The sequence below is a fragment of the Sturnira hondurensis genome, unplaced genomic scaffold, assembly GCF_014824575.4.
Source record: "Sturnira hondurensis isolate 20B ecotype Veracruz unplaced genomic scaffold, ASM1482457v3 Scaffold0001221, whole genome shotgun sequence".
NCBI lineage: Eukaryota > Metazoa > Chordata > Mammalia > Chiroptera > Phyllostomidae > Sturnira > Sturnira hondurensis.
Genome location: NW_028073852.1, coordinates 6,151,771 through 6,216,214, shown reverse-complemented (window position 1 = coordinate 6,216,214; position 64,444 = coordinate 6,151,771). Strand labels below are relative to the sequence as shown.

The 64,444-nt window shown below is 50.6% G+C and overlaps 5 protein-coding genes across 6 annotated transcripts in view; 4 read left to right on the top strand and 1 right to left on the bottom strand.

Annotated features, from left to right (window-relative positions):
- Positions 1-4,274, bottom strand: part of LOC119001561 (C-C motif chemokine 4) — a 6,707-nt gene extending 2,433 nt beyond the window's left edge. Inside the window, exon 1 of the mRNA XM_037066973.1 lies at positions 4,260-4,274. The gene's annotated coding sequence lies outside the window, so the exon portion shown is untranslated. The remainder of the gene's footprint in view (positions 1-4,259) is intronic.
- On the top strand, positions 2,253-10,180 carry LOC119001569 (C-C motif chemokine 3-like). Of its 2 annotated transcripts, none has more exons than XM_037066978.1 (3): positions 2,253-2,555; positions 9,202-9,316; positions 9,674-10,180. In XM_037066978.1, the coding sequence occupies exons 1-3, from the start codon at positions 2,282-2,284 to the stop codon at positions 9,780-9,782; spliced, it is 498 nt and encodes a 165-aa protein (XP_036922873.1). In that variant the 5' UTR covers positions 2,253-2,281; the 3' UTR covers positions 9,783-10,180. The 2 variants fall into 2 exon arrangements, with proteins under 2 accessions (XP_036922873.1, XP_036922877.1); XM_037066982.1 differs by lacking the exon at positions 2,253-2,555 and adding an exon at positions 8,210-8,526.
- A 29,268-nt stretch (positions 10,181-39,448) lies between these two features.
- On the top strand, positions 39,449-43,614 carry LOC119001554 (C-C motif chemokine 4-like). Its single transcript, XM_037066948.1, has 3 exons — positions 39,449-39,715; positions 42,867-42,978; positions 43,378-43,614. The coding sequence occupies exons 1-3, from the start codon at positions 39,613-39,615 to the stop codon at positions 43,463-43,465; spliced, it is 303 nt and encodes a 100-aa protein (XP_036922843.1). The 5' UTR covers positions 39,449-39,612; the 3' UTR covers positions 43,466-43,614.
- Positions 43,615-49,705: 6,091 nt separating this feature from the next.
- On the top strand, positions 49,706-53,716 carry LOC119001543 (C-C motif chemokine 15-like). Its single transcript, XM_037066944.1, has 4 exons — positions 49,706-49,926; positions 52,437-52,487; positions 52,931-53,042; positions 53,441-53,716. Exons 1-4 carry the CDS (start codon positions 49,845-49,847, stop codon positions 53,565-53,567), a joined length of 372 nt encoding a protein of 123 aa, XP_036922839.1. The 5' UTR covers positions 49,706-49,844; the 3' UTR covers positions 53,568-53,716.
- A 2,102-nt stretch (positions 53,717-55,818) lies between these two features.
- Positions 55,819-59,900, top strand: LOC119001530 (C-C motif chemokine 14-like). The gene is made up of 3 exons (XM_037066941.1): positions 55,819-56,013; positions 59,155-59,266; positions 59,656-59,900. The coding sequence occupies exons 1-3, from the start codon at positions 55,917-55,919 to the stop codon at positions 59,765-59,767; spliced, it is 321 nt and encodes a 106-aa protein (XP_036922836.1). The 5' UTR covers positions 55,819-55,916; the 3' UTR covers positions 59,768-59,900.
- The last annotated feature ends 4,544 nt before the right edge of the window (positions 59,901-64,444 follow it).

Sequence of the window (64,444 nt, the reverse complement as noted above, 5' to 3'; positions counted from 1 at the left end):
CGTTCCTTGGAGCCCTAATAGAAAAGGAGGGAGAGATCAGCGAGGATCCAGTGTGGAAGGCCTGGAGGGGGCATGGCCCTCCGCCATTCACCCGTAACTCGCAAAGGGGTCCCCTCAGTAAGTCCAGCGCCCGTGGGACGCATGCGCAGTCGCTGCAACATCACTGACGATGTTCCCTGCGCTGCGTTCACGGCCTGGGGACTGTTCTGTAAACGCCAGTGTGTGCCTCTCAGTCCCTTCCCCATTTTTACCTTCGTAAACTGTATGTCTACCACTGTGCTGTGCCCCTGAAACTAATATACAATGACATTGAAGGTCAACTTTGGTTAAAAACAGAAAATGAAGAATGTCGCTCTAGTACAAAAATGGGATCGGATACACGCAGCAAGGAGCTTACCTGTGTTACGGATCAAACACTCACTCCAGGCACATGGGTGTTTCCCAGCCACCGACAGGGAACTCCTCACGGTCACACAAAGCCCTGTCTGGCTCGGCAGCTGCTCTGAGGGAGGCCTCGGCCCTGAGACCTGAAGCTGACTCGAAGGTGACTCGGTGAAGTCCACGAAGGCCAGGCATACAGGAGTACCTGCCTGGGCCAGTGAGGACGATTGGGATGGCCAGATTAAGATCTCTATCCACCTTCAGCTCCACCGCTCCAACCCACCTGCTCACCCCCACCTGCTCACCCCCACCTGCTCACCCCAGCCCCATCGCCACCTGCCTCTACCCTGAGAAAAAACGAATAAAGTGTGAAAACAGGAAACCATGCACCCTGGGTGCTGTAGAGACGAGGGATAGAAGGGGGCACAGTGGCGTCTTGGGGTACTTCAAGGTCACTAAATACAGTTCAATGTCATCGTACCTCATACTGTTGCCTCCACCCCCCTACGCAGCCCTCCCCTCCCCCCCACACAAATTGTATTTCCTTCCTCCACCCTCCGTCCTCACCCTTTTCCTTGCAAGTCTTGCTTCAAATGTTCTGGTCCTCACCGGGACCCCTGCCCCCAGCCCTAGTGTCCTCCCATCCCCGATACCGCTCTGCCAGCATCTCTCATGCTCTCTCCTGGTTGGAGGAGGACCTGGCTTTAGGGGACAGAGGACGTCTCTGTGTCCCCTGGGGTTTGCCAGACTCTGTGACCCGTGCCGTTTATGCACAACCCAGTGCAGAAGCCGTCTGCTTTTTGTCAGGGCAAGCGGGACAGAATGAAGCCCCATTCCTCCCCTCGGTGATGGTGTTGACAGCGACAGAAATAACTATTCCAGCCCTGGCTGGTGTGGCTCAGTGGATTGAGCAGCAGCCTACGAACCAATAGATTGCTGGTTCGATTCCCAGTCAGGGTGCATGTCTAGGTGGCAGGTGAGGTCCCCAATAGGCAGCTCAAGAGAAGCAACCTATCACTGTTTCTCCCCCTCTCTTTCTCCCTCCCTTCCCCCCTCTCTAAAAATAAATAAGTGAAAGCTTATTTAAAAAAGAAATAACTATCCCATGGGGTGGAATAAAGGGCCATATCAGAGGTAGGAACAAAACATCAGCGCATCCCTCACTGTAGACAGATAGCTCCAGGTCAAGTTGAAGTCCCACTGTGCGCCAAGGAGGAGCCCTTGACACGGAGACCGCTGCCTGAATGGCGGGCTGTGGAGGGGTTTTGACGTATGGAGGGATGAACGTCCCAGGCATGGACCCTGCATGCAAACCCCATTTAGCTAAGTGAGGTAAGAACGAACTGGACGTTCTCACACCCTGTTTGAAAGGTAATTCCCAGCCCTGATGAGTTAACAATTCCCCTCCTCCCCCCCCCCCCCAGACTCTGTGGTTTCATGGTAAGGGATGCTATTTTAGGACTCCATCTTTGCAGCTCCGGAGTATGAGAGGCGAGAGCAGAAGTCACCACGGTTTCAGGGCACCCGGGTGCGTTCTGCGGCTCCTCCGCCCTCTTGCTCCAGGGAAACCTTTCACTTCCCCTCGCTCGGGGTGACACAGAGTTTTCCCATCCACACCCTTTCCTGGCACTGTGCTCATAACTCCACTCGGGGCACATCTGCTTCGTCCTTTCGTCATCTCAGCCTTTGTCATCTGCACACAGGACTGGCAACCCAGCAGGCACGGGCCTTGCACAGGCCCCGGTACTTTTGATTTCCACCAGCACATGCATGTTCAAGGTTTTATCTGATCCCAGTCTGTTTTGCTATTGTAGCAAAGCCTAGAGAAGTTAAAAAAACTTGGTCAAGGTCACACAGGATGTGTGGTAAGACCCAGGGTCTTCCAACTCCTGGTTCAAAGATGACCAGTCTTCCTTCACAGGCCTGGCCCTCTGAGACACAGGTGTGGGGGTCTCTGAAGGTGCCAGACCCTCAGGGAGATCACAAGGCGGCTGAGGAGCAGGACACGGAGGTGGCCAATCTCGATGTTCCGCGTTTCCCCAGAATGAGAGTGCTGAGATGCATGAGGGTCAGGAGACCACTGGGCCTTGGGGCCGAGAGCGCTGGCCGCAAGGAGGCGGAATGCCCAGAACTGGGGACTTGCTTGCAAGCAACCCCTGAACTGGAAATCCAAGGTGAGCTGGAACACACGGTCATTTTGCCAAGAGAGTAAATCAAGAAGAGGTAAATCCTTCGGCCTTGCCAACGCAGTAGCCAAGTCACTCGGGGGAGATGGGATTGCAGACTGAAGAAACAAGCTCACAATAATCCAAAGCGCAGGGCTCAGGACGGAGTCGGCGGGGGGGGGGGGGGGGGGGGGNGAGTCTGTGGGGGGGGGGGGGGAGTGAGCTGGTTGCAGCTGCCGATCGGGGAAGCCGCCCTCCAGCCCACAGCCTGCCTGCCTCACTCTTCTTGCAGTGGAAAGAGCCTTGGGCTCCCGCCGCAGCCTGCCCTTCAGCATCTGCTCAGGGAGGGCAGCGACCTCGGGGGGGTGTTAAGCTCCTGAGAGAGGCTTCAGGGCTCACCAGGATTTGAGGGGTTCAAGAAGGCCTTCGGTGTTCTTCATGAGGCATCTTCCGTCCCTCCGCCAGAGCTTTTCTGCCTGTCCCCACCTCTTGCCGGGCCGGAGTGTCCAGCAAGAGAGGAAACATTCGGCAACCCTTACTGGTGCCTTCTGCATGACAGGCACGAAGACGGGCCTGGGGCCCACGTTTTGGAAAGTGGTAGAGAAAAGTCTAAAAAGGCTTCCCCCCAAATATCATGTCTGATTTTCGTAAACATCGGTATTCGTGTGATATGCATTTTTTCATAGCAAATATACATGGTCACTGTGTAAAATTTAGAAAATACAGAAATCATAAATTAGAAAACAAAACTTACCCAGCGTTCTGCACAAAGTTTTGCATTTGACTCTTGTTACTTAACAGTCTTTCTTGAGCTAGTCTATCTTATTACTGTTACTGTATACTCTTCCCTTTCATTAAAAACTCAAAAGTTATTCAAAATTAGCATGCACCGTATTTTATTGCATGAACATACCTACATTTTATGCCAAAATTTACCTTTAACCACTGTGTTGCTTAGGTCAGTCATTCAGATTGTGCTGATTTTCCTCTATTATAGATTGAGCTGAGACCTGAAGGATGATCAGCCAGGGAAAGAGTGTGTGGGTAGGGTTACTCAGACAAAGAACAAGAAGCCTGCCCTCTTTTAAATACATGAAATAGATGAATGGAAATATTCAGCAATAGTGATGACAGCAACTGACAGCCTCATGGGTGGAGAGCGAGTGCTTGCCGTGTTTCCAAGGGGAGAACCTGAGACCTGCACGGGAGGGTGTGGCCCTGCGGCGAACTCCATCGACGATGTGAAATGGAGCAGGTTCCCCACCTGACTTCCCAGTGTTCCGTCTCTGTCCCTCTCACCGCAGAGAGTCCAGCTGAGCCTCAGCAAGGACGAGTCGAGTCGAAAGCCAGTGTCCGGAGTTTCTGCTCCACACTGAAGTGCGGTCCAGCACAGCACCTGGTGAGCTCAACTGCCGTATTCAAGCTCTCCCCCCAGGGCCTACGTGTGGAGTCCCCACCACGGCCACGGGCCATGGGGTTGCTAGGGCCACAAGGCCATGGAGACAACGGGTGTGTGCCCTGTGCAAGTGCAGATCAGAGACAGAGAGAGAGATTAGTCCTTCTGGAGCCGAAGCCACTGGCTGCGGGTCCTGACAGCTGCCGGATCCCTGGTCGTGGGCTCCGTCCGGGGCCAGAGCGCACACGGATGAATGGGGTGAGAGCACATCACCAGGTGGGCGAGAGGGAGCGGGCGCTTTGTTCCCCTGGGGTTACAACCAGGAGCTGGGGTTTGGGGAAGAACCAGGTGCTTTTCAAAATTTCCAGCCAACTTCCCAGGTTTTGGATGGGTTTACACCCCCACCCCAGCTATACTGACAGGCGTCTGTGGTCCGGCCCCTCCTGCAGTGTCCCCCCCCACCAACAATCCAGTAGTGGAGGGGGAAAGGGAGGAGTGTTAATCCCCCGGGGGAGCACGCTGCTGTGGTCCCCTGGGGTGTGAGACTGTCACTTCCCAGCAGGCTCTGCTCCCCAGTTTCTTCAGTCCAATGTCTAGTCCCCTTTGTTCTCCTCGTCTCGCTAAATGCTGATGGCAGTGAGGACACTGGCAGCCAGGACACTGGCAGCCAGTGATGTTCCAATTCTATTATAGATGCTAATCTCTTTATTTTTTAAAGTATTTTATTTATTTATTTTTAGAGCGAGGGGAAGCGGGGGAGAAAAAGAGGGAGAGAAAGGTCAATGTGTGGTTGCCTCTTGCATGCCCCCTACTGGGGACCTGGCCCACAACCCAGGCATGTGCCCTGACTGGGAATCGAACTGGTGACAGTTTTGGTTCTCAGGCCGGCACTCAATCTACCGAGCCACACCAGCCACGGCATACAGATGCTAATGTATTTAACTCTACTATTATTATCCCTCATCAGACATTAGGAAACTGAGACACAGACCTGTAACCTATGGAAGAACACACAGCCAATTGTGGTAGATTTGGAAATGACACCAGAGAGGTGTGTTTCCAGAGCGTACGTAAATCAGAAAAGGAAAATGTGCTTCTTATAAATGTGTGTTAAAAGCTTAACGGCCCAAGTGTTGTAATTATGTTGTAAAATGTCTTCGAGGTTTACATACTGCCTATCTTTAAACGGTGGAATCCATAGGTTTCCCTCTTTTCCGTAGCAAACTAAGAGAATCAAATAGCGGTTTTCCCTATTTCTGCTAAACATTCATCTCTGCGGTGGCCGAGGGGCACACTTCTGCGTGGTACTTCTCTCTGCCCTGTGACCTACAAGAAGGGGAAGTTGTCCCCGGCCGGGCGGACGCCTCATTCGTAGGAAGCAGAAAAGAGACCTGCGCTTTCAAGGAATCACATGGGGTCAGAGGGCTGAGTCTTGGTTTCCTGGGAGTTTGAGGGTAACGGGAGTCGTGGCCACAGAGGGAGGCAGAGGTCTGGTCGCAGAGGAGAGACCCCCAGTTCAGGCGGGAAACAACACCAAGCGTTGGAAGGGTTTCCAATAGGCAGGGGCAGAGACTGACGTGTGCTTTCGAAAACTCACTTTGGATGCTGCGTGACGGCGGGACAGAGGGGAGGGAGGCACACTGAAAGAAAAGCCAATTGCTAGGACACTCCTACAGCTGGTTGTCGGCGTAGGAAATGGTGACACCGGACCCCAGACAGTGGCAGCGGGAATGGCGAAAAGCAGACACATTCCGTTTCACATACGACACAGTCGGTGGTCGGATACAGCAGCTCCCCCTTGTCTTGGGGGATGCGTTCCAAGACCCCCAGAGGGTGTGTAAAACCTCAGAGAGCACTACCCTCCACCCACTGCAGGGTTAGAAATTTTACACCCAGTAAATTGCCTTTACTAAACGCACCAACAAGACATGGTGTGAATTTGGTGCGAAGTCAACAGCAGGACACGGGCTACACATTTTGAAAAGGGGAAATCGGATCAGTCACGCCCTATAACAGCTCGTGGTAAGTGCTGTCATCAGGGAGGGAAGTAATGAGTCTCTAATCAGAAAGAGGCTGACTCAGCAGTTTCCATTTCCTTCTTCTTGCCCTCCCCCACCCTTGCTCCGAGGCGCCAGCCCCTGTAACCTGCATGGGAACCTGCATCGCCAGCGAGGAGTCGATGAGACGATGCCGTAGTTCGGGGAGCCAGCTGAGCACCAGGCAGAGGAGGTGTGCGAGGAGGCAGCGTGGCCTGTGCGCTGGAGTTTCCAATGACACAAGTGACAGACTGCACTTGTGGGACTGACAGCAGCAAGGGAAGGCCCCGGATGCGAAAGCCTCCGTGGAACCAGCTGCGGCCTCGGATCTCGTCTTTGCTTGGCCTCCCTCCCAGCCAGTGCTGGCCATGGTAGGGGTGGGATGGAAACACGGCCTGTGTGACTTCAGAGGCAGAAACTCGGGAGACGCAGGAAGGAGAGAATTCCTCGGGCGTGGTCGCACTCCGCTCACGCCTGGTTTCCTCCGTTGTGCTAGCCACTTTCGGGGGAGATAGAAGCCCTGTGGTCCAGCCCGGTTTAGCTCCATCACCCACCTCGGCTCCACCGCCCGCAGCTGCGCAAACGCTGCTCCCTGCGCCTCCGCATCCGCGCCTCTGCCGCTGCTGCCACCCCAGCTATGTGCGTCCGAATCCTCCACGGCTTTCCAGACCCAACCAGAGTTCCATTCCTTCTGTGAAGACTTCTTCAACGCCCCCCCCCGCCCCAACACACACCACAGGGGACTACGGTGCTTTCTCCCCCTGGCGCTCTGGGCTTTCGTTCATCTTTCTCCGGGGAATCTGAGCACTTTCTGCTAAGTGCTGGGGTTGCCTGGTTGTGCAGGCTTCCTGCTCCACCTGCACCACGGGGATGCAGAGGACAAAGGCCATTGCCAAGAACTGAGTCTATTCCTCATCATAAAATCTATGCTTATTAATTAAGCAGCAATAAAATAAGAAAGAATGGAGGAGGACAAACACGCACAGACCTGACTGAGAAGGCAGGCCCTTTCACACCACTGAAATCACGAATGAAAAAGAATAGGAAAAATTCAACTGCTTTAAATTTGGCAAGACTCACGTAAATATCTACAGGTTCCTTAAAATAGTTCAGAGACATGGAAATCAAGGTTCTATTTTAGCAAAGGCCATTGGACAGGAACTTGGGCGCATTTCTCGAAAACTTCTTTCAGATTAAAGTTCAACGGCTGACAACAACCTTTCCGATCTGGGTTGCTGTAGCTGTTTCAAAATGAGATGTGTTTGTAAATGCATGGGCTGACGAGGAAGGCAATTCAGTCTCACTTCAAAAAACAAAAACAAAAACCCAAGAGAACTCCAGAGGAAGGGAAGAAAATTGTCCACCCGGAGGTCTCCCCCACATACATCAGCGCCGTTGCCACACCAGGGCATTCGTCTGCAGTGCCGTCTGTCCCTTCCGTGCCTGGAGTTTACACATGTAAACTACATATGTACATGTACAGAGTTACAGTATTTGCCATATGGGCACATACATTCGTGCAACTCTTCGTCTTGTACAATTTGTACGATTTTTCATCTTTTCTACAACTGGGATTCTATTTCTTCCACTACACGCCGTTCAGCGTAAGGGTTATAACCACGTGGGCATATTGTAACTTACTTCACCACTCCTGGTAGAGGGAAACAGATTCCTTATTTCAGATGCTGGGTCAGAGATCTATGTTTGAGGTTGCTTCTCCATTTGGGTTTGTTTCTTCAGAGCTCCTTCCATGAAATGTGTCCTTGAGGTTACCAGGTATAAATCTTTTCAGGCATATTGACACCCATGCCTAATGTTTCTTCATGATCCTGAACTTGTGTTTAACCCAGTGACCCTAGTCATTCAGTGACCGTGAGATGAATAGACAAATGACAGAAACATGACCTCATGCTTCCTAGTCCTCTAGCGGGATTTCTTCATTCAGTGCTTTGCAACCAAGGGAGGCTGGGCCCCTTCGCTGCATCATTTCACCCACCCCACCCACGTGGCTCTAGAGCCGCTGGGGAAGCGAGGGAGTTTCAGCCCCATCCGGAGGCTGGAGCTGGAGAGTTCGAGCCTGCATCAGTTTCTATGGAATAAGGGACCAGCTAAGAATAGGCCTGAGTCTGGAGACACCTCTCTCCTCCTGCTCTCGGGGGAAACCATTTCCTCCTGAGAAACCGGAACAAGTCACGAGTTGTGGGCCCCGACTCACAGCTCAAAGAGGCTATTCTTGGGTCCCAAGCCCCTGCGGTCTCCCAGGACTGCGTTGTGCAACACTCGGCCTGACAGCACCACGATGCTTAAAACTTTCCCCTCTCACGCCCGGATTCCATTTCCCCATCCGCCAGGGGGTCCTATAAAGGGCAGGGGAGATGGCCCTGCTCTGTAGAGGGACGCAGCCAGCAGCCGGTGCCCACTCCTGTCTCTGCTCTCCCAACACTCGGGCCCACACGCCCTTGGCTCGGCATCATGAAGGTCCCCGGGGCTGCGCTGGCCCTCCTGCTCTGCGCCGCAGCCCCCTGCAGCCAGGTCTCCTCTGCACCACGTGAGTCTGTGTTGTTTCTGTGGGTGACCTGACGCTCCGGCCGCACTCAGACCACAGCCACCTTTTCTTGTGGTCTTGAGAGCCCCTGAGGGAAAACAGAGAACTTCTTAAAGGGTCATAAAGCCTCTTTGCTTTTGTTCTGCAAGACTTGCATTTTCATCTTAGAAAAGGGTGTTAGGTAGCTTGGTCCTCGCATCTGAGAGCAAGGGTGGGGCAGGGGGGTCACGGTCCCATTTTACAGATGGCAAAATAGGGGCCTAAGCAAATGCGTTTGCCAGAGGCAAGCCCAGTGGCACCGTTCTTCCACTGTCATCCTAGGTCCCCGCGAGAGCTCTGTCCCTCGGATGTCTTAGGAGGTATGTCTGAGGCTTCTCTTGCTGGGGACTGCTTCTTGAAGGGAGATTAGAAAACAGTTTGCTTGGGTGTTTGTAGCACTGAGAGAGAGTGCCCACGATGAAGACTCAAGGAGACACAGGGATACAGAGAGAAACAAGGACCGAGACAGGGAAAGTTTTGGCAAAAACGCCCAACGCCTCCTAGTGACTTGTCTCCCAGCCCACGCACTGAGCAGGGTTGTGCCGTTCTGTGTCCTCCTCACCCTCTCCAGGATCAGACCTCAGATCTGCCTTTTCCCCTGCACCGTGACTCAGGCTCCTTCTGTCCCTCCCTCTCCAGTTGGCTCAGACACCCCGACTGCCTGCTGCTTCTCCTATGCCTCCCGGCAGGTTCCGCGTAGATTAATAGCCAACTACTTTGAGACCAGCAGCCAGTGCTCCAAGGCCGGCATCATGTAAGTGCTAGTCCTCCTGTCCAGCCCTGGGGAGGCCGGGAGGGTGTGGAGTGGAGGCAGTGCCCAAGGGCACAGGCAGGCCAGGGGTGGTGTCCTGGGAAGGCCCCATCCTCTAGGACGTCCTCTCAGCTATACCAGACCCTGGTCTCCCAGGTGTGACCTGACCTGGTGGGGGGGAGGCTTGCAGAGTCAGGGTGGGGGCTGGTGCAGCCCAGAGGGAAGGAGTGGGGAGGAGGCGGCAGCAGCAGGGTCCCCGAGAGAGTGAGCAGGGCAGAGCGTGGGGTGCAGGGGCCTCAGCGGGGCCCAGGCACCCCTGCCGGGTCACTCGGTGTGTGACCTGTCCCCTCCTCTCCACAGCTTCCTAACCAAAAGAAGCCGGCAGGTCTGTGCCGACCCCAGGGAGGCCTGGGTGCAGGAGTACGTCATGGACCTGGAGCTGAATGCCCGAGTGGCCCGGAAGCTTTGAGGAGCCCGGGGACCTCAGTGGGCCAACAGGAAGCCAGGGCCGAGCCCTGGAAACAGCCCCGCTACCTCCATAGCTGCCTCTCCTGGGGGCTGGTGGTGGCAAACACCCACACTCTGGGACACTTCCTAACTTAAATTTCAACTTATTTATACTACTTAATTTTTGTAGTATATTTTCAATGTCACACTGTGTTTGGGACTATTTGCTCCAGGAGATCTCAGGACACCTGTCACCACCCTTCCCTTCCCCTTCACTTGCACTGTGATTGGCAAATTTGTGTGACGGTCATCAGTTTGTTCTGGGCAGCAGTGACACCAAGGCCACCAGGTGGACTCGCACGTGTGAAATGTTTCTGTCCAGTGCTGGGTTCAACCTGCAGGAAAAATAAAGATGCTCTTCTAAAAAGGAAACTGGAGTTGAGTTTGGCTTTGTGTATTCGGCAAGTCAGAACCACCGGTTGAAAGGAAATATAGCAGAGGGCAGGAAGACTCGAACTGGAGGGAAACCGGGAGAGACGGAAGGGGGGGCCACCACAGAGGCGAGCTGCTGTGCACTGGGGCCACACTTCCGGAGCACTGAGACGCATGTTTCATAAATCAAATTATAGCCCTGGCTGGTGTAGCTCAGTGGATTGAGTGCGGGCCTGCGAACCAGACGATCGCAGTTCGATTCCTAGTCAGGGCATATACCTGGGTTGTAGGCCAGTTCCCGGCAGGGGCCAGTTCCCAGCAGGGGATGCACGAGAAGCAACCATACATTGATATTTCTTTTCCTCTCTCCTTCCCTTCCCATCTAAAGATAAATAAATAAATATTAAAAAATAAATAAATCAAATTATAATATACATGCTCTCGGAGAATCCACTCCCGAACGGATACCATGAAGGAGGGCATACTGCATCTTTAGATAAATCAAGCTTTAAAAACAGCAATTACTAAACATCTTTGAGACTTAGTCTAGGCCAAGTACTTTTTACGCAATGTCTGTGCCATCCTCACAGGGAGATGGTGTAGCTTAGGGACTATTAATATCCTCATTGGACAAAAGGGTAAACTGGGGCTGGGGCTCAGAGAGGTTAAGCAGCCTGGCCAAGGTCACACAGAGAATGGTACCACTGAGTTCCCGAACTAGACTTTGACATAACTACAGACTGTCTTCGTAACCAGTGGCCAAGTGATTTCCCAAAGCTCCATCCAGCTGCACTCAAACCCCAAGCAGGGACTGTTTAAACCACTCATATCAGAACCACTCATATTCACATTTTTAGATGTGAACCTGAAAAGTGGTGTTTCTACCAGGCTTATCAGGTTTTCCACGTGCGGGTCAACAGCTGAGAGCCCCTGAGATAGTGGAACAGGGCTCACCACTCTTCAAAGGCCACGCTTGTCTGTATGTAGTGCCGTCGCCCGTTTCCCAGGAACCCTGCCCCACGCAACGCCTGGCCGAGGTTGAAGGGCAAGCTGGCCGGCCGGCGTGTGGAGCAGGATCCCGCTCAGAGGTGGACTGAGGAAGCCGAGCTGTTTACTGGGCACGTTGCCTGAGTTACCGTTGTAACTGTAAGAAATGTACACTGAGCCTTTTTGCTAAAGAAGGAGAAAGTCAGAAGACCTATGGGAAACTCAAACGGGTTCATTTTTATAAGCCATGCTTATTTCATTTTGTTTAAAATAATCTAATTTTTATACCCAAAATTAGTTTGGGATTGTAATGATCAAACTGTTTGGAGTACAATTATATAATGAGGGCAAGGAGGCGGAAGAAGTCCTTTTGCCCATGGCTTTCCTGTCTCTCTCTCTCTGTCTCTCTCTCACACACACACACACACACACACACACACACACAGAGCCCCTCCCCGGCAACACTGCACAATCCCCATCTGTCAGGAGGGCCCCATTCCCCGACCACCATCGCCACCCACACCTGTGACAAGTGTCAAGGTGCTCTCAGGAAAACGGGAGCAATGGACCCTGTCTCCAAAGAAGCAGCGCGGGTTTACCCCCTTCCTCTTTCTCAGCTCCCAGCATCACAGGACACACAGAACCTGCTCGCTCACACCGACCTGTTCCTTAAATCCCCACAACCCAAAACCAAACAAGAAGTTTGACGAGCTCACCATTCCCTGATACAAGTGCGAACAGAGTGACGGAACGAAGACCACCATGCTGTAAGAGGCGGGTGGGGATTGCACTGTTAGCGTGTCCACAGGGCCTTTCAGAGTCTGAGGTTTGAGTCCGCCATCCTGGTCCGCCCCCTGGTTGACCTCCCTGGGGAACGTCCCCCATGGACACATGCCTGGGATGGGGAAGAGCCCTTCTCTGGGGGCTATGAGTTAGGAGTCTGGGGTTTGCCTTCCGTGTTGAGCAATCATGGCCATTTTTGGCCGGTCCTGGGATTTCTTGGGCAATGCGACACCCTTCTAATACAGTAGGATCCTGACCTCTTTGCTTCTGATCCATTCTACGGGCTAAACAACCAGGAGCAGAGAGCTCATCCAGGCATCTATCCTGCATTTTAACTGGGGTTGGGAATGTGTGCTTCCCAGTACAGGCCCAGTAGCACAGTCACCCCTAAGGCCCTACCTCCTGGCCCTCTGGTGAGAGACCCCGACCTTCACCTTGGCCCCTGCAGAGGTGGGGCAATGTGCAGAAGTGGTAAGTATTTGGTGCCCAGCAGAAATATATGCATTCCCCTTTACAAGGAGCTGGCTGTCCAGTTTAAGTAAGACAAATATTGCATGGTGGGGTGGGCGGGGAGGGGAAGTGAGGGCCACAGGTGGACGCCAGCTTTCTCTCCTGTGAAGTCTCCCACCTCGCTGCCTCTGCTCACCCTACCTTCAGCTTGGAGCCGAAACGCCTGCACTTCCAGCCCTTCCAGACTCCATATTACTGGCGATAGCCAACACGTTGGAGAGGCCTCTCTCAGCAAAGCTGATTTTTTTCCCCTTTCCTGATTTCAGGCGAGCCCATTCAAAATAGCCTAAATTCTTTCTAAAAGGACCTTACTGACAGATGCAAGACGCAGCTCCTATATCCGATATTCAGGGTCTCACCTACCAATTTCTTTAATGCTGTTGCCTTCATGTTTGGCACAGGACCTCGGCACCGACCAGACACAGCCCACAACGATGATGCCTCGGAATAGCAGCTCCCAAAGGCCTTGCAGAGGTGGCACGAGCAGCACCTGGGAGCTCGTGGGAAATGCAAATTCCCAGCGCCCCTCCCTCCTCTGGAGGGCGGGGCACAGCCCTCTGTGTTTTAACCAAGCCCCCGTGTTCCCGGGCACAGCGGAGCCTAAAAACCACTCTCATTCCACAGGCTGTTTGCCAAATTCCCTCCTCCTCTTCCAGTAAAGCCAGCCCCGCCCTTCAGTCTGGGGCCATGGCTTTGCACAGACCCTGTGCCTCCTCCACACAGGGGATTCTCGGGATCCTGGTGGCCTCGAGGAGGACAAGGAACAAGCCAACAAACCCGACTCCAAGAAGCTCGGACAAGCAAACCTTGTGGCTCCAGGACGGGAGGGTCCAGGCCAGGCCCACAGACGCTGTGGTTGTTCTCCTTCTGGTCCCTCCTCGAGGTGAGAGTCCAGCGGCCTCCCCGTGTTGCACGAATCCTTGTCATTCTTTTCTTTTCTCCCCGAAGAACAGAGAGACTGGGTCTTCACTCGGGGAGGAAATCACTCGTTTCTGTTGGGTTTGACTGACTTAAGGTCAGAATCCCGATTCCTACCAGGTTTTAACCAATCGCTGTGGCTGTGCGGATGACTTGCTTAAGCGAATCAAGGCACATTCCCAGAGTACGGGTTGGGTGAATTTCACATGAACTTGAAGTCTGAGGATGATGGGGCAGAGTAGCTTCTCAAAGAACTATGGGTCTCTGGCATCAGGAAGGATGTAAGATACATGTCAGTCAGAAAAAAAAAATCTGTCCCATTATGTTTCCCTGTGGGTTTTCTTCCTCGATGTGTGAAGGACACTCACACTCTGCATGGGATGGACATTTCTTCTCCTTTGCTGGCTCGATTAGAAACGCTTAGTCTTCCACCATCTGTAATTATTTTTACAGAAATGTTGGCTTGTGTATTTCCTGTCGTCCTATAAAGGACTCTTGCCCAAATCTAAGGCTAAAAAAGACACCACGCTCTTCAAGGTTCCCAAGGAACCACCAGGAAATGAAACTGTGTGTCGGCTCCAGGGCGCACCAGTTAGGGTGGCGCTGGCCCCGCTGCGGCGCCCACCCACCCTGCTCCACGGGACCAGAAGACCGGGGATGGGGGAAAAGAGAAGAACTCGGGGAAGAATGAGTCATCACTACTGAGCTCACCCACACTCAGAGAGGAGACTCCTTTCTTACTAGGTGGTCGAAGGGGTGGCTGACTCCTAGTCTCCTTCTTTCCTGGGACCCACAGCCACAAAGCGATGTTGTATGCAACTGACTACGTGGCCTGGGCAGGTCGAGGTGAAAACAAGCCAGTTTGGAACAGAGAGGCTCACAGACGCAGAGGACAGACCCACAGCTGTCGGAGGGGGAGGGTGGGGGTGGGTGGAAAAGGTGAAGGGATTATGGGCACGGGCACAGACAACAGTGTGGGGGTGACCAGAGGGAAGGGGTGTTTGGGAGGTGGACGGGGGTAAAGCAGGACAAGTGGAGATGAACAGACACTTGGGGTGGCGAACCCACAACACAATATACAGAGCCGCACACCAGAAACCTGTGTAATCCCACTAACCAGGGTCACCCCAATGAAGTCCATGGAAAATAAATAGATAATTAGAAATAATTCTGAAAGAATACCATAGCAGCAACACCTACAAATGCAAAAATAACGAGCAAACAAAAATAAAACAAGCCAATTGCACCCTGAGTTTGTTAGAACTTCTCGTCGCAACGTGAGCATTTCCTGTGTTGTTGCGTTGGTTGTAAAGGCTCCCTGAGAGCCCGGCAGGTGAAGGTCTTCGCCCTTTCCACACTGCAGATGAGTTAAACTGTGTCCAGTTTTAAGCTGCTCTCCCTGAGCCGGGGAACAAATATTCTTATGCACACCCCTTTGTTCCACGGTTGAAGTTATTCACACAGGAAATAGATTCCTAAACATGCATGACCTTGGTCAACCTTCAGAGACCATCTGAAGGTTGCTGTGCACGTTAGCACCCACATCTAACACGTCCTTGTGCCCTTTTCTCTGTGTGTGTACTGGGGCCTGGAGGGCCTGTCCTGAGTGGGCAGGCGCCTGAGCGGCTGCCTGCACCCACGGCTCCCGGAGCCCAGGCTCTGTGGACACAGCTCTGTCCCTGGCTGTGTTTTCAGCAGGGCTGGGCTGTGCAAAACTCCCAGCACCGCTGCACTTGGCACATCTCTGCAGTCTGAAGGCTGTGGAATGACAGGGAAGTTTCACGCCACCAAGGGAAACTCTGACTAGAGAGCATCAGCGAGAAGAAACCAGCTAAGTGTGGTCCGGGGGTGACATCGACACCTCACCCACTCTCGCTGCGGAAACCACCTCCCCGTGAGCGGCCCCAGGCGAGCGAGGACTTGGAACTATTCTTGCAAATACCCTGAGTCCTGTGGTTACCCGAGACCCCTCTTGCCTGTCAACAAGCACCACTGAATTTAAAAACTTCCTTTCTCATCACCCCTGTTCCCATCTCCCTATGGCCCAGGGCTTGCCTGTTAAGAGCAGGGGACACGGCTTGGACCCCAGAAGGAGGGAGGCTGGCATCAGCGAGTCTCAGGCCATCACTGTCCCCCTCGCAATGGCCGTTTGTTTCTAGACCTCCTCTGCTAAGTGTCCTCCCGCTGCCCTTTGTCCCTCCATTTTCTGGCTCAGGTCAGACCAGGTCACCCAAGTCCTGTCGATAAAGGCACCCAAGTGAAATCAAGAACCACCCAAGGGGTTTTCAAACTCCCCCGGACTATCTGTTCAGGGGGGGTTTCTGCCCAAAGGCATTTTAGCTTTCTGTTCTATACACACGGCAGTCAGGGTGGGGGCTTGTCTTACTTGGGGAATGGTCCAACTGAGTGGCTTCACCAAGAGCCAGAGTCCAGTGTCACGGGCTTCGCAGGGATCAGCTGAGAAATAAACTCACCTCCGTCCCACTTTGTAGGCGGCTCACAAAGACAGTCTCCTGCTGGAAACCTCTCGTCCGAGACCAGATTAAGTTTTCCACCCAGAACTGGAACAAGAGGCAGTCTGTCCCCTCACCTGCATTGCCCTGCAGAGCGAGGTGGGGACCACAGCTAAGATTAGACCAAAGATAAAACACGGAGGAGGCAATGCAAGGCTGTGACATAAAATGACTCTGAAGCTACCTCCCCCTGTGAATGCACCTGACCCACAGCTCCCTACGGAACAACCACCTTTGTGGGGGGGTAGGGAGGGTACCGGGGACAAAACCTCCTGAAAATTACATGAGCAACTGAGGAAAACAAAAAGCCTCCCCTAATAGCCTTGTTAGGGGTGGCTGAGAGGAGGTCCCATAATCCACAATCGAGAGGAAACTCACAACCCCAGGGCTTCTCCCTGGGGAGTAAAGGGCGGGGACAGGCACCTGAGAGACAAGCTCCTCGGACACCCAGCTTTGACGACCAATGGGCCCTGCGCCGGACTGAGGGCTCAGCGCAGAAGCAGCGCGCAGATGTGACAGCGAAGCGATTCTCCCACGGACCCGCGAGCCTTAGCCTGAGGTGCGGGCCTGCTGGGACCCTCTCCTGGACAGGGTTCCGCCGCCTTTGCACTCTCCCTCCGCCACGGGCCGCAGTACCTCCCAGAGAGGCGCTTGGGCACACTAGTCCGGGGCTCTGGTCTCTGCACTGCCACCCAGGGCCTGGCCCCTGAACGCTGGCTGTAGTGGCCGGGGGAGACGGAGGGCTTGAGTTCCCGGGTCCCGTAGGATGGTAACAATCAGACAGACTACCAATGGGCTCCACTCCCAGGTTTGTTAAGAAATAAACCATTTTTAATTTTTTTGTTTTAGCAGTCTATGCAATTGTTTAGAATCATCAACAGTGATTATATTATTTTTTTTGTGATGAAGTCAAGATCTCTGGTTGGAAAAAAATGATGAGGGGACAAAGATTAGGAAAATCTGAAAAGGGGAAATGACAATAATACCAGTATCTACATATTCCTGAAAGTCAAAAATAAAACATTATTTTACAAAACAATGATTATTTTATAGAATATTACATATCTAGTGTATAATGTATATGTATGTACTAGGTAAATATACTCTTTTCTAGGGAAATACATTCTTGATACATGTTCATGCCCTTAAGTTTATTTTTCTCATAAATCAAGCTTCCCTAAGAATTAGGCGTTGCCCTTTAAATCCCGACAATTTCACAAGGTACCATTGTCAGCCCCATGTGATAGGAGAGAAAAGGTCAGCTCAGAGAGTTGAAACAACTGGCCCGGAGTCACGCAGCTGCTACGTAACATAACAAAGACACAAACCTGCCCCTATCACCTGCAAGAGCAACTTACAGATGCCCTGAGAAACATCTCGGAGCAGCTTGGATGCTGGTCTAAAACGCTCACCACAGCCCGTCTTGGGTTTGGATCTGGGGATCTAGATTTTTACCAACCCTACCCCCCCGCCCCCCCCCCGTGATTTACATGCCGACAAAAGACCAAAACCCACTGAATTAACCAGTAAGGATTTACCACTCTTTCCTTAATAAGGTGTAAATGGTGATATTTTCAACAAACCCGACTTTGTTTTGTTTTAACTACTTTTTTTAGTATCAAAAAGTGGCATTTTGGTAGTAAGCGTTTTTGAAAGGCAAGATATTTTCTAGCAAACTTTCTAATTTACACATTCCTCAATCTCGCTACGTTATTTCTCAGGAAAGTATTTCAAGAAACTATTTACAGACACAAAAGTATAGGCACATCCATGATCCCTGCGGCTCTGCTTGTAAAATCAATGAAAGAGAAACGAATACACAGAAAGAGGAAATCGTTCGAAACATCGGATAGCCACATAATTATGACACCACTGAGCAGGATGAAGTATGTGCAGATGATATTAATGTGGAACTATGCATATAAAATACACATTCCGTTCGTGTGTTGTTAATCATATCCATATCTGTATCCTAACATTTGGTAGCCTGAGCACTTTAAGAAGAGACACCCTCTCGGAGCACCCAGCCCTGTACCAGGTGCAAGACTTGACAGGCGACGGGCAGACTGGATGTCAGCACCCTTTGTCCACACAGACGGGGGCCTCTGTGGACATCAGCCCTGAGACTGTCCCCACCAGCGCCTGCTGCGCCAGTCCCTCCAAGCAGGGATCTCCCATTGGCAGGAAGAGCCCATTTTGAGAGGCAAAGGGGATACGTTCGTGATTACGCTGCCGCAGCTGATACAAACTGCGTTTTCCCCAGAAAAGGCGGGATATGACTCCCCAGTCTGTGTGCAGCGTCACCAGGAAGAAGGTTGACGAGCGGCTGCCGTCCACAGGGTCATCTGACCAACGGGGACCTCACTCCACCTGGTGGAGTCCAACGCATCAACAAGTTCACGCATAGACAGAAAAACAAAACCAAAACCGCTCCACCTCTGTGGAGGGGGGCCCGTTACTTGTCCTCCTCTTGAAGCCCAATGAAAGGGACTCAAGAGGATAATGTAAAAACCGAAAGTGTCTGCAAGCAAAAGGGACTCACGTTACAGCTGGATGCCATAGGATTCAGGACAAATGGAAAGGGGATCAGAAACTCAGAGAGAAGCGGGGTTTATGATGACACTTAAGTCTCACTGGGTCAGACTTTGAGGCCAGCGCTACTTCTCGAGGTTTCGGTTATGTGAGCGAATGAGCTCCCTTTAGTGTTGAAGCCACCCTGAGTCAGCTTTCCTCATCCTCTAACTCAAACCACCTCTAACTGATGCAGACCACGGTGCTGCAAGTAGCAGACCCTGAAAAGTGGAATTGGCCAGGGCAGGAGCTGAGGTCTAAGTCAGTGAGAACACACACCTCCAGCTAGCACGACAGCAGCTGCTTACCCCCGAGGCCTCTTAAAAATCTTTTTTGAATTGCATTTATTTATTTTTAGAGAGAGGGAGAAAGAGAGGGAGAGAAATGCCAATGTGTGGTTGCTTCTCCCACACTTTCTACTGGGGACCTGGCCTTCTGCTCAGGCATGTGCCCCACCTGAGAATCGAACTGGCAACTCTTTGGTTCACGAGCCCATGCTCAATCTACCAAGCTGCACCAGCTGGGCTGGGCCAGCTAAAATTCTTACCAAGGCCAGTTGCCTACCAGGTTGCATCTAAAAGGAAAATTCACAATGTTGGAGACTGGTCACTTCTTGCATAAATCAGGAAAGTCCATTAAGAAGGAGATTAGCTCACTTTGATAAGTGAGTGCTTCTGATAGCAGAGAAGGAGAAAAAAATGGTTTGCTTATCAGAGGCCCTTTCTGCTTGCTGCCTGCAAACCCCACTGATTGACAATCTGTGATCTGGAAGAGCAGAATTCTGCACCCCAAACTAAATGTTAGTATAACCAGAAAGGGGAAAATGAGAGATGAGGAAGGAAAAAAATAGTGGGGTCCATAAGTAGCCTGCCCCTCCCTCTCCTCAGATCCCTCTTTGAAATATTTATCTTGTGAAAAAATGAACAGTCACATTCTTTGCCGACGCACAGGGGCGACGCCATCGGAGGCAGGGAGCTCCTTGTGCGGGCCTCCCTGCTGTATCACTGTTTCATCAGCAGAGGGCAGTGTGGAGCCAGAAGTCCGTGAAATGGGGGAGGGGCGTGGCGCGGAAAGGACTGGCCAGGGCTTGGGGCTGAGCTGCCAGATGGTTTCCCAAACGGGGTTCGAGAAGTGACCCTGGCTGACAGATTTTAGAATTCCAATGACCCATGCAGTGCGACTGACCACAGACCAGAAGCCTTGAAAAACTGAAAGGGAGTTGTTTTGCCTCTGAAACTCCCAGGTTGGTCCAAAATAGCCAATAGTGGTTTTCAGACTGGGTCTACATTCTCGTCACCGCGGGAGTTTCTAAATTACTGGTGCCCGGGTCCCATCCAAGTCCGATGGAATCGCAGCTTCGGAGTGAGGTCCTGGCATTGGGAACGTCTAAACGCTCCCCAGGTTGATTCGAACCAATCTCCATCTCCGACAGGGAATAGACAGACTTTGCCAGGGGCAGTCACCTCCATCAGGGTTACCAGATAAAACACAGGATCCCCAGTTACATTGGAGTTTCAGACACACGACAAGTCATTTTTGCACAAGTATGTCCCACCTGTTGCATGGGACACACTTTCATTTAAAAATGATTCGTGCTGTATTTTTACTTGCTGGCTCTAGCTACTCTAGCCCCCCAGCCTCACCTCAGGTGTAACTATGAAGAACATTCCCGGAGAATGCAGAGGGCAGAACAACAAGGACGGTGACCAAGGCTCCCAGCGCCCCCTGCAGGCAGGCGGCCCTTGCCAGGCCCAGTTAGCCGGCCTGTCACCAACGTAGGCACTCGGGACACAGCCGGCACCTGCTCGGCAAGCCCTCAGCAAACGGCCGTCAATGGGGAAAGCTTCCCTCGTGGAAATGAACTTGTGTACACAGACACGTGTCACGGAGTACATCGCCTTGGTGTTGGTTTAGGTAGAGAAGCTCCCTGGACCGTGTTCATCATAACTGGTGATAAGGTGACGTGTCGGTTTCGATGTCCCAGGAGAGACTCTCCAGGGAAACCTTGGGGGTCGCTGTACTCAGCTCTCTCATACTTTCTGCCCCTCTTCCTGTTTCCCCACCCTTCCCCTCGTATTCCTTCTCAACCTGTGATTTTGATCAGTTGGGAAAAGAAAATCGATAGGGTCGTCACCAGGACAAGGCTGCTTTATCGTTTATGTAAGCGCCTTCAATATTTGGAAACACAAAACCATCCGACACGCATCTGGTGTCTGACGGAGAGGACAGGGCCTCTGCGGGGACCCAGCTGACCACACTGGCCGGTCCACCTCCTGAGCACGAGGAGGAATAAAGAGGGAGGCGTGGCGGGAATGCCATGAGATGTCAGGGGAGATCCTCGGTCCATCACACGGTTCCACCTCGAAGGAAATAACAGGATACGTAAACAAAAACTGAGGTTCAGGAGGGCCCCAGAGCTTGGTGGGGCCGGGGGTCTGACCCACAGAAGAGGTGAGTTCCAGGGTCACTGCCTGGCTCTGGCTCCTGCTCCTTGACCTACCCAGACAGGTTACACCTTCCTTGTGGCTTCCGGGTCACTCAGGCATTCGGCTCAGGTCAGTGATGCGCTCCTGGACCCAGACCTCCCTGGGCTCACCACTGCCCCGCCAGCCTCTTCCAGCTCGGAAGCTGTGGACAGGAGGGGAAGGGTTACATGGCCAGCGACCCAGCAGGGGCGCCCTGCCCCCACCCCCGGCCTCTCCACCCTTCTCTGCCCCAGACACCACCCAGACCTTCCGTATCTCACGTGGGGTTCCCCTCACAGAGCCTGCGCCTCCCCCTCCTTCCCCTCCCCCCAGGGCCAGGTCCTCCCAACTCCGCACAGGACCCAGGGCAGGTGAGAAAACACAGCAGGTGACCTGCTCCCTGACAGGTCCGGAGAAACGAGTCTTCTGAAGCGGGCGGGGCGCCCCAGACTCCCCAGGCACCTTCCTGGGCTTCAGGGGCGGGGGGAGGAAGACTGGCCTTTCCATGACATCAGGACACCAGCTGTGGCCTCATAGTCGTTGTCGGAAGTTTGTGCGGAATCTGCCGGGAGATGGAAAAGGAGAAGCTGGCGGTCAGAGTGTCAGTGAACTGAGACAGGGAAGAGGGTCCTCAGTCGTGACCCGAAGGACGGGCAAGCCAGCTGCTCCCCAACAGGCGGGGAAGTGGGAGGGGACAGCACTGCCCAGCCCAGGGAGGAGGGGAAAGAGGCAGCCAGGAGGAAGTTGGCATTTCTTCTCCTCCTTGATATTTTTATTTGTGTTTCTCTTTCTTTCGTGTTTCTCATTCTCTGCTTTAGCTTTGGGTCTCTGTCTCCACAGGGAATTTAGTTTTCTGAACAAAGTGCTCCTTTGTTCCATCTCCCACAGGAACGTCCGTCGGGCATTCATGTGGAGAGCCCGGGCCGCCCTGCTGGGAGCCAGTTCAGCACAGGCCCTGCCTCTTGTCACAGCCCCAGCCGGGCCTCCATTTTCCCACCTGTAAAATGGGGCTTACCCCCACTCTGTGTCCCAGAGCAGAACAGAGTTGCTAAAACCCCCTCAGAAGGAAAAGTCTTCTCAGGAAATCACCACGGAAGCCCCCTGAAGTTCTCTACGTAGAGGGTCTCAGGCCCAAGACTTCGGCGCTGTGATTCCCGTCATGGCCAGAGAGTGGGGGGCACTGGGCAAAAGGAAGAAAGGAGGCCAGACCCGCCAGAGGCACAGCAGGTCTGAGGAGCCGGACAGCGAGTGTGGCCCCCGGGGGCTCCCTGCCGCTGGGCAGCAGAGCGTGGCCTCCACTGGAGGCCACGAAGGGTGGGCACGTGGGGACCCGTCCTCACTGGGGTCTAAGCCATGTCTCCTCTGCACTGTCTGCGTTGAGGGGGAAGTTTTTCATCACGGTGTTGGCCGTCCTGCCGTGAGCCATGTGAGCCAGGAGAGCGCTGGGTCACCATAGGGGTTCAGGCTACTTGCAGGAACGGTGAGTGGGTCCCTTGGTAAGGGTATGGTTTCACGGTGAGAGGCAGGGAGATGCTGGTGTGACCCCAACAGCAGGCCTCAGAGTCTGGAGAAGCACCATCGGAGCTAAATGCTAAACCACACCCTGACGGCGACCGCGGTACTGGGGGAGCCTGGGCTACAGGAGCGGGGAGGCGGGCTGGCCTTTCAGCTCATTCACCAAATGTTCGGGGCATCTCGCCGGTCGGTGGGGCAGTGTAAGTGCCTGACAGCTTGTTTGATGGTCAGGCAGGTGCCTGACTAGCTTTTTGATTGCTGAGGCATCCACGTCAAAAGTCTCCATCCTGAATGCACATATCGTCCAGCTGCACAACCAGACAAAGGCCCAGGCTGCCCCACCGATGAGTTTTGCCTTTTGGCAGCCCCTGGGTGGCCCAGAGAGCGACCACTTCGTTGGCCCTGGGTTTCCCTCTCCGAGCTTTCATTCCCCTCCTGTGTTTAAAGTTCAGCAATGAAGAGTGAATCCACGAAACCCGAGGCACCCCACTTTGACCCCAGTACAGGCAGAACCCCAGGCCCTTGGGGTGGGGCCCCAGGTTTGCTGTGCACCCTCCAGGACCTGGGAGTCGTAAAAGTTCACCTTTTCACAGTCCCCCGAGGGTGGTCACTGAGGTGTGTCCCACGACCATATAGAACCACAAAGGCTGATCCCGCCCACGGTGGCTCAGGTCTGGAAAACCCAGAACCCAGGCAAGTCTTGCCTCGAACCCAGGCAAGTCTATGGGTACAGTGGAGTCATTATGGATGGAGGCCAAGACCGACACAGAACGGCTCGACCCTGGGTTAGCCGGGCTCACCGGGGGCTAATGTGAATGATGAGCCTTGAAATGGTTTTACCCTTTGACCACCAAAGCCCCTCCCAGGGATCTGTCCTAGAGACGTAAACACACGGAGGAAGAAAGTCGTATGCATCACGGTGTTAGTCCCCGGCCACTGAAAGATGGCCTATGATTAAATAAGTTGCAGTACATTTGCCACTTGTAATAATAATTCATCTTTAAAAACTGAGAAAGTAAATGAGTTTTAAAAGGAAGTCCCCGATTCTCAAAATTCCTAGAACATTTTGCTTTCCAATTATAAAATCACAATGGCATTCCCAGGGTTTGTCTGAAAGTTCAATGACATCATCAAAGACTCTTTTCTTAAGACATCCTCCTTCCCCCCTTAATTTTGTTGGCTTTTCTTCTTTGGGCTTATTACCTCGTGGTTACAAAATGGCTGCTGCTGCTCAGGCATCATATCTCCACAAAATCTTACCAACAGGCATAGAAGGGAATGTCTTAGGAGCAGAGGAAAAGCAATATTACTAGTGTTTTCAATTCAATATTTTTACATGATTTGAAATATGAACTGTAGATTGCTCCCCGAAGGGATAAAGGCCAATTTTAAAAAGATATAAAGTACATGCAAGTAAGAATATGGGAGGTTTTCTTCTGCTTTTTTCTTATCTTATTGTGGTTTCTATGAAGTCTGTCTTATTGAGGCATAATCTGAGTAAAATTTCTCTCTTTGAAGGTAAGAAAAGTTATTACCGAAACTTAACCACCACAAAACTTTGGTTTCTTTTTTCAAGTGTACTTTTTTTCTAGGCTGTGGTACTTCTGTGTGTTTTTCTTTTCCCCCCCCACTTCTTACTGTGAGTTGGGGGGGCACTACTGTAGTCCCAATATGGAGGTAATTTTGCATTTTTCTTATTTGTACTTGACAGCATAAGACTTTTTCCAAGTCATTCCAACATTTTAAAGAGCTGCCTCATTCACTCGGGCACGATCCTAGTGTGTGAGTGTCATCACACCCTATGCAGCAGTGGGACTGGTTCCCATTTTTAACTGTTATAATAAACTGTACCAAACCTCTATATTCATAAAACTTCCCCACAAGGGATGTTATTTCCATAGTATATTTTCCTAGCTGTAGAATTCCTGGGTCAAAAAGTAAGGACATGTGAGGCTTCTAACCTCTACAGACGCCCCATCTAATGCACACTCTTTTCCCGACTGTCGAACCTGGGGACGGCGTATCATAGGGACTTACAAAGGCCAGGTGAACGATGCAGTGATTACAGAGCTGACCTCATCAGGCCCGCCCAGCCTACGGCCCAGGCTTCTCCAACTCCACCCTGTCCATCCCGGTCTGGATTGAACACGGCTCAGGCTACTTAAGATTCTGTGAGCTCATTACATAGGTCACACCTGTGGCGCACACGTGACATCTGTGCTGTGTGGAAGAGAAAGGGAAATGGCACAACTCATAGATGGATCTGCTCGTGGTGGAAGGAGCCAGCCACGCTTGGTGCCCTGGCGATGACAACTCCCGGCTTCCTCTTCGCTGCTGAGTCATTTCCGTGGCAACACTCCCTTCGTCCTGATGCAATGGCCCTTCTCACCCAGGGCGTGGTGTAAGTGGGACCCGTGTGGCTTGCTGTGGCGTCACCACAGATGCCGCCCCAGGTGGTCAGAAGAGCTGTAGCAAGCATCGTATCTGCCCTGTGGGAGGGATCGTTCACCTGTAGATCTCTCCACGTACTCACAGCTCCTCTCACTGTCTAAAACCTCTGCACACAGTCAGTCCCCACAAGTGAGCAGTGGAGCCAGCAGGCAGAGTGCACCGGTACCCATGACACGACACTGTGCAACAACTTCCCCCCCCCCCCGGCCGCCCCCAGCCTCCAGCTCCGCACGGTCTAGAGTTCCCATAACCAGGCAGGGACATGGACTGGATGCCAGATGGATACGGTCAGCAGCGCACGTCTAGTCCTGGCTCGGCTTTGCCTGCGCTCCTCTGCCCTCCCAACCCGGTCCCGCTCTCCACGGCCGTCCTCACTCGGGAGTGTTACCTGTACCGCCGGATTCTCCCAGCGCTCTGAAATGTCTAGGCCATGTCACCTACAGCTTGAGATTTCCTGAGTCAGAGAAAAGAGCTTTACAGAAGGTTCCAAAGGGTCCTGGGCTGTTTCCCAGGAGTTTTATCCTTCCTGGACTCTGGATCTGAAAGGCAGAGAGAGGGCTCCGGCCCATCCCTACTCGGGAGGTTGAGGCCTGACTCAGTCGTGAGCAAGATGCAAGGCCAGGTCCAGGTACTTCCTAGGATGAGCCAAACAGCAGATCCCCCTCGGTGTTCTCAAGGAGTTCCTCCCGTTGGAGGATTTACAGAACCGTCTGCAGACCAGAGGACATGCCCCAAAAGGGAGGGAATGAGGGCGAACTCTTCCAATAGTTACACTCCCCGAAGAGAGAGAGAGAGAGACGGGGGCCGAGATTCAGAACAGAAACTCAAGGCAAAGAGGAGATGCTTTGCTTCCTGGGTGCCCTCTGTGCCCTCCTCTGTAGCTCTGAGCACCGGCTTGTGCGTCCACATTTTGCTGGCTCCCCTCAGAGGGTGGAAGAAGTTGCCTTGGCTTTCCCCGGGCTCTTGATTGCCGCTTCCTCACGGCGAGGGCGGACACCCCACGGCTCCACCCGCTTCTCTGCAGACCCTCACAAACTTGTTGCTGATCACAACGACACTAACGACCAGCGGCCCCGCCCTCACGTGGTGTCAGTACCTTCCCTCCGTCCTGGAGAGGAGCACGTGGGGCTTGTGGAGGAGAGACAGCCCAGGGGACGTGGGGTGGGGAGCAGAGAGGCACAGGTAGGAGGCTGTATTTCTGGGGGGTTTTCGTTCTCTTCCCAGGATCTTTGAAATAAAATTACAGACCAAATGTTGCGTCTTGCCTCTCGATATTTAATATTAAAAATCAAGTATTTTCACATCACTCCATTTGTTTATGAGGCTGGCTAACGGTCCATCAGTGGGCTTATTTCCTCAGCCCAAGAAGGTAGAGCATGTCACCTGCTGTCAATTATTTAGTGATAGATAAGCCACATCAGACAACACTGCCCCTAATACGCTCCACATGCGTGAGGCCATTTCCATAGACAGAGTAGACTACGAGGAGTAGAGTCCCCAGTTCAGAGCGTGTGGACACTCGTAAGGCTGCTGGCCACAGCCCGTGCTGTGTCCGGACCTCGCTGCAGGTCTATGACAAACATGTGGTGAACAGCCCAGTGACTGCCAGTGACTGCAAGGCTCATCCCCACCCTGACCATTCCCGTCCCCTACGCTCCGTTCTGCGTTCTCCGTCTACGGTGCGGCTTACACGGCTCGAGACCCAGTGGCAGCATTCCACGGGTCTCTTTATACGGTCAGAACAATTGGGGGGGGGCATCAGAGCACTCTGTTCCACGGAAAAAGGCTGTGGCCCCTCCCCTCGGAGAGGCAGCGCCATGGGAAGAGGAAACAGCTAAGCATGATTCCTGGGTGAGGCCAATTCCTGGTCACCCGTCTGGAGAAACAACTTCCTCATAAGCACCCCAGTCGGATCAGCAATCCAACCATCCTTGTGCGTGCCCCCGACCTCCGTGGTCACCACAGGCAACCCTGGGTTGTACAAGTCACATGACACCACTGTACGGAAATGCCTTGCTTATGGGCACCTCCAAGTTCTATGTTGCCTCAGCCCGGGGCTGCCTACAAAAGGGGGGAAGATAGTGCCAGTCCCAGAAGGAGGCAGCCGTGGGTTCCGGAGCCCCCCCAGCTCAGTTCTGCCCCCACTCCTCCGCCTGGCCACCATCATAAAGGTCCCTGGGGTGACTGTCCTTGTCCTCTGCACCAGGGCCCTCTGCTCCGATAAAAAAGGTGAGTTTGCTGCCCACCTGCCTTTAGCAACAGCTGCTGCCCACACTGTGGCCGGAGGTCAGACCACATCTTCCGAGAGCTCTGGCCTGAGAACCCCCCTGGGAAGTCGGAGAACCTCGAATAGGGTTTCGAAATAAGGCTGCCGTTTCCTTCTAGAGGGTTCACGGGGAGTCTGCGGGTCTGGGCTGCAAGGTGGGAGTTGAGAGAGGCTTTAGACTACTTTTTGGATGAGATCACTGAAGTTTAATGTATTGGCCTAATAACACAAGGCAGCATCGAGGTCGACTTGGATCCTATTGGGGCTGGTAAGTTTTAGCATCGCCTTAGCTGTTCCCAAGAGTTGTAAGAACTGTCCCTGCTTTCGCCTAGCTATCTTACGATTTCGTGGATTACAAAAGAAATTTTCCCAACAGCAATTTAGGAAAAGGGAGTAGGCTGGTCTGATTCCCCGTAGAGTAAGACAGAGACTGAAATGAAAAGACAAGACAGAAGACAAGACTGAGGAAATTAATGAGAAACAAACAAAACAGCCAAATTCGTTCCAGCTTCCTTGCCCCCCAAGCCTCGTCACTGAACCATCTCTCTCCTTCTTCCTCACCCTCTCGGGCTTGCCCATGTGCCTGAGCGAACCCCCGCTGCCCTTGCTCCCCACGGAAGATATTTACGTCGCACCCACCTGCTGTTTGTCCTAAATGTCGCGGCAGATCCCCCCCGCCCCCCACAAACGTGTGGGCGGCTATTTTAAGACCAGCAGCCAGTGCTCCAACCCTGGTGTTGTGTAAGTGTCTGTCCCCTTGCCCGTCCCGGGGACAACGCAGGACACAGGAGTCTAAGTGGGGAGCCATTCACAAGCGCCCCAGCGGTGGATAAGGAGCCACACTGGGAAAGTCTGGTCCTCTGGGGGTCTCCTGTGCGTGCAGGACAGAGAGAGAGGCCACTGGGGTGGTTTCCTAATGTGAAATGGGAACTGTGGGGGCACCAGTGACGGTGTGCCTGGAAGTAGAAGGAAGAGAGGAGAGGAAGCAGCGGCGGCGCACAGGAGGTGCCCTCCGGTTATCTCCATAAACCACTCAGGGGTCCCTGAGGTCTGGGGAAGGGTTCCTTGTCCTGGCCCTGAGCTGCCTACAGGCATGAAGACGAAGGAGCCACAGGTGGTCAAGCATGGCCTTACTCATCCTCTCCTCAACGCCTCTGCCTTCCTTACAGCTTTCTCACCAAAAAGGGTCGGCTTATCTGCGCCAACCCCAGCGACGCCTGGGTTCAGGACTACATCAGCAACGTGGAGGAGGTCCCCCAAGTGGCCCAGTGACTCAGTGTGGCTGTGGGCAGCAGGGACGCGAACTAGGGAAAGGTCCCTGCCACCCCAGAAGTTCCTAGTCCTGTGAGTCCTTCTTCCTCCACTAACCACATTCTGAAACCTTTCTTTAACTTAGTAAGGTATTTAAATATTGTAAATTGCTTTATTCACTCGATGCTTTCTCTGAGAAATCATATAACATCCTCTCACCCCCAAACCCTGCCCCAGTCAATCAGACAGTGGTTGACCCATGTCCAGGGTGATGGTGGATGGCTGCGCTCTGTCTCTGGGTGGGCATGGGACTGAACCCATTGACAGATGCTGACTGAGTTTGTGTGAGTCCTTCACTCTGTTAAAATTGGCAGAAAAGAAACCCTGGCTGGTGTAGCTCAGTGGATTGAGCGGGTCTTTCAATTGAGTGGATTGTAGCGCGGGTCTTTCAATCCTTATTTTTCAGCTGTAGACTAAAATACTGCGGTGGGCGGAACAATGCCCCGCCCCACCCCTGACAAAGATGTCCCCGTGCTAACCCCTGGAACCTGTGACCGTGTTAGGTTAAGTACGCAGCAAGCAGGAATCCAGACGGCTAATCAGCTATCTCGGTTTTGAGATGGGGAGGTCCTCCTGGATTATCTGAGTGGGTCCAGTGTAATCACAAGGTTGGAGCAGCCAAGGAATGTGGGCCGCCTTTAGAAGCCAAAAGCCAAAAGCCAAAAAAAAAAGACTGAAAAATGGGTCCCCATTTTAGAGCCCCCGAAAAGCGACGTGACTCAGCAGGAGTCACGGACAGGAGCAGACACTTGGTTTTAACCCAATGAGACCGTGGCAGCCCTGACCTCCAGAACCATAACAAACTACATTTATGTGGTTTCAAGACACTAAATGTGTGGTGATTTGTGTTACAGCAGCAGTAAGAAACTGATACAAATGTTTGCAGACGAAAGGACACTGCAGTGATTCCAGAGCACGGTTTCTTCACGCGCCTCTCGTGCGGAGGTGGGGTCTGGGTCCCCTCTGCTCCAACGTGCACGGCTCCCGCGGCTGCTTCGATCAATAGATTGCCATGGAAACAATGTGCTGTGACTTGTGTCTAGGTCACCAAAGGCCATGCAGCTTGCACCTTGTTCAGCAGGAGCAGTCGTCGTTGAGCCCCGAGACGGCCATCCCGGAAGGCCCACTCGTAGGCCACTGAACTGACAGCTTCAGCCGAGCCTGCCTTCGACCGCCCCGGCTCAGGCACCAGACAGGAGACCGAGGAAGCCATCTTAGAGGTGCCCCTTCCAGCCCCTAGGGTGACGGCTGTTTGTGACTTGAACTGCCTGTGACGTCATTTATGGCACGTCTGTGTGGTCAGAGCAGCTGGGAAGAAACATCAGCCCCTTCCGATCTAGGGTGGGGAGAACCCGCCAGCCTGTAGCTCATAGTTCAGAATCGGCTGTCCTTGCAAAGAGGCCTGTGGCAATACCAACTCCAGGTCACCCAGTAACGAGGTAAATAATGTCTTCAAAACAACCTCAAGGAGCTGAGGAGATGGTTTCCTCATAAGTGCCTCAAACCCATGGAGAAATTGAGCTCTTCTTGAAGATACCACTCCAAAACCCCTCGGGTAGCCAAAGGGTGTGGACAGTCCCTGGGGTGTGGAAGCCACAGCATGACCACACGCAGCAATTAACGTTGTCCCGCACCATCACCCCCAGCCTCCGTCCTCCAAAACCGTGAGACCTTCTGTAAAGGGGAGAAACAGTGGCTCGAACGCAGGGGGGGAGGGGGCGCCAGCTGCCAGGGCCCACGTCGTGTCTTAGCTGAGCTGATGCTCAAGCCCAGAACCCCGCCCCCCAGCTGCCAGGCACAGGGGCACCGGAGACTCACCACGTGCCCCTGCTCCCAGACCCCCCTCAACACCACGGGAGCCTGTCATCCATTCTGCCTGTCCCAGATGTCACCTTCTCTGGCCCTGGGTAAAGTTATATCAAACACGCCCCAGTGACAAAGATCACCTGAGTGAAAATACAGCTCTCAATGTGGGGATTTGAATTGCTCAGGTCTCTCCTTCAAGAGTCTAGACTCCCATATTCTACCAAATGGCCCAGAGAGAGAGGGAGCAGAAGAGGTTGGTTCTGCTTTATAGATACGATAATTGAGGCCAAATTCATGAAATGTTGGGTGAGAGGCACACTCTGGTCTATTTATTTGCCATTGCTGCAGGTAAGTTTAGATTTATGTTAGCTATTTCCAAAATCCCTGTTGTTTTGGAGACATAAGAAATATTCCACCTTGACCTCTGGTGAGTCGTGACATCATGGGGTAGACAAATTTTCCTCCCCCAAAAGATGGGAGACTAGATAAGGCATTTTAGTGAGTTAAGTTCTTTAAAGAGTAAGAATAGAATCAGGGGGGGAGAGAGAGAGAGGATTTCTAGGAACACAGTGCATGTCCCAGTTCATCCGAGTTCCCCAACTTTAAGAAATGCGATGTCTTTCTAAGTCCTTCTGATCCTTTGGAGGGCAAAGGGAAGAAGCTGATTCTTCTTTGGCTTTGAATGGCTCCGTATCCTGCTATGCCTTCTCCTCCAGTTGGTGTTGACTTCCGCCTCTCGCGGCATCTCTCACGCCTCCCGGAAGACCCTCCAGATGTGTTAGCAGACCCTTCAGAGGCCCCAGCCATTGCCCCAAGCCACGTGTTATACAAAGGCCACTCCTCCTGCCCATCCCGGGATGAGGAGCTGGGAAACCACAGGGAGGGGAGCAGCCTCCACGGGTACGGGGAGGCGGAATGGGCACCGTCCCAGGCACACCCAGTCCTCGGGACCCATCCCAGGTACAGAAAAGACCTTCAGGTGTCGTCTGAGCCATCAGGGAGTCAGGAGAAGCTGGCCCAAGTACAGAAGAGGAGGGAGGAGGAAGTGGCAGCAGGTGGGAAATTGTGTGAGGAGATCCCCCCAAGATAGTCAGGGCCACTGGGGCCTCTGACATGGGTTCTGATTTCTGAGAAAGCAACAGACCTGAAATGTCAAGTCAGAGAGAGAGGTGGAGGGGCCATCATAAGGTTATTTTTAATTATTGGAAGCAATGACTGAGTAAAGAGGGAATTCATGAACAAGCAGAGAGTTAACGGAACAGGTGGAAGAACACACGGTCTCCAATTTATATTTGTTGCTCCTCCATCCATTGCAATGTATGAAGGGCATGACCCCCATGGTTCCGAAGAAAATGAAGCCCAACATGGCAAAGTAGATTGTATGACATCTCAGTCCTTGCTTGGACCAAGTCGTTGCTAGCCACTGAGATCACGTACAGGTAGAGGCTGATAGACCTGGATGCTTGGAAGGCAGAGAGATCACAGACTATCGAAGACAAGCACAGAGCAACTGGCTTTGCCAAAAAGGAGAGGGAAAGAAAACAGATTCCACAAACCTACAAGTGGTCAGCCACCTGGGTTCTGGGCAAGACTCTCTACCCATGCAACTCGTGGTAGGAAACCCTTTGCTGGCACTTCAAACAGGAAGTGTGCACTGCAAGTCAGCATGGGTACAGGTCAGCATGGGTACAGCCAGGGCGTGTCAGGATGGACAGACCCACTTCCCTCTTGGCAGCACAAACATCTGAGGAAGGCTGGGCTGGAAAGAGCTATAGACAAACAATCTGGTCTTCAGCACCTAATAAAAGCACCTTGGGACCGGACACGACAAGAGTGACATTCAGGAAACTATTGTACAATCTGTCATGATTTGGCACCCTTGTTGTACGTGCCAGTGTGCAAAAACAGAAACAAACTTTGAGCCTTAATCTTCCCCAAGACCCCCTCCCCCACTGCACCCCTTCTCCTGTGAATAGGGGAAGCAGAGTCAGGCAAACAAGACTGAAGCTCCATGCAGGCGTGCCAGAAGGAGAAAAGAGAGAGCAAGAAGTTGGAGATCTATTTGAAAAAATAATGAAAGGAAACTTCCCTAACTTGGTGGTGGAAATAAACACGCAAGTCTAGGAAGCACAGAGAATCCCAAACAAGATAGACACACAGAGGCTCACCCCAAGACACATCCGAATTAAAATGTCAAAGATCAAAGATAACGAGATGGGAGAAGGGGTGGGGGGAATGGGTGAAGAGGTGAGGGGATTAAGAAGTACAAATTGGTAGTTACAGAATAGCCATGGAGACGTAAAGTCCAGCGTAGGAAAGGGCGTAGCCAAAGAACTTACACGTATGACCCATGGACATCAACAAGGGTCGGGGGGACTGCTTGAGAGAGTGAGGGGTGCTGGGTGGAGGGGAGCAAAGGGGGAAAAATCAGGACAACTGTAATAGCATAGTCAGTGAAATATAATTTTTAAAAAAGAATGACACTCCAGAAAGAGGGTGCATGTCGCCTACCAAAGCTTGGAAGTCAGATGACTCACTGCCATCAGTGAGTTGGATTCCAGGACCCAGAGAGACCCAGGCACTGGTACGAGTCAGTTTCTTCCACCCTCCTGCCCATGTGTGTCTCCTGCATCCCCCACATCTGATGTCCTGCTAAGCTAGCCAAGTGGACAGAGGCTACTGTCTGCCACCCTCTCCCCTGCCCTCCCCCCTGCCTTGTGTACACACAGTAGCCTACAGTCTGCAGGGAGGAGAAAGACAGCTACCAGAGGCATCCATCTAGCCGTCAATTTCTCTCCCTTCTTATGCTCTTAATGTGTTGGGAGAAAGCAGGCAGCTCAGCCCCTCTCCACCCACCTGGGGGGAAGGAGAGTGAAGTCTAAGGAGGACAGAATCTATGCTCTTTTCTTTCTTGTTATCCCTTAAAGCAACTGACAAAAGTCCATGTTAAATCCACCCATCTGCTCTCCAGGGCACACTCCCCGGGGCCCCACCGGAGTGTGAGCCACACCAGCTTGCTTTGTTGCTACTGCCGTGCCGTGTGAACGAGGTGGTGGTGAAACGGGAGGCAAACTGTTCGGTCACCAGACCCAAAGGCCCCGGACAACGGACCTCAGTTCCCATCACTCTCACCCTCACTCCCTCCCCTCCAGGCTTCCGCTCTTCCATCCGTTCCTCGAATGCACCGAGCCCGTTTTCACCTCTGGGTCATTGCCCTTGCTCTTTCCTCTACCCAGACAAGCTTCTGCTCCTTCTCAACACACAGGTTCTAGCTGAAATGATACCCTCTCCCAGTGGGCTCCCCTGACCAGCTCATTAAGCAACTTCCACCCAGCCCTCAGGCACTTTCCGTCACATCACCCTGGGTTGTTTTCTTCCTAGCTTTTACCTCCATCTTCTGCTATGTCGTTTGTCTGTCTCCCTCATTGGGATCCAAGCACCTGAAGAGCAGGGACCTTGCCCTTCTGGTCTGTCTCTGTATCCCCAGGGCCTAGAAAGCACCTGGCATACAGTAAAAGGTCAATAAACATCTATCGAATGAATGAACGTTGCCCTAAGGAAAGTCTCAATATGGACACAGAAGGAAGATTTCACTCACTCAGAGCATTTATGTTACATATTCCTTTCAGTAACCACGTGTCACTTGAAAAGCTTAATTGTAGTACTCAAATGTTCCCATTGTGTATACGGGGTGGATTCCAGAACTAAAGACCATGCCTCTCACCAGCTCAAAAGTTCCTGCTCTCTCCATTAAAACACAGGTTTCAATTTTTCTTTCTGTGGAAAAACATTTTCTTTGCAAATAAACTTACCTAGAACCCCATTATATAAAAATGATTTTAAAAACCACAGATACTTAAATCAAAACCATAATAAGATACTACCTCCCACTCATTAGTATAGCTGCTAAAAAATAAACCAGACAATAATAAGTGTGGGCAAGGGTGTGGAGAACTCGGGATTCTTGGGCACCCTTCATGGACGTGTGCAATGGTACAACTGCCGTGGAAAATGGTAGGGCAAAAACTTAAAAATAGGTTTACCTATAACATGACCCAGCACTCCCACTTCTGGGTATATATATACCCAAAAGAACTGGAAACAGGGGTCTCAGAGAAATATTTGTATACCCCTGTTCATAACAGCATTATTCACAATAGCTCAAGGGGGGAAGCAACCCAAGCGTCCGTCAACAGATGAATGGGTAAGTAAAATAGGTATACGAGAGGGTACATGTGCAACAGAATATTACTCCATCTTTAAAAGCAAAGAAATGATGACATATGCTACAAAATGAATGAAACTTGAGGGCATTAGGCTAAGTGAAATCAGCCAGTCGGTCACCAAAAGACAAAGACAGTGTGACTCTACTTGTATGTGAGGTACCTAGAATAGTCAAGTTCCTAGAGACGGAAAGTGGAATGGAGATTTCTAATGACTGGGAGGAGCGGGGAATCGGGAGGTAGGCTTAATGGGTATCGAGTTTCAGCTTGCAAGAGGAAAAATGTTCTGTGGCTAGGCGATGGTGATAATTGCATAATATATAGATGTACTTCATGCCACTGAAGTGTACACTTAAAAATGATTACAACGATAAATTTTATACGATGTGTATATACCACAATGGATGCTTTTGGAGAAGAAACCTGCAATTGCTTAATCTGAACTTGGTGGGAGTGGGGGTGGCAGAGAGCCATATCTACCAACTTCCCAGCCGGGCGACCGACTCCTCTCCATGTCAGCACTGAAAGTCCTGCTGCTGACGGGAAAAACCTGGCCTCTGGCCACCCTGGCCTCTGGCCACCCTTGCTTTTGCGACCCCTGCTCTTGCTCCGCCCCCCCTCGCCCCCCCGCCCACGTTGGCAAGGCCCATTCTCCTCCACGAGAACATAGTACTAATGAACTTTGCTTGCATGCTGATAGGCTTGCTGATCTGTAATTCTTTCCTGTGTTGGCCAGAAGAACCAGGTTTCTCCAGCAACACCACATTCCAGGAACTGCCTTCATCCCAGGTAAATGAGGATGGTGGGTCACGTGACCTCCCAGTCACCAAACCATCATGTCACTGTGCAGGGACCCTGCAGCCCAAACTGGAGGGTGACAAGACACCATTGTATTCTACGGAACTGTGCTCCCGGCAGCACAGATCTGATCGCTGCCTGTGAATGACAGCCCGGGAGCTGTGTCCGTGGGCACTGGCCCTGGTCACCTCCAGAGAAGGGTAGAGATGAAACACACCCGTGACCTGTCCTGGCATAAACCATAGGGCACAGCCTCACGGTCCTGCCTCCGGCTCCCCCAGCCTGACCCAGAAGGCACTCGTCCCTCCGCCCCAAGCCCCAGGGCAGTCCTGATGGAACAGGGAGCCCTGCACACCTTTCTTGGTTGCTAAGGACCTGACCGAGCTCCCTGTGCTGGGCAGGGGGTGGAGGCTGTCGTGAGGTGTTCCGGTCCGATCCTGGCTGGGGAGGCCCATCCATCCAAGGATCCCCTGCAGATCCTGCCCCTGCTCCCAGCCCCCATCAGACCTGAGTCCACATGCCTGTCCTGTTGAGTCCTACAGTTGCTAAGCCTGACATGGTGGACCAGGCCTCTGAACCCACGGTCCACACCTGAGGGTGGGCTCACTGTAAAGGCCTAACCATGTTCTCTGGGGAGGGGCAGGAGTGGAGGGCACTCCCCCCGCAAAGCCCTTGGTCTCTGGGCTTCCCCCACTACCACCCTCAAGGTGCACACCGAATGTGGAACCTGGGGTCATTCTCTGCCTCCTAGTTTTCTTTGATGAAACCAGTGTTCGTTGTGTCAACAGTCACAACTCAGCAAACAAAACCCTTGTGGATTTTTCTATCTTGTGACTTCCTGACCAGCAACCTGTCTCATAAAAGAGGCTCAGAGCCCAGACTTCAAGGAGTCAGAGAGCCCAGGAGTCTTCGGCCCAGCTCCGTTCCCGCAGCTGGTCACGCACCAGAAGGATGAGGGTCGGGTTGGCTCTCCAGGCCCGGGAGACCCTGGCGAACAAAGAGCCCCTTTACCAGGAGCCTCACCCGTTCCTGGGCAGAACTCACTTCTCTCCTCCAGGGAGAGGAGAGCCTGCCCCCTTGCAGAGCCTCCCTGGCCCCTGGGGTCTCACCACAGAGAAGCTAATCCAGAACCTTCCAGAACATCTGCTCAGCCACCTCCTGGGGACACAGGAGCCACATGTCAGTGTAGGCTTAGGGGAGAAGAAACCACAAAGGGTCGAGCTGTCTTTGAGGCTCAGATGGGGTTTTACAAGTTCGACTCAGTTGCCAATATTTAAGAATTGGAAACATTTAAACATCTACAGTGGCCCTGGCTGGCATGGCTCAGTGGATTGAGCGTGGGCCTGCGAACCACACGATCGTGGTTCGATTCCCAGTCAGGGCACGTGCCTGGGTTGTGGGCCACTTCCCAGCAGGGGGCTCACGAGAGGCAACCATACATTGATGTTTCTCTCCTTCTCTTCCTCTCTAAATATAAATAAAAAACTAAAATCTTTAAAAATCTACAGTGATAATTCCTTTTGCAAATATGAAAAGCCAAGCAGGCCTGAGCCAGAGTTTCTACAAGGTAACCTTTAACTAAGGTGGAGAGTGCTGTCCCTTCGGACAGGGGCACCCTCCCCAGGGCCCACTCGCCCCTGCAGCCAGGCCACACCCTGCTGCTGTCCTCCTGGCCTGGCGGGCATGGGAGTCTGGGGCCCCTGTGTCAGCCTCTCTCCTTTCCCTCTAAGATCTGTCCAGATGTGACCGTGGTACCTTCCCCCTCCTGGCAGATAGAAAGTCTCAATAAATGTCTGTGGGACACAAGAAGAGTGAGCAACAGGTGACTCTGAAGGAGGCTGGGGTTGACCCCCAGGTGCCCGATTCCCAGCTCACTGCCCTTCCCACCCTAACCAGGCCTGGTTGCCTCTCTGCTGATGGCTGGGGCCAGGGGAGAAAGCGGCACGGTGGGGGTTCCTGGAAGGAGATTTCCCGAATCTCAACTCTCCTGAGTTGAATGTCAACCAAATTCAGAGATGGAAACCTGCTGGGTCCCGGGCCTCTCACTGGGCATCCCTACTGGTCCAAGGAATGAGAGCTATTTTCCAGGAATTTTGAGCACGACCAGCTACAGAGCTCCTTAATGCTTTCCCATAATTCTGGTTACCACTGCGAAACTTCTCCCCCTGCAAACGGGGTAACGGACACCGTCTCAGGGCGTTGTCGTGAGGAAAGAAGATCAGTCGGGAAGAAAGCCTTGTACCAGGCCTATGACAGTACTTAATAAATGGAATCTTTTTATTTTTTCTCCAGAGGACGGCAAAACAAAATGGAGAAATAATTGGCTCTACAGTCAAAGAGATGCAAGTCCAAATCGAATTCCATTCATTCACCCAACAAATGTGTATTAAAAGCCCAGTCTGAACCACCCCTGTAGTAAACGCCCTGGAATCCAGGGGTGCATAGGAACACAGGCTTCTGCTGCCAGGGAGCCCCCGCCTGAAGGCTCTGCACTGGTCAGCTGAGGCCTCCGCCATGCCCCATGCAGGCTTCCTGAGCCTCGGTTTCCTCGTCTGTTACACGGGGGAACAAGGCCTTTATCGCACAAAACAATCAAGGGTACAGAGATCAAAGTGCCCCATCAATGCTATTTGCCATTTTAAGGACACAGGTTCAGAAAGGCTGAGTGTCCTGTCTGGAGTCACGTAGCTTCCAGGAGCAGAAACAAGGACAAGTCCAGTGTTCCTGCCTCCTAGGCAGAGGCTGAGCTCCTCTGGCCGTGGCAACCTCCCCCCACCCTGCCAGCCTCCCCCTGAGGCCCTGAGGGACTTGGGCCCCCCCACCCCCCATGTCCCAACCCCCAACCCTGGACATCCACTAGCACCTCCGGGGGGAATTCCTTCCCAGCATTTCTCAGAAAATCAGATGTTTTCCCAACTCTCAACTCTCAAGAAAATTCCACTGAAAAACTGGGAACATAAGGAAAAGTGTTACAATTCTAGAGGAATTAAAGTTTAACAACCATCATAGAGATGGTGCTGATTTAAAGGAACCGAATGACACTGAGAGCAAGAGCCAGAAAGATCTGAACACGGAGGTCAAAGTTCAGATCATTGTTTTGGGAATCGGGGCGCGGGGACGCAGGAAAGGAGGTCACGGTCCATTCACATGAAGCCTTCGCCATGTTGGTGGCCTCGTCTGCTACTAAGTAAATGTTAGTGAGGTTGTATATATAGCCTATTTTATACAAGTCACACTGATGTTTCAAGAAATACATTTTGGAAGTAAAGTAAGTCCTTAAACTGGCGATTTCGACTTCATACGAGAGGTGAATCAGATGTTATTGGAACAATAATGTTCACGGACCCTGCCCAGTGTTTCAGTCATTGCTACGGGCTATAGCTCTTTACAAATGACCCAACAGAAGAAACACTAAGAGAAAAATGTAAATGCCATGAAACACTAGAAGATGAAACCAGAAACGTTTGCTAATTTGTATATAAAATCTAAATCAGTGAAAGCAATAATAATTGGAACAGAAACCAGAGTCAGAATAAGCACACATATATGTCCATCATTGAAAAACCAAATGAGCTCAGCCCTGGCCGAGGGCTCAGTTGGTGAAGAGCCGACCCACACATCAAAGGCTGGGTGGTCGATCCTTAGTCGAAATGTATAAGAGAGTCAATCCATTTAGTTTCTCGCTCATGTCAATGCTTTTCTCTCACGCTCTTGCAAATCTATAAGTATATCTGCAGGTGAAATTAAAAAAATAAAACACGGTCACTCTGTCTACCATAAACAAAAATCCGACTGGGTATTCCCTCCACAAAAAGGATTCGTTCAAGCAAAAGTAAGCATCGCAATCTGGGGCTTGCGGACATGACATTTACAAACAGAGCGAGAAGAAGGCAGCTGCTTCACAAGGGGAAGAACTTGCCCAGAGAGCTCTCTGGTACCCCTGCCTCCTTCCTGTAGCACGTCCATGACCCTCAGAGGACGGGAGAGCTCCTGCCACAGGGTCCCCAGACCCCTGTCCTGGCTGAGGCTCTGTCTGAAATTTTCACACTTTTGCCTATATCCCTTGCACAGCTGAGAAAACCCCAAGTCATTGTGGCCCTCAACTTCCTGTTGCATTCCCAGACTGGTTCCCTTATGAGAAATGTGTTGCCACTGTATAGCCAAAGGGTAATCTGTTGACATCTGCCCTGTGACTACCTGATTCTCCTCCCCTTATAAACACCAGGGCAGGGCTGGGATCCCAGGGCGTCCGGAGCAGAGAGCCTGGGAGCACTCGGGCCAGCTCTGCCCTCACACCTGCAAGATGAAGGTCTTCGCAGCTGCCCTCCCCTTCCTCATCCTTGCTGCTGCCCATGGACGCCTGGCCCATGAAGCCCACAGTGGTGGATCCCTATCCCTGAACCATGGTGAGTTCAGTGAGTCTTTGCCCTGGTGACCAATCTGGTGGTAACCTGAATTCCAGGGAGGAGACAGAGGGCTGTGGAGGTGAATTTGGCACCTGCTTAAAGGCAGTAGCAGCAGCAGGGGCTGGACCTTTCCCTGTGGCCTTTGGTCCCTGGGGAAAGTGTGCACAGATGACTCGGGAAACAATTCTCTTCCCTCTTCATGGCCAGAATCATGTGATACCTCCTCTTAGCTGATATGGGACCTTTATGAGCTTGAGCCAAAGAGTTGTAGCAGATTGTGAACTTGGGAAAAGAAGCAGAGTGACCTCTAGAACTAGTGTATCCCATGCAGTGCGAAACTACAAATCTGAAGAGGAGATGGGACAAGCCAGGCTAGTGACTCACCCGAGTCCACCCAACCGTTCCACTGATTCACTAACTAGTGGAAATCTATGCTGCCTTGTACAAGCAGAAACTACAGCAATTGTCTTACAGATATTAATACACTGAATCCTCCTAACAACCCTGTGGAAGAGACTGCCAGCAACCACAATGCGTCTCAGTATTATATCTTTCTGTCAGATTTTATTAACTTACTTCTAGAGAGAGAGGAAGGGAAGGAGAAAGAGAGAGAGAGAGAGATCATGTGTAGTAGCCCATTGTGTGCCCCCTACTGGAAACCTGGCCCCTAATCCAGACATGTGCACTGAGTGGGAATCGAACCAGAAACCCTTTGCTTTGTAAGCCCATACTCAATGCACTGAGCTACACCAGCCAGGGTGGTTTGGGTATTATTATTAGTCTCATTTTACACATGAGAAACTGAGGCACAGAGGCCTAAGATAACCTGCTCAGATCCTAGAGCCAGGAAGTAGTGGACTTATGATATGATCTATCTAAGAAGCTGTTATTTAAAAAAAAAAAAAGCCCATTTAAGACTTTATTTCACCAGCCCCACACACATCTTACAAGCACACTGGAGGCTACCCACATGCCTCATTAAACATGGCTCATACGTAACTGCGTAAGAAATGAGCCAACAGTTCAGTGTGTTCGCCTGACCAGCATAATGCAGGCCTCCAGTCCCTTTCCCAGAACACAGGGGCCAGGTGCACTTTCAAATGCAGAGTCTTTCAGGTTTTAAAAGGTGATACAATATCACCGGCAACTCCACTTCCAGGCACACACCTAAAAGAACTGGAAGCAGGTACCTGGGAGACACAGGTACACCCGTGCTAACAGCTGCATCATTCCTAACACACCATGGGGGGAAGCACCCCACGTATCCATCAACAAATGAATGGATTCAAAGTGGGGGAACATATTGTACACACAACAGAATCTTATTCAGCTGAAAAAGACAGAAATTGGGACACATGTTACCACATGGAGGAACACTGAGCATGACGTTATGATAAGTGAGATGAGCCAATAACGAAGGGTGAACACTGTGTGATCCCACTGACATGAGGCCCTTAAAGCAGCCAAGTTATAGAGACAGAGTGTGGAGTGGTGGTGCGCCGGGGGCCGGGGGACGGGGAAGTGGGGAGTTACTGTTTAGCCGGTACAGAGGTGCAATTTTATGAGATGAATAAAGCCCCGTGGATAGTCTCTGGTTTTAGTTGCACAATATACGAACGTCCTTAATGCTTTAAAGTGTACATTGGAAAATGTTTGATCAGGTTAATATTTGCTCAGTCTGGTCTAAAGTACACAGCTTCTGTTCTTTCTCTGAGCCCGAAAGCATCGAGACTGTTCTTACCCCTTTGATGGCATTTCCGCCTTGTCTTATCTGATCACTGAGCCCTTCAAAGTCCCCCCAGGTCTCTTTGCCAGTCATTCCCCTGATAACCACAGGGACTGATAAAAGTGTATTCACAGTAGTCAGCACAGGAAACACAGAGCTCACTCTTGTGTTGTTATTTCTTAATTACTGCACTGTTTCCACACAAACCCCAGGAACCCACTTCTGCCCACCTGCACGTCCTTCTCGGATCACCATCCTGCAGGGCCCTGAGTAAGGGTCTGAGACAGAAAAGCAAGGTCAAAACTGTACACTTTATATCATGTGTATTTTACTACACATTCAAAAAAATAAACATATTTTCAAAAGATAACACATAACTGGACATTCTCAACAGTCCTGGCAGACTCTGGGAAGCACACTAGAATCAAATAGCAACATTTCAGCCGCTGACAGACACGGATATTCATACTAATGGGACAAAGACTATAAATAGCCTCACTTCCCTTTGGGGACATGGTGCCACCCAATCACTTAATGAAAAACATCTTTCGGTCTCCAGAGCCCTGTGGGTTCCAGAAATGAGCGGGGAGCATGTTGTGGACTATGTCACATGGTGTGGCTGTGCGACTGATTTATCCATGTGACATTTGCTGTTTGCTTTCTGTATTTAAAGTCAATAGGAAAGAAAGGAAGTCAATAGAACGTTTTCATGTCTCAAACATTTTCAAAGTTCCCTCAAAAATCTCAGGGCACCAATGAGACAATGGGCCGGGAGGCAGGCCCAGAACCCGGACGGGCGCCCAGTGTCCAGCAGCAATGCTGCCCCCACCCCGGGGGCTGGGCTGGGGGTGACACAGGTAGAGATACGGACACAGCGCTGCCTCCCAGTGATTCCTCCTCCCTCCTTGTCTCTTTCTCCCAGTAGAACTCGGGTTGGCCATACGTGATTGGGATCAATCCTTAACAGACCAAGGAGTTAATGCTTCGTTGTGGCATGTATTTAAAGGCAGCTGTTGGGTACAGATGTGCTCAGTGGCTTCAGTCCTCCTCGTTTGCAGGACATGGGGAAAGGGGGAGGGGACATCTCCAAGGGAGACCAGGGTGCACTGTGGGCCCCTCCCCATACACGACCTCTGTCCCACTGGCTGTCCTGGAGTCTGCCAACCTTGGGGAGAAGGCCCTCTCTGACGCCTCCTGCAGCATCGGACCTTCCCCTTCTGGGAGAAGGGGCCCTGGCCCTGCTGGGTGCACAGCTCAGCCCTGGGGAGGGAGCAGGAGATGCCAGCAGGTGCTGCACAGGAGGAAACCCCCCTTCTTGAGTCCTTCCCCGTCCCACCCTCCCCTGTGCTCTGGGGACAAGGGGGAGAGGATGTAGTTCCCTCAGAAAGAGGCTCCGTCCTTACACGGACCTTTCTCCTGCTACAGGCGTGCACCGTCCGAGTACCTGCTGCTTCTCCTTCACCCCACGACGTATCCGATGTGAAATCATGAAGGATTATTTTCTAACAACCAGTGGGTGTTCCCAGCCTGCTGTCATGTAAGTGCCAAGCCTATGGGCCATGTCCTGTATTTGGGGATCTGATGATGGAGGGCAGTCTGCAAAAGTCTCACCCTCTGGATGCTTTGAAGTGGGCAGAGGTTCATGTCCTCTTTAGGATCCTGCCCAGCATCAGATATGAGATGCTCCCAGTGAAGGGGAGGCTAGGGAGGGGAGGGGAGAGCAGGAGCAAGGCTGCCTGGGGACACTCCCCTGAGTCACTGAGAGGGTGCCAGAGGCAAGGTCTTCCAGAGGAGACCCCCTGAGACCCTGCAGCAAAGAAAGGGAGGAACAAGATGGGCTGAGTTGGGGAAGCCCAGGGGCCAGGAGGATGGGGCTCCCCAGCCTTATTTGCAGAACCCTCTTCACTGTATAATCTGTCTCCACCTTGCTCCCCAGCTTCAGAACCAGGGGTGGGCAGGAGGTCTGTTTCCGCCCCAGTGCCGACGGAGTTCGGGAATGCATGGTGAAGCTGGACTCAGCCTAGACACCAGGAAAAGGGTTGGTTGAGGAGAAGCTGTACTAGATGCCACGCACCCACCTCCACTCTCTCACCTCCTGGGAGTGTCTTGGCCTGAATTCTCTTGTCAAAAGCAACAGCTACTGTTCTGTTCTGGTTGTAAAAACTGTGCACCACCTGGCTGGTGTAGCTCAGTGGATTGAGCGCGGGCCTACGACTCAGACGATCGCGGTTCGATTCTCAGTCAGGGCACATGCCTGGGTTGCAGGCCAGTTCCCTGCAGGCCAACTCCCAGCAGGGGATGTAGGAAAGGCAACCATACATTGATGTTTCTCTCCCTCTCTCCTTCCCTTCCCCTCTAAAGATAAATAAATAAAAATCTTTAAAAAAGAAAACAAAAAACTGTGCACCAGTAAAAAGTACCCAATTTGACTGTACTTGAACTGGAAGAGGAAAATAAAATGTAGGAATTGCTGGGCTTTGGATTTGTGGTTCTTTGAAAATGAGACACCATAGAATCATTTTTAAGAAGGTAAAAACATGACTCATTCAAGTACCGATGGACACGACATGTGTCAAAGACGTACTTAACCCACTAGTGAGGGAACCGTAAAACCGATTCTAAGACCATCTGAGGAACAGAGCTTTACACAGGGAGTTGGGAGTGGCATTCTGAAACTTTGCGGAAAACAGACTGATATCCAATATTGCAATATAACTGTAACTTTTGGGTTGTCTTTTCTACTGGACAAAGCCATGTGCCTCTGTGCTTGACCCATATTGGTAAGTTCACATGTAATCTCACAAAGTCTGGGGCCTGAGCGAGAGCTAACAGAACATCAATCAAAAGTGCGTTTCCCAAGGGCAGGTAAAGGGCTTCCCAGATAAGGTCAAGTTAAAGGAGTGTGTCANCGACTCTAAGACCATCTGAGGAACAGAGCTTTACACGGGGAGTAGGGAGTGGCATTCTGAAACTTTGCGGAAAACAGACTAATATCCAATATTGCAATATAACTGTAACTTTTGGGTTGTCTTTTCTACTGGAGAAAACCATGTGCCTCTGTGCTTGACCCAAATTGGTAAGTTCACATGTAATCTCACAAAGTCCGGGGCCTGAGCGAGAGCTAACAGAACATCAATCAAAAGTGCATTTCCCAAGGGCAGGTAAAGGGCTTCCCAGATAAGGTCAAGTTAAAGGAGTGCATCATCACCAAGCCCTTATTCTGTGAACTGTTAAAGGGACTCATCTGAGAATAAGAGTTGGGGACCACTCTGTGTGGTTTCCGAGACTGTGGCCCCTGGAGAGCAAGCACTGTCAGGGGCTGGGAAGGCTCCCTGGAAAACCAGGTAGAAATGCAGGTGGCGAGCATGAGGGGCCCCCGAGGAATCAAGCCCAATCAGTACATTGTCTCCTTTGAAGCTTGCTCTGCTTTGTTTTGTATGGCCCTGGTGATATGAACCAGATGTTTAAGGTCAAGGCATAAGAAGTAAATTCCTTATCTCATGAAATACATCCTAAAGACCCTCTGGTGTCCCTGTGACCAACAGACCCTGACCTGGGACAGATCTCTGTGTTCCTTCTAGTGTCGTCTGAGATAATACCTGTGTTTGTGTGACTATGGCCGTTCTGACATTGATTGATGAGGTCCTCATGTATACACCTACACATCCCACTGCCGATAAAAGTCATTTGGAAGAACGGCATGGGGCATTCTCCACTAGAGGGAATTGCCACCCTCCTTCCTAGCAGAACAGCAAGATTGTTTCCGGGACGACTTATTTCTCATCCACAGTGGCCAGGAGGAGCAGGCTGCTGGACAGAGTTCCTCCCACAAATAAGAAGACCAAACTATGAGCAGTGAAATAACAACAAACTCACAATAATCAAACACTGAACCTAAAAAGCAAAAACAAACTAAGCAAACAACGAGGATAGGAAGAGAATCACTGAAATGGAGATCACATGGAGGAATATCTGTGGTGAGGCAGGTGGGGGGGGAAATGGGGGGAGAGGTACAGAGAATAAGGAGCCTAAAGAGTAAGTATCAAATAGACAGGGGGAGGTTAAGAAAAGTATAGAAAATGGAGAAGCCAAAGAACTATGTACGACCCATGGACCTAACAATGTGGGGAGCGGGGATGCTGACGGGAGGTGGAGACAGCATGGAGGGGGATAAAGGGGTGAGAAAATGGGACAAGTGTAATAGCATAATCATTAAAATATACTTAAGAAAATAATAAAGTAACCCAATGACATCAAGAGCAAGAGCCGGAAACTTTTGACACATGGAGGTCAAAGTTAAGATCAGCATTTTGGGGAACCAGGGTGGAAGGACACAGGAAAGAAGGGGTCACGGTTCATCACCTTGAAGCCTTTGCCACATTTCAAATGTGAGTTCATAGCCTTGTCTGCTGCTGAGGAAATCTGGTGAGTTTGTAGATATAGCCTGTTTTATACAACTCATATTGATGTTTCAAGAACTACGTTTTGGAAGTAAAGTCCTTAAACTGGCGATTTTGACTTGCTAGGAGAGGTAAATCTGATGTTATTGGAACAATAATGTTCACGGACCCTGCCCAGAGTTTCAGTCATTGCTACAGGCTATAGCTCTTTGAAAATGACCTAACAGAAGAAACACTAAGAGAAAATATGTAAATGCCATGAAACACTAGAAGATGAAACCAGAAACATTTGCTAATACGAATATAAAATCTAAATTAGTGAAAGCAATAATAATTGGAACAGAAACCAGAGTCAGAATAAGCACACATACATGTCCATCATTAAAAAAAAAGAGAGAGAGACTTCCGGCCTAGATGGAGGCATAGGTGAAAACACTGTGTGCCTCCTCAAACAACCAACTTTAAGGACAACAAAGTTTTAATAACAAAAACACAACCAAAACAGACAGAAAATTGAACTGTACGGAAGTCTGACAACAACGAACCATTCAGCTAGACCAGTAAGAGGGGCGGGGTCAGTGGCTGGCAGAGAGGGTTGGGCAGGAAATAGCAGCCGGACTGACCCAGGTGCGCAGGCAGAGGTTGGCAGATCCCAAGCACAGGGTGGCAACGGGCAGACCCAGTGAGGGCCCAAGGCAGCTGGCAGACTGCAGTCACACATTCACGTGCAGATAAACCAGGCCAAAAAATGAGCAGTAAGACAGACCGCACAAACCAGGGCCCCAGCTCTGGGAATTAAAGCCTAAAAGCATCAATTCAAAAAACTTTCAGGGGTCGAGGTGCCAGGAGAGACTCCCAGGCTCACAGAGAGATTGTTGGAGAGACCCACAGGGTCCTGGAGGGTGCACAAGCCTACACACCTGGGAGCCAGCACCAGAAGGGCCCAATTTCCTTGTGGGAAGCAGCAGAGGGGACCAAAATCCTAGAGAGAGCATGGAACAAGTGCCATTGCCCCTCTCTGACCCCGCCCCCACATACAGCGTCACAACCCAGTGATCTCGGTTGCCCTGCCCTGGTGAACACCTAGGGCTCTGCTCCTCATACGTAACAGGCAAGAATAGACCAAAACATTATGGCTCAAGAAGAAGAACAGCTCAAAGCCCCAGAGTCCATACTTCTAAGTGACCAAGAGATAGCCAACCTATCAGATGCACAATTCAAAACACTGGTGATCAGGATGCTCACAGAACTGGTTGATTTTAGTCACAAATTAGAGGAACAAATGAAGGTTAAACTAAGTGAAATGAAGGGAAATGCATAGGAAACCAATACTGATGGGAAGAAAACTGGGACTCAAATCAATGGAGTGAACCAGAAGGAATAAAAAAATGACCAAACAGAAAAGAAGGAAGAAACAAGAATTCAAAAAAATGAGGAGAGGCTTAGGAACCTCCAGGACATGTTTAAATGTTCCAACATCCAAATTATAGGGGTACTAGAAGGCAAAGAGGAACAGCCATGAGTGGAAAACTTATTTGAACAAATAGTAAAGGAGAACTTCCCCAGTCTGGCAAAGGAAATAGACTTCCAGGAAATCCAGGAAGCACAGAGAGTGCCAAAGAAGTTGGACCCAAGAAGGAACACACCAAGGCACATCATAATTACATTACCCAATATTAAAATGAAGGAAAGAATCCCAGAAGCAGCAAGAGATAAGGGGACAGTCACCTACAAAGGAGTTCCCATCAGACTGTCAGCTGATTTCTCAAAAGAGACCTTACAGGCAAGAAGGGGCTGGAAAGAAGTATTCCGAGTCATGAAATCCAAAGACCTACAGCCAAGATTGCTTTATCCAGCAAAACTTTCATTTAGGATGGAAGGGCAGATAAAGTGCTTCTCAGATAAGGTTAAGTTCAAGGAGTTCATCATCACCAACCCCTTATTATATGAAATGTTAAAGGAACTTATCTCAGAAAAAGAAGATAAAAAATATGAACAGTGAAAGGACAGCAAACTCACAGTTATTAACAACCACACCTAAAACAAAAGCAAACCAAGAGGACAGCTAGATCAGGAGTGGAACCATAGAAATGAAGAACACATGGAGGGTTAGCAACAGGGGAGTGGGAGGAGGAGAAGGGGGGAGAAGGTACAGAAAATAGCATAGATGGTAGGTAGAAAATAGATAGGGGGGAGGGCAAGAATAGTGGGGGAAATACAGAATCTAAAGAACTTGAGACACGTGGTCATAAACTAAGGGGGGGGAATGGTGGGGGAGGGGGTATATAGGGTGGAGGGAAATGAAGGGGGGGAAATGGGACAACTGTAATGGCATAATCAATACAATATATTTTTAAAAATTAAAAATTAAAAAACGTGAGCTCAGCCCTGGCTGAGGGCTCAGTTGGTTGGAGAACTCTCTGTCCCACACATTGAAAGGCTGCATGTTTGCCTATTAAAAAATGAGCAAAAGACTTGAACAGATACTTCTCCAAGCAGGACATACAGAGGGCCCAGAGACATAAGAAAGATGCTCAGCATGCTAGCCATCAGGAGGATGCAAAATAAAACTCAAATGAGATACCACTTCACACCGGAGACAATGGCCATCATAAACAAATTAACAAACAACAAGTGCTGGAGAGGTTGTGGAGAAGCTAGGTTCCATGGATGGAACCTAGTTCACTGTTGGGATTGCAGACTGGGGCAGCCACTGTGGAAAACAGTATGAAATTTCCGCAGAAAACTAAAAATGGAACTGCCTTTTGACCTGGCAAACCCACTGCTGGGGTTATATCCTAAGAATCCCAAATCACCAATTCAAAAGAATCTATGCACCCCAATGTTCATAGTAGCAGAACAGTAGCCAAGTGCTGGAAGAAACCTAAGTGCCCATCAGTAAATGAGGGGATCAAAAGACTGGAACATTTACACAGTGGAATACTATGCAGCAGAAAGAAAGAAACTCCTGCCCTTTGCCACAGCATGGATGAAACCAGAGAGCATTATGCTGAGTGAAAAAAGCCAGGTGGTAAGGGACATATGATCTCACCATTAACTGGAATCCAAACAGCAAAACAAGTAAGCAAGCAAAATAAAACCAGAGACATTGAAATTAAGAACAATCTGACAGTAACCAGAGGGGAGATGGAAGTGAATAAATGGGGGGAAAGGGGGAAGGGTTTTCAGGAACAACTATAGAGGACACATGGACAAAAATCAAGGGGGAATGGAAGAAAGGGAGGAAGTGGGGACGGCGGGGAGGGGTACGGTGGTGGAGGTACAGGCAGAGAACTGCAATGGAACAACAATAAAATAGAGATTAAAAAAAAAAAGGTTGCGTGTCTGATCCCAGCTCAGGGTATGTAAGGGAAGTAATTGAAGTTTCTCTCTCTCTCTGTGTCTCTCAAGTCCATAATAATGTGATGAATTGAGATTTTAAAAAAAATTAACAAAATACGGTCCCTGTTGTCTACCATAAACAAAAATCCGACTGGGTTTCCCCCCCAAAAAAGGATTCCTTTGGGCAAAAGCATTTCAATCTGGTGCTTGCGGACATGACATTTACAAACAGAGCGAGAAGAAGGCAGCTGCTTCACAAGGGGAAGACGTTGCCCAGAGAGCTCTCTGGTACCCCTGCCTCCTTCCTGTAGCACGTCCATGACCCTCAGAGGACAGGAGAGCTCCTGCCACAGGGTCCCCAGACCCCTGTCCTGGCTGAGCCTCTGTCTGAGATTTTGACACTTCTGCCCCTATCCATTGCACAGCTGAGAAAACCCCAAGTTATCATTGCCCTCAACTTCCCGTTGCATTCCCAGAATTCTTTGCTTCTTAAAAATATCAGGTTGCCAAATATATAGCAGAAGAGTAGCCCAGTGACCTCTGCCTCGTGACTTCCTGATTCTCCGCTCCTCATAAACACGAAGGCAGGGCTGGGGTCCCAGGGAGTCCGGAGCAGAGAGCCCAGGAGCACTCAGGCCAGCACTGCCCTCACACCTGCAAGATGAAGGTCTTCACAGCTGCCCTCCCCTTCCTCATCCTTGCTGCTGCCCTTGGACCCCAGACCCATGGATTGCCGGCCCGTGGTGAGTCAGTGAGCCTTTGCCCTGGTGACCAATTTGGTGGTAACCTGAATTCCAGGGAGGAGACAGAGGGCCGTGGAGGTGAATTTGGCACCTGCTTAAAGGCAGCAGCAGCAGGGTCTGGACTTTCCCTGTGGCCTTTGGTCCCTGGGGAAAGAGTGCACAGATGATTGGGGAAACAATTCTCTTCCCTCTTCATGGCCAGAATCATGTGATACCTCCTCTTAGCTGATATGGGACCTTTATGAGCTTGAGCCAAAGAGTTGTAGCAGATTGTGAACTTGGGAAAAGAAGCACAGTTGCCTCCAATGTTGAACTAGTGTATCCCATGCAGTACAAAACTATCATTTTGAAGAGGAGGTGGGACGAGCTGGGCTAGTGACTCACCCGAGTCCACCCAACTGTTCCACTGACTTACTAACAAGTGAAAAATCTATGCTGCCTTGTACAAGCAGAAACCACTAAAATTATCTTACAGATACTAATACAATGAATCCTCCTAACAACCCTGTGGAAGAGACTGCCAGCAACTGTAATGGGTTTCAGTATTTTTTTGATTTTATTTATTCATTTTTAGAGAGAGGAAGGGAAGGAGAAAGAGAGGGAGAGAAACATTATGAGCGGTGGATTGTCATGCGCCCCCTACTGGGAACCTGCCCTGCAACCCAGGCGTGTGTCCCAACTGGGAATCCAACCAGCAACCCTCTGGTTCAAAGGTCCGCACTCAACCCATTGAGCTAATCCAGCCAGGGCTGTTTTGCATAATATTATCAGTCTCATTTTGCACGTGAGAGACTGAAGCACAGAGGCCTTAGGTAACATGCTGAGATTTCACAGCCAGTAAGTGGTGGAGTTGGGATATGATCTAGCCAGGAAGCTGTTATGAAAAGTAAACCAATCCATTTAAGACTTTATTTCGCCAGCCCCACACACATCTTACAAGCACACTGGAGGCTACCCACATGCCTCATTAAACATGGCTCATATGTAACTGTGTAAGAAATGAGCCAACAGTTCAGTGTGTTCGCCTAACCAGCATAATGCAGGCCTACAGTCCCTTTCCCAGAACACAGGGGCCAGTGCACTTTCAAATGCAGAGTCTTTCAGATTGAAAAAGGGTATATATCACCAGCAACTCCACTTCCAGGCACACACCTAAAAGAACTGGAAGCAGGTACCTGGGAGACACAGGTACACCCGTGCTAACAGCTGCATCATTCCTAACACACCATGGGGGGAAGCACCCCACGTATCCATCAACAAATGAATGGATTCAAAGTGGGGGAGCATATTGTACACACAACAGAATATTATTCAGCTGAAAAAGACAGAAATTCATTACATGCTGCAACACGGGTGAACAGTGAGCACAGGAGCTGGGGGGTGGGGAAGTGGGGAGTTACTGTTTAGCTCGTACAGAGGTGCAATTTTATGAGATGAATAAAGCCCCGTGGACAGTGTGTGGTTATAGTTGTACAATATATGAATATCCTTCATGCTACTAAACTGTACCTGGAAAATAGTTAAAATTTGATCAGTCTGGTTTAAAGTACACAGCTTCTGTTCTTTCTCTGAGCCCAAAAGCATCGAGATTGTTCTTACCCCTTTGATGGCATTTCCGCCTTGTCTTATCTGATCACTGAGCCCTTCAAAGTCCCCCCAGGTCTCTTTGCCAGTCATTCCCCTGATAACCACAGGGACTGATAAAAGTGTATTCACAGTAGTCAGCACAGGAAACACAGAGCTCACTCTTGTGTTGTTATTTCTTAATTACTGCACTGTTTCCACACAAACCCCAGGAACCCACTTCTGCCCACCTGCACGTCCTTCTCGGGTCGCCATCCTGCAGGGCCCTGAGTAAGGGTCTGAGACAGAAAAGCAAGGTCAAAATTGTACACTTTATATTATGCGTATTTTACTGCACATTCAAAAAAATAAACATATTTTCAAATGATAACACATAACTGGACATTCTCAACAGTCCTGGCAGACTCTGGGAAGCACACTAGAATCAAATAGCAACATTTCAGCCGCTGACAGACACGAATATTCATACTAATGGGTCAAAGACTATAAATAGCCTCACTTCCCTTTGGGGCACATTGTGCCACCCAATCACTTAATGAAAAACATCTTTCGGTCTCCAGAGCCCTGTGGGTTCCAGAAATGCACGGGGAGCATGTTATGGACTATGTCACATGGTGTGGCTGTGCGACTGATTTATCCATGTGACATTTGCTGTTTGCTTTCTGTATTTAAAGTCAATAGGAAAGAAAGGAAGTCAATAGAACGTTTTCATGTCTCAAACATTTTCAAAGTTCCCTCAAAAATCTCAGGGCACCAATGAGACAATGGGCCGGGAGGCAGGCCCAGAACCCGGACGGGTGCCCAGTGTCCAGCAGCAATGCTGCCCCCACCCCGGGGGCTGGGCTGGGGGTGACACAGGTAGAGATACGGACACAGCGCTGCCTCCCAGTGATTCCTCCTCCCTCCTTGTCTCTTTCTCCCAATAGAACTCGGGTTGGCCATACGTGAGCCGCATCGTCCCATGATACAGCATGCAGGTAAATGTTTGTGGCGTGCATGTAAAAGCAGCTGCTGGGTAAAGATCTGCTCAGTGGCTTCAGTCCTCATTTGCAGGACATGGGGAAAGGGGGAGGGGACATCTCCAAGGGAGACCAGGGTGCACTGTGGGTCCCTCCCCATACACGACCTCTGTCCCACTGGCTGTCCTGGAGTCTGCCAACCTTGGGGAGAAGGCCCTCTCTGACGCCTCCTGCAGCATCGGACCTTCCCCTTCTGGGAGAAGGGGCCCTGGCCCTGCTGGGTGCACAGCTCAGCCCTGGGGAGGGAGCAGGAGATGCCAGCAGGTGCTGCACAGGAGGAAATCCCCCTTCTTGAGTCCTTCTCTGTCCCACCCTCCCCTGTGCTCTGGGGACAAGGGGGAGAGGATGTAGTTCCCTCAGAAAGAGGCTCCGTCCTTACACGGACCTTTCTCCTGCTACAGGCGTGCACCGTCCGAGTACCTGCTGCTTCTCCTTCACCCCACGAAGTATCCGATGTGAAATCATGAAGGATTATTTTCTAACAACCAGTGGGTGTTCCCAGCCTGCTGTCATGTAAGTGCCAAGCCTATGGGCCATGTCTTGTGTTTGGGGATCTGATGATGGAGGGAAGTTGGAAAAGTCTCACCCTCTGGATGCTTTGAAGTGGGCAGAGGTTTGTGTCCTCGTTAGGATCCTGCCCAGCATCAGACATGAGATGCCCCCAGTGAAGAGGAAGGACAGGGAGGGGTGGGGAAACCTGGAGCAAGGCTGCCCGGGGACACTCCCCTGAGTCACTGAGGGGGTGTCAGTGGCAGGTTCTCCTAGAGGAGGTCCTCTGAGACCCTGCAGAAGTGAAAGGGAGGAACAAGATGGGCTGCGTGAAGAAGCCCAGGGCCCAGGAGGATGGGGCTCACCATTTTTATGTGCAGAAGCCTCCTCCCTGTATAATTTTTCTCTGCCTTGCTCCCCAGCTTCAGAACCAAGGGTGAGCAGGAGGTCTGTTTCCGCCCCAGTGCCGATGGAGTTCGGGAATGCATGGTGAAGCTGGACTCAGCCGAGACACCAGGAAAAGAGTCGGGTGAGGAGAAGCTGTACTAGATGCCACGCACCCACCTCCACTCTCTCGCCTCCTGGGAGTGTCTTGGCCTGAATTCTCTTGTCAAAAGCAACAGCTACTGTTCTGTTATGGTTGTAAAAACTGTGCACCAGTAAAAAGTACCCAATTTGACTGTACTTGAACTGGAAGAGAAAAATAAAATGTAGGGATTGCTGGGCTTTGGATTTGTGGTTCTTTGGAAATGAGACACCATAGAATCATTTTTAAGAAGGTAAAAACATGACTCATTCAAGTACCGATGGACACGACATGTGTCAAAGACATACTTAACCCACTAGTGAGGGAACCATAAAACTGATTCTAAGACCATGAGGAACAGAGCTTTACACGGGGAGTTGGGAGTGGCATTCTGAAACTTTGCGGAAAACAGACTAATATCCAATATTGCAATATAACTGTAACTTTTGGGTTGTCTTTTCTACTGGACAAAGCCATGTGCCTCTGTGCTTGACCCATATTGGTAAGTTCACATGTAATCTCACAAAGTCTGGGGCCTGAGCGAGAGCTAACAGAACATCAATCAAAAGTGCGTTTCTCAAGGGCAGGTAAAGGGCTTCCCAGATAAGGTCAAGTTAAAGGAGTGCGTCATCACCAAGCCCTTATGATATGAACTGTTAAAGGGATTCATCTAAGAAAAAGAAGAAGATCAAAACTTCGAATAATAAAATGACCCCAAATTCACAACTATAAAACACTGAAGCTAAAAAACACAAACAAACGAAGCAGACAACTAGAACAGGAAGAGAATGACAGAAGTGGAGATCACAGAAACAGAGGGCTGTAAGTGTGGACGGAGAGCAGGCAGAATGTAGAGAAGAGGTGCAGGGAATAAGAAACCTGAATTGTAGGTACAAAACAGTCAGGGGCAGGTGACGAACGGGATAGGAAACGGAGAAGCCCATGGTACGACCCATGGTTCTGTGTACGACCCATGGACATGAACTAAGGTGGGGGGCAGGGCTGATGCTAGTGGAAGGGGGTGGAGGGCAGATGAAGATAAAGGGGAGAAAATGGGAAAACTGTAATAGCATCATTAATAAAATATACTTAAGAAAATAATGAAGTAACCCAATGACTTCAAGAGCAAGAGCTTGAAACTTGTGACACATGGAGGTCAAAGTTAAGATCAGCATTTTGGGGAATCAAAGCCGGAGGATGTAGGGAAGGAGTGGTCACCATCCATCAGCTTGAATCGCTTTGCCACATTTCAAGTGTGAGTTCATGACTCCGTCTGCTGGTAATTAAATGTCGTGAGTTTGTATATATAGCCTGTTTTACACAAATCATATTGATATTTCAAGAAGTATGTGTGGGAAGTAAATTGGCAATTTGGACTTGCTAGGAGAGGTGAATCGGATGTTATTGGAACGTTACTGTTCATGGACCCTGCCCAGTGTTTGAGTCATTGCTACAGCTCTTTACAAATGACCTACCAGAAGAAACACTAACGGAAAAAATATAAATGCCATGGAACACAAGGAGATGAAACCAGAAACGTTTGCTAATTTGTATATAAAATCTAAACTACTGAAAGCAATGTTAATTTGTCCATCGTTAAAAGAAAATGAGCTCAGCCCTGGCCGAGGGCTCAGTTGGTTGAAGAGCCGACCCACACATCAAAGGCTGGGTGGTCATTCCCTGACTGGGACCCGTAACGTAGGCAATAGATTGAAGTTTCTCTCTCACATCAATGTTTCTCTCTCCTCTCTCTCCCTCCCTTTCTCTCTCTGTCAAGTCAATAAGCATGTGATCAATTTAGATTTCAAAAATTAAATAAATAAAATATAGTCACTGTTGTCTACCACAAACAAAAATCCGACTGGGTAGTGCCCCCCCAAAAAGGATTCCTTTGGGCAAAAGTAAGCATCGCAATCTGGGGCTTGCAGACGTGACATTTACAAACAGAGCGAGAAGAAGGCAGCTGCTTCACAAGGGGAAGAACTTGCCCAGAGAGCTCTCTGGTACCCCTGCCTCCTTCCTGTAGCACGTCCATGACCCTCAGAGGACGGGAGAGCTCCTGCCACAGGGTCCCCAGATCCCTGTCCTGGCTGAGGCCTCTGAAATTTTCACACTTTTGCCTATATCCCTTGCAACAGCTGAGAAAAACCTAAGTCATCGTGGCCCTCAACTTCCTGTTGCATTCCAGGAGTTGTTCCCATCTTAGAAACATCACGTTCCCACTCTATAGCCAAAGGGCATGCTGTTGACGTCTGCTCTGTGACTTCCTGATTCTCCTTTCCTCATAAACAGAGGGCAGGGATGGGGTCCCAGGGAGTCAGGAGCAGAGAGCCCAGGAGCACTCAGGCCAGCGCTGCCCTCACACCTGCAAGATGAAGGTCTTCCCAGCTGCCCTCCCCTTCCTCATCCTTGCTGCTGCCCTTGGACCCCAGACCCATGCATCTCTGCCGCATGGATCCCCGGGCCATGGTGAGTCAGTGAGCCTTTGCCCTGGTGACCAATCTGGTGGTAACCTGAATTCCAGGGAAGAGACAGAGGGCTGTGGAGGTGAATTTGGCACCTGCTTAAAGGTAGCAGCAGCAGGGTCTGGACCTTTCCCTGTGGCCTTTGGTCCCTGGGGAAAGTGTGCACAGATGATTGGGGAAACAATTCTTTCCCTCTTCATGGCCAGAATCATGTCATATCTCCTCTTAGCTGATATGGGACCTTTATGAGCTTGAGCCAAAGAGTTGTAGCAGATTGTGAACTTGGGAAAAGAAGCACAGTTGCCTCCAATGTTGAACTAGTGTATCCCATGCAGTGCGAAACTACCAATCTGAAGAGGAGATGGGACAAGCCGGGCTAGTGACTCACCCGAGTCCACCCAACCATTCCACTAACTTACTAACAAGTGAAAATCTATGCTGCCTTGTACAAGCAGAAACCACTAAAATTATCTTACAGATACTAATGCACCGAATTCTCGCAACAACCCTGTGGAACAGACTGCCAGCATGTGGAATGGTCTTGAGCATTAATTTTTTTTAAGAATTGGTTTACTTTTAGAGAGAGAGGATGAGAAGGAGAAAGAGAGAGAGAGAGAAATATCATGTGTGGTAGCCTGTTGTATGCCCCCTACTGAATATTTGGCCCGCAACCCAGGCATGTGCCCTGACTGGGAATTGAACCAGAGACCCTTTGGTTCCCAGGCCCACACTCAATCCATTGAGCTAATCCAGCCAGGGCTGTTTTGCATATTATTGGTTTCATTTTACACACGACAAACTGAGGCACAAAGGCCTTAGGTAACATGCTCAGATCCCACAGCCAGTAAGTGGTGGAGTTGGGATATGATCTAGCCAGGAAGCTGTTATGAAAAGTAAACCAATCCATTTAAGACTTTATTTCACCAGCCCCACACACATCTCACAAGCACACTGGAGGCTACCCACATGCCTCATTAAACATGGCTCATACGTAACTGCGTAAGAAATGAGCCAACAGTTCAGTGTGTTCGCCTGACCAGCATAATGCAGGCCTCCAGTCCCTTTCCCAGAACACAGGGGCCAGGTGCACTTTCAAATGCAGAGTCTTTCAGGTTTTAAAAGGTGATACAATATCACCGGCAACTCCACTTCCAGGCACACACCTAAAAGAACTGGAAGCAGGTACCTGGGAGACACGGGTACACCCGTGCTAACAGCTGCATCATTCCTAACACACCATGGGGGGAAGCACCCCACGTATCCATCAACAAATGAATGGATTCAAAGTGGGGAACATATTGTACACACAACAGAATCTTATTCAGCTGAAAAAGATAGAAATTGGGACACATGCTACCACATGGAGGAACACTGAGCATGACGTTATGATAAGTGAGATGAGCCAATAACGAAGGGTGAACACTGTGTGATCCCACTGACATGAGGCCCTTAAAGCAGCCAAGTTATAGAGACAGAGTGTGGAATGGTGGTGCCCCGAGGACCGGGGGACGGGGAAGTGGGGAGTTACTGTTTAGCCGGTACAGAGGTGCAATTTTATGAGATGAATAAAGCCCCGTGGATAGTCTCTGGTTTTAGTTGCACAATATATGAACGTCCTTAGTGCTTTAAAGTGTACATTGGAAAATGGTTAACATTTGCTCAGTCTGGTCTAAAGTACACAGCTCCTGTTCTTCCTCTGAGTCTGAAAGCATCGAGACTGTTCTTACCACTTTGATGGCATTTCGGCCTTGTCTTATCTGATCACTGAGCCTTTCACAGTCTCCCCAAGTCTCATTAGGGTGATAACTGTAGGGTGTAATGAAAGTGTATTCACAGTTGTGAGCACAGGAAACACAGAGTTTATTCTTGTGTTGTTATTTCTTAGTTATTATACTATTTCCACACAAACACCCGTGAACCCACTACCGTCCCACCTGGCCCTCGGGTCCTTCTCAGGTCTCCACCCCTGCAGGGCCCTGAGTCAGAGTCCAAGACAGAAAAGCAAGGTTAGAAAAGCAAGGTCAAAATTGTACACTTTATATCATGTGTATTTTACCGCACATTCAAAAAAATAAACATATTTTCAAAAGATAACACATAACTGGACATTCTTAACAGTCCTGGCAGACTCTGGGAAGCACACTAGAATCAAATAGCAACATTTCAGCCGCTGACAGACACGAATATTCATACTAATGGGACAAAGACTATAAATAGCCTCACTTCTCTTTGGGGACATGGTGCCACCCAATCACTTGATGAAATATCTTTCAGTCTCCAGAGCCCTGTGGGTTCCAGAAATGCACGGGGAGCATGTTATGGACTATGTCACATGGTGTGGCTGTGCGACTGATTTATCCATGTGACATTTGCTGTTTGCTTTCTGTATTTAAAGTCAATAGGAAAGAAAGGAAGTCAATAGAATGTTTTCATGTCTCAAACATTTTCAAAGTTCCCTCAAAAATCTCAGGGCACCAATGAGACAATGGGCTGGGAGGCAGGCCCAGAACCCGGATGGGCGCCCAGGGTCCAGCAGCAATGCTGCCCCCACCCCGGGGGCTGGGCTGGGGGTGACACAGGTAGAGATACGGACACAGTGCTGCCTCCCAGTGATTCCTCCTCCCTCCTAGGCTCTTTCTCCCAGTAGAACTCGGGTTGGCCATACCTGATTGGGATCAATCCTTAATAGACAAAGAGTTAATGCTTCGTTGTGGCATGTATTTAAAGGCAGCTGTTGGGTACAGATGTGCTCAGTGGCTTCAGTCCTCCTCATTTGCAGGACATGGGGAAAGGGGGAGGGGACATCTCCAAGGGAGACCAGGGTGCACTGTGGGCCCCTCCCCATACACGACCTCTGTCCCACTGGCTGTCCTGGAGTCTGCCAACCTTGGGGAGAAGGCCCTCTCTGACGCCTCCTGCAGCATCAGACCTTCCCTTTCTGGGAGAAGGGGCCCTGGCCCTGCTGGGTGCACAGCTCAGCCCTGGGGAGGGAGCAGGAGATGCCAGCAGGTGCTGCACAGGAGGAAATCCCGCTTCTTGAGTCCTTCCCCGTCCCACCTCCCCTGTGCTCTGGGGACAAGGGGGAGAGGATGTCGTTCCCTCAGAAAGAGGCTCCGTCCTTACACGGACCTTTCTCCTGCTACAGCCGTGCACCACACCAGTGACTGCTGCTTGTCCTACAGCGTAGAAAATATCCAATGTGAAATCATGGAGGAGTATTATGAAACGAGCAGTGAGTGCCCCCTGCCTGCTGTCATGTAAGTGCCAAGCCTACGGGCCATGTCTTGGGGTTGGGGATCTGATGATGGAGGGCAGTCGGAAAAGTCTCACCCTCTGGATGCTTTGAAGTGGACAGAGGTCTGTGTCCTCGTTAGGATCCTACCCAGCATCAGATATGAGATGCCCCCAGCGAAGAGGAAGGACAGGGAGGGGAGGGGAGAGCAGGAGCAAGGCTGCCCTGGGAAGCTCCCCTGAGTCACTGAGGGGGTGTCCGAGGCAGGCTCCGTGAGAGGAGACCCCCTGAGACCCTGCAGCAGAGAAAGGGAGGAACAAGATGGGCTGAGTAGGGGAGTCCCAGGGGCGGGGAGGATGGGGCTCCCTAGCCTTATTTGCAGAACCCTCTTCACTGCACAATCTTTCTCCCCAGCTTCATCACTAAGAGGGATCATCAGGTCTGTGCAGACCCCCACAGTAGGAGTGTTCAGCATTGTATGGAAGACCTGGACTCAGCTAAGAAACAGAGAAAAAGGGTCGGTTGAGGAGAAGCTGTACTAGATGCCACGCACCCACCTCCACTCTCTCGCCTCCTGGGAGTGTCTTGGCCTAAATTCTCTTGTCAAAAGCAACAATAATTGTTCCGTTTATTGCACCAATAAAAAGTACCCAATTTGACTGCACTTGAACTGGAAGAGGAAAATAAATTGTAGGAATTGCTGGGCTTTGGATTTGTGGGGTTTTTTTTTTAAAGTGAAACACCATAGAATCATTTTTAAGAAGGTAAAAACATGACTCATTCAAGTACCGATGGACACGACATGTGTCAAAGACATACTTAACCCACTAGTGAGGGAACCGTAAAACCGACTCTAAGACCATCTGAGGAACAGAGCTTTACACGGGGAGTTGGGAGTGGCATTCTGAAACTTTGCGGAAAACAGACTAATACCCAGTATTGCAATATAACTGTAACTTTTGGGTTGTCTTTTCTACTGGACAAAGCCATGTGCCTCTGTGCTTGACCCAAATTGGTAAGTTCACATGTAATCTCACAAAGTCTGGGGCCTGAGCGAGAGCTAACAGAACATCAATCAAAAGTGCGTTTCCCAAGGGCAGGTAAAGTACTTCTCTGATAAGGTCAAGTTAAAGGAGTGTGTCATCACCAAGCCCTTATTCTGTGAACTGTTAAAGGGACTCATCTAAGAAAAAGAGGACGGTTAAAAGTACGAAAAATGACAACAATCTCACAACTATCAACCACTGAACCTAAAAAACAAAAACAAAGCAAATAACTAGAACAGGAAGAGAATCACAGAGATGGAGATCACATGGAGGGTTATCAGTGGGAGGGGGAGGGGGAGAGGCGGGGTAAAAGGTACAGGGAATAAGAAGCCTAAATGGTAGGTACAAAATAGACAGGGGAAGGTTAAGCAAAGTACGGGCAATGGAGACCCTAACAACTTCTATGTAGGACCCATGGACCTGAACTAAGTGGGGAGGGGGGGTGCTGATGGGAGATGGGTGCAGGACAGATGGGGACTAAGGGGAGAAAAAATGGGGCAACTGTAATAGCATAGTCATTAAAATATACCTAAAAGAAGGTGCCTTCCCCCCAGATGTAAAGACTCCTGCGGTGGGTGTCTCAGACAATGTTCCAATGTTATTGAAATGCCCACAGCCACCCTGATGCCTTCTTTCTGGCTGGAATGTTTTTTCTTAAGAGATATACATTCCCCAAAACCTGTCTTCTTGGAAGTTAAAGAACATTAAGAAAAACATTGACAGTTGCAGTTAATATCAACTTCCCGTCCGAATCTATTAAAGCCTACATATTTACAATTAGTAAATCTTGGTCACTGTCTCTTTCATAAATAGAAGAAGGCACTGAATTCCAAACAACAAAGCTTCTTTAATTAAAAAAAAACACATTTAAAACCTATGCTTACTTTTTTGGGTGGACTGCCCATAAGAAATCAGTAGGGAAAAACTGATGGATAACCAATGAGTAAAGCTGGCAATTACTCTCACGCCTAGAGATTAAACACAAATTCACAGTGTATCCCATCCTTCCTATTAAAATAGCTGATCTTTGAAGGTTGGACGACAGCGTAAAAAATTTTCTTTTATTCCCTCACTTGGGAGCAGAGGGATGGGCAGGAAGTGGCTGGGGATAGAGACTTGCTACACACAGGTGTGTACAATTGAAACTCTGATGCAGGTGGCGCTAGGGCCTCACTTGGACACACCCCTTTAGGACAAACCGGGAAGCTGATTGGCAGGCCAGCGGGTGGAGTTGTGAAGGGGGAGAGCTCCTGAGTGCGTGGGACCCTCGGGGCTGCCTTTCCTTTCCCCAGCCTAAGCGGAAGTCCCTAACTCCTCCGCTGTGACTGCGGATTCTGACGGCAGGGGCCCTGCCTCCGGCAGGTGAAGAAGGAACGGCGGAACTGACCCAGCCTTTCACTGGGATGATCGGAGAGGTTCATTTCTCTGGGTAGCAGGGTGGGGCTTCTCGCCCCTGACCCAAAGTTACCCAGGGCCCCGCCCAGTTCCCCCTCCGGGACCCCGCCCCCTCCGGAGGGTCCCCACCGCGAATCTCCTTCTGTAAGTGGACAGCTGTGCTTGTAGGGTCATCCTGGGGCCACCCCTGCTCCTGACGTCCTGAAGTCGCGGCTGGCCAGGCCGTAGCTTCTTCCCCTGCCCCTACTGACTCAGAGGGTCGTGCTACCCAGGATCCTGCTGGAAACCCGCTTTTTCAATCATCTTGCCCTTCCCCTGTCGGAGGATACAAGGTTCTTCAGCCTCCTTGTGTTTTGCCACCAAGCCGATCGATGCATGTCCTTTACACAGAACAGAAATTCCTCCCCTTACGGTCAGCTGATCCCATCTTTTCTGATCCCCCACTGCTACGATGAATGTATTTTTGCTTTCGTATTTGTTCTGTCATTGCGACTGGATTTGGGGAGAGGGAAAAACAAACTCGGGGTTCTGGCCTCCACTGGGACTCAGCTATGATCTTCCCCGTTGCTCTCAGCGCTGTCCCTCATTCCGGGGAATTCGGGAGTGTGGAGTCATGAGCCCGCTGAGCCCTGGCTCCCACGACTGAGTGACCGCAACAGTAGTCTGTGGCTTCTCGGTAGTGATTTGCTTTCAGAGCCTTGGGGAAAAAAATGCTGCAGAGTCGCTGGACGGCAGCTGCGCTAGGACCTCAGGGGAATGAATGTCTGTGGCTTCACTGGGTTCTGGGCCGGTCCAGCGGTCCGCTTAGAACGAAACCAGGAGCACCGAGCGGCCGAGCTCGGCAGCGCAGAGAGCCAGCGTTTCCTGGTCAAGGATTTGGGCCGTGACAGTGGCAGCTGAGCAGAAACAAAGGATGGGAACCGGGACTCACCTTTCTGACCACGCATCTGCCAGTCGAGGTCTTGGAGGGGGTAAGGGCAGGTTCCATCTGGGTCCGTTGCCCGAGACTCGGGACTGTTTTCCCACTTCCTCACGAAGAGCGGGTTCTTCCTCACTCCCTTGTTTCCGCCATCCCTCTGGCAGAAAGGCCCCTCCCCTCAATTCTGGGCCAACCCAACCCATCCTTGCAAAGTTCAATTCCAGAGCCACCCTGAACCCTTCCCTCACTGCCCCAGCCAGAGCACCCCCTCCCTTCCTCCGGAACCCTGACTCGGAGATTCACTGTCGCACTTGGTGGGCGTGAGAAGAACCATCAGTACTTGAACAATTAAAATTTTAAAAATATGAAATAAATAAATAACAAAAAGAAAAAGAAAAACCATCAGAGCCAAACACACTAGGTTCCTGCCCTTCAAGAATATTTCGGGGGAAGGACAAGAATGAAAATAAGATACGACACCTGCCTGTAAGGGTCATCTCTAATTCATTACTGAATCTCCAATTAGGCAACACTGGATCAGAATGATGGAGTCTGGCCCTGACTTGGATAACTCGGTGGGCTGGACTGTAATAAAATATTGAAGTTTGTGTTGACGGCAACCAGCCTGGGGCTGAGGCCTCCCTAGGCTGCCCGAGGGCTGAAGAGACCAATATATAGCAGCACACCAGCCAGGAAGCTGTACTACAGGCAAACCTCAGAGATATTGCAGGTTCAGTCCCAGACACCTCAATGCTGGTGGAGGGTCCTGCTTTCAATCTTTAAAAAGCACAACAGCTGTGAGGTGTCATAGAACAAGGCATGGCTGTATATAAATCAGGGCTTTTTCATTTTTAGCATAAGAATCACCTGTAAAGCTCTGGCTGATGTGGCTCAGTGGACTGAGCCCTGGCCTGCGAACCAAAGTGTCACAGGTTCAATTCCCAGTCAGGGCACATGCCTGGGTCATGGGCCAGGTCCCCAGTAGGGACACAGGAGAGGCAACCACACATTGATGTTTCTCTCCCTCTCTTCATCCATTCCCGTCTGTCTAAAAATAAAATAAAATCTTTAAATTAAAAATAATGGAATCACCTGGAGAGCTCATCAAACTAGATTGCTGGGTCCCCGCCCCAGAAATTCTGATTCGGGAGGACTGCGTGGGGCCGAAGGACCAGCTTCCCTAACAAGTTCCCAGGTGGTGCCGGGGCACTTTGACCGGAAACTCTCACTCTTGGCTTTGCAACTTCACTGTTGCCTGCAACTCTCACAAAAGGCACTTTTTTTTTTTTACCAACCAATAAATAAATACAAATATTTTTTTAAGATTTTATTGATTTATTTTTAGAGAGAAGGGAAGGGAAGGAGAAAGTGAGGGAGAGAAACGTCAGTGTGTGGTTGCCTCTCACACACCCACCACTGGGGACCTGGCCTACAACCCAAGCATGTTCCCTGACTGGGAATCGAACCGGCCACCCTTTGGATCACAGGCCTGCGTTGAATCCACTTAGCCATGCCAGCCAGAGCCCGCAATGCCATTCCCAAAGCAATGAGCTCCCAGGCCTTGGTTACTCAAAACCATTCTCCACAAACAAGAACTAGGCCCATTAGAGAAATGCCCGACGCCAGAGCAGGGGCAAAGGATAAGTCTTTTTTGTACCAAAAAGTAAGAAAATAAAAGTAAGTAATAAAAAATTAAATGGTCTACGAAGAGGAAAAAACATCACCGCAAATAAAAGCTCCTCCTTAGAATATTCTCAGTACTCTCAACACAGAATTCTCTACACAGCAAAGAATATCAGTCAAGTGTGCAGACAGAGTGATGAGCCTGTGAAGTGTACACACG

What these genes read in the sequence shown, in the direction of transcription:
- LOC119001569 (XM_037066978.1), top strand. Translation starts at nt 2,282, where the DNA reads ATGACCAGTCTTCCTTCACAGGCCTGGCCCTCTGAGACACAGGTGTGG. An exon ending in CCCTGAACTGGAAATCCAAG is followed by an intron (nt 2,556 to 9,201) that starts GTGAGCTGGAAC and finishes CTCCCTCTCCAG; the next exon opens with TTGGCTCAGACACCCCGACT. An exon ending in TGCTCCAAGGCCGGCATCAT is followed by an intron (nt 9,317 to 9,673) that starts GTAAGTGCTAGT and finishes TCCTCTCCACAG; the next exon opens with CTTCCTAACCAAAAGAAGCC.
- LOC119001543 (XM_037066944.1), top strand. Translation starts at nt 49,845, where the DNA reads ATGAAGGTCTTCACAGCTGCCCTCCCCTTCCTCATCCTTGCTGCTGCC. An exon ending in CCATGGATTGCCGGCCCGTG is followed by an intron (nt 49,927 to 52,436) that starts GTGAGTCAGTGA and finishes TTCTCCCAATAG; the next exon opens with AACTCGGGTTGGCCATACGT. An exon ending in TGTTCCCAGCCTGCTGTCAT is followed by an intron (nt 53,043 to 53,440) that starts GTAAGTGCCAAG and finishes CTTGCTCCCCAG; the next exon opens with CTTCAGAACCAAGGGTGAGC.
- LOC119001554 (XM_037066948.1), top strand. Translation starts at nt 39,613, where the DNA reads ATGAAGGTCTTCGCAGCTGCCCTCCCCTTCCTCATCCTTGCTGCTGCC. An exon ending in ATCCCTATCCCTGAACCATG is followed by an intron (nt 39,716 to 42,866) that starts GTGAGTTCAGTG and finishes CTCCTGCTACAG; the next exon opens with GCGTGCACCGTCCGAGTACC. An exon ending in TGTTCCCAGCCTGCTGTCAT is followed by an intron (nt 42,979 to 43,377) that starts GTAAGTGCCAAG and finishes CTTGCTCCCCAG; the next exon opens with CTTCAGAACCAGGGGTGGGC.
- LOC119001530 (XM_037066941.1), top strand. Translation starts at nt 55,917, where the DNA reads ATGAAGGTCTTCCCAGCTGCCCTCCCCTTCCTCATCCTTGCTGCTGCC. An exon ending in GCATGGATCCCCGGGCCATG is followed by an intron (nt 56,014 to 59,154) that starts GTGAGTCAGTGA and finishes CTCCTGCTACAG; the next exon opens with CCGTGCACCACACCAGTGAC. An exon ending in TGCCCCCTGCCTGCTGTCAT is followed by an intron (nt 59,267 to 59,655) that starts GTAAGTGCCAAG and finishes CTTTCTCCCCAG; the next exon opens with CTTCATCACTAAGAGGGATC.